This window comes from Benincasa hispida, chromosome 2, assembly GCF_027475165.1.
Source record: "Benincasa hispida cultivar pf3 chromosome 2, pf3_genome.v1.1, whole genome shotgun sequence".
NCBI lineage: Eukaryota > Viridiplantae > Streptophyta > Magnoliopsida > Cucurbitales > Cucurbitaceae > Benincasa > Benincasa hispida.
In genome coordinates, this window is record NC_143479.1 from 56087415 (window position 1) to 56159503 (window position 72089).

Below are 72089 nucleotides of genomic sequence, written 5' to 3' on the forward strand. Positions count from 1 at the left end.
AAAGAATTTCATAAGGCTAACGCATAAAAGATAACAAGAAAAGGACCTTTGAGTCGAATATACTTGCGATCATACTGAAGAAGTCATGCGATCATAGCCATGCGTTGACTGATGAAGAGAATTCTTCTTCCAAGCCATCGCGCCGAATTGACTTATTAACGCACCACTCAAAGCTAACGCGCATTCATCCTCTAAGCAGCCGTAAAACCAAAATGACAATAAAAACATGTAAACTGAAGTAAAGTAGAAATTAACTAAGAAAGCAATGTAAAAATAGAGTAAAAGACGTCCCTAGAGAAATTGGAGTTTTATTACCACAAGGAGTCTCCCATGCAGGAGAGGACTCTCAACTGCTTGGGTCAAGGAGTTAGCCCTGACCATTGGAGCTTCCAGCAATTGTTGAACGCATGATGGTTGACATGCGTTTAAGACTGCTTCCAGCTCATGCGACAAATAGCCTTTCTATCTCGAGGTCAATATTTGACTTTCGACGCATCGCCTATACTTCAAATATTGTTTGAAGGTTGGTCGCACAATCTACAATACGCCTAAGATTGAAAGGGTGTCTGCGAAAACACTAAACTTCACAAAACATTAGCTGCCAAGTCCCCGGCAACGGCGTCAAAAACTTGTTGATCGGAAAATGAATTTCAAAATAAATGGAATGATGTGCTTTGTTGCGCTAGACTATGGGGTTTGAACGCATCCATACATTAGACATGGCTTAAACTTATGCATTTACACTCATGCGTCAGAGGTCATGAGTCGGAGTGAAAATACACTAATCTAGTATGCAATGACCGCCCGTTCCTATCACAAGTTTTCTTACGCTCGCACCAAGTATAACGCGAACACAAGTTTCTCAGGTAATCCAAGGTCGAACACAGGGACTTGTTACTCAATAATGCTTAGTGAAGTAATGCGTTTAAGGCGATGAATAAAAATGAAAAGAAGAAGTTGAATGGATTTACATGCTACTCCTACTCCTAACTAAACTAACTGAGCAATGGAAGATATGTAATGAGAATAGGTAGAGGTGCAACAACTTTTAACACGTGACAATGTTTTTGATATTAATCGCTCGAGAAATCCCAGCTCTCCACACTAACGCATCACACCTCTCGTGTTCAGCCGCATGCTTATATCTCTATAATGCATAGGTGCGTCGAGCTTAAGTTGTGTCTATCTCTAGGAACAACGCATACTTTACTTCAGTACATTTCACTATTCACCCTCTTAGGCTTCTAGTTGCAGCCCAATAGCTCATGGACAAGCTTTGCAACAGCTTATAGATAAGTGTTGCCATAGCCTCACATTTGAGCAAAGAAGATTAATTCACTATACTCGCACAACTCACACCTCTCGATGGGTTGTTACATGCTTTCTATCTCTAGGCTACATGATTGAGTATGCGATTGTCTTTAATAATCAAAGATGGAAGTGAATGATAAAGATAAAAAGGATGAAGAAGATGGTAATGAAGGAATGAAGTTATGCATTGATTACACAATGAATTAACGTCTTAAATTAGAATGCAATACAATATTGTGGTAAGGAAGAGAAATGGAAGGTTCAGATGAAAACAATCTCTTACCTTTCATCTATAACGCGTCAAGGCTGTTGGTGATGCCATGGATGAATGATAGAGAAGTCTCTCTCAAGCTTTATCTCCGACAAAAGCTCTGGTTGTCACTCGGAATGGATTGTGGAGGTGAAGAATCCTCAAAGAAAATCTCGCTCATGCTCTCATCAGTGATCACAAGCAACTGCCCTAAGGCAGAAACTCGGGATGTCTTGAAGTGAAGATCGAAGGGGCTATTTATAGAAGTTGGACGCCGACAGCTGTAATGATGAAGGTATGGCTCACTGTTTCTATTGTCGCGGTATGGGCATTGTCACATCGTCTTATCTTATTGATACTCCCAAGGCGTCATGCGTCCGAGCTTGGTCCAGCTGAAGTATCAACGCATCACATCTTACGATCGCCCTTCTACTATGGTTATCGCTCTGTGGCCGCAATTTCCAAGTGATTACCACATTTGCTTGATCATCGCAACTTTGGTGCGTTGGACGTAACTTCCATGCAATAAACGTATACGTTCACAGCGCTTTCCTGTGTTGGATGTATGTGATCGACGAATGCGTTCATCTTTGCGGTAACTCGGCTTTAGCTCATGCGTTTGTCTATGCGTTCGCCTGTCTTTAGCGCATGCGTTTGTTTGCGTAAGCTTACTTTCAACACATACATTTGACTCCTACGATAGCTATAAAAATAGGCATTTTGGCACGGAATAACGCATAATATTGAGGTTAGTGAGAATTTAGTGTTGATCGATGCAAAACTGAATTTTACATGAATTCTAAGTATTTTCACCGTATTTTCTACTTATCAGCCCTCATAATTCTAAATAAAAGGCTACAATAACTCATATTTTTACGAGTTATCACAAACCAATAAATATAAAATCCCTGGTTATCTGTATGTCACCACATACATGTTTAAGTTACATACAAGTGGATCATGTCTTGAGTGATAACCAAAATGGTATGTAGTATATGTATATAAGAGGGAAACCTTATCCTGGTAACGCTACGGATGCGGCCCACTTTGTGGAATGGTCACAAGTGTTGTGACTTGTCACAGATGGTCTGATCCTAATCATTCGTGTGAAGGACATGCGAGCGGGGGCATCCTATACAAAATGTTTGTATAAGACCTGACCACGAAGTGTTAACGTCTCGTTATATAACACTGTTCATGACAGAGACTTCACTTCACTAGGATGACCATAGGTAACATGACCTCAATCCTGAGTGAGTTGGGAACTCCTGATATTGAGGGAGGTCCTTTGATTTGTATGGGTGCAAGTGGCCAGGTCGTCGATTCAAACCTACCATTTTGGAGATTCGTCTGATTTAGGAGCTGGGAACTCAGCTACATAAGATGGAATTCAATCCTTCGCCGAGGCAGGGGTAAGTAGATAGATAATTCCCTTAAGGGTTGATTCCAGGGCTTGAATGATGTGGCGCCACACACTTTCTCTTGCCCCGAGAGGTGTTCACACATAGTTAGACTATGTTGTATTATTCATTAGAGAAATCAGTGGTACTTAAGGAGTGAGATGTAAGTACAGGGGCAAAACGGTAAATTGGCCCAGCTGTACTTACGAGCATCTGTGAAGAGTCATCGTACTCATGATTGGTTATATTCGATGGATGCAGAAATATATCTGTGATAAGAAGAGTTCAACTGTTGGTCTTTAGTGGAATGCCTGACAATTAACAGATGGTGGATCTCGTGGCTAAAGAGTTTAGTCAGCTATTCACATATCATTGGAGCTTCGAGCCATAGGTCCATTAAGTACCCTGGGTAGCTTGGATAAAGTCGAGAATCAATGTTTGGGTCAAATGTTCAAATTGACAAGAAGGAGTTCGATTATATATGATATAATTAGACTGGTTAATTATATATGATATAATTGACTAAATGTATGAGATACATTATTTTGGAGGAAATTAGATATAAATATGATTTATATCAAGTGGAGGAGAAATTACTATAGTAGATATGTGATATCAAACTCTATGGTAAGAATATAATATGATTATATTCATTAATTATTAAATTGGTTAATTATATGATAATTGGCCGAAAACCTCTCCTCAGTCATGCATTAATGGGAGAATCTGAAGTCGGTTATTATAACCGAATAATAAAATGAAAATTTGTTTCATTTTGCAAAAAGTTCAAAAATTCGCAATTAGTGTGAAAATGTAACGATCGCCTAGTTTAAGAGCTTATACGATAGTTGCTCATTGTCTAAACGATCATACACCAGTGCCTAAACATCGCACACCTGTCCCTAAACGATCGCATAGCGTACCGCATTTTCTAAACGATCGTCTACCTTTTATTAAACGATCGCTTAGTAAAACCTACATGATCGTGTAGCTTCTTCTAAACAATAAGCACCCTTGCTATATGATAGCTCTTTCTCTCCCACTTGCTTATCGTTTACACAATCTGTCTTTTCTCCGACCTCTACCAAATTCACCAAAGATCATACTTTGGATTCTCACTCCGAGAATACCAAGGGCTCCAATTGGTGGTGTCGTCCCCACTGCTTTCTTGTTCGTGACTATTCGTGTTGCTGCCGTTCGTGTAGACGACCGTGCTGCTGCAGCCGACTGATTTGCTGGGCGATAGAGTTCGCGTAAAGATTCTTCTGATACGTCTGAGTTTAACGTTTGAAGAGGGTATTCAACTGGTATGAAAACTCTTTCCTTTGTATTTTATTGTTCAAAGCATGCCTTTAATTAGTGTGATTTTGCATAACTATCTGTTAGAATGTATGTGTTGTATTTCGGTCACAATGAAATCGGAAAGATCCGAACGCACTCATGGATGCTCTTCGTTAAGAGATCCTTCAAACACGGTCATCAAAACTCCCCAGACATCTTATATCATCCCAGCGCCCCAAACAACCCATAAATAATTTTAAAAAATATTTTTTTTTATTAAAATCTTTTTGTAGCTATAATTAATGTTCGAAATATCAATATAGATAGAAATATTGAGGTCCTGGTTTCAGGAAATATTGTTATTGATGAAAATTTCGGAAAACGTTATGGAAATTGTTAAAATTAGTTAATGAAACTTTGATTGTGACCTAATTAGACTATATTTGACCATTTTTAATTATCATTTCTATAAAGTAAGATAATATTTAGATGTATAGTATAAATATTTGTGTACATGTCGCTGCGATAGCAAAAATTTTAAAAACAAATAGAAAAATAATTATAAAATAATATCAAATATTGGTAGTTAAATGCAAAATTAAAGAACATGAAATATTTACATATAAAATAATTACAAATTATTTATTATAAAATGTACATGTCAATACCAAAAAGATGACCTTAGAGCATCTAATCTAGAATATTGAGAATTCTAGTAGAAACTACAATATTACTCTTAGGTCATCTTATATTGAAAATGTTGAAGATAGTTACTAAAAGGAAAATGATAGGACTCATGTGACCAACATATTGTGGATACATCTCATTGGTCAATTATCTTCCTCCTTCAAAAGGACAATAGCTATTGGATGAAAGTCAGACTAGAAATTGTTATGGTAAATCTTGAAGGATCGTCATAATTTGAGTAAGAATATGACCTTGACCATGGAAAAGGGTACAAATGAAGCTAAAAATAAATATATACTATTTTTCTCAGTTTTGGTTTTTTGGAATTGAAAGATTTGGATGATTAAAAAAAAACTTACATCAATTCAATTTTGAGGTGAAATGATATGAAAATTCAATGGAAAGGAGTTTATATGAAATTAGAAATAAATATATGTTATTTTTCTCAATTTTGATTTCTTAAAATAGAAATTTTGGATGGTAAAACAAATAAAACTTACACCAATTTAATTTTGAGATGAAATTATACATTGACGTGTGAAACTATCACAATTCGTATAATCAAGAAAAGTTCATAAACCATAGAATACTTCTATCGAGCTAGCCTAATTGCTTTAGAAAAACAAAATTTCCATCAAATTTCAAGAAATGAGGGAAAATCGAAATTCCTTTCATCTAAATTTCGATCAAATTTTTAACATATGGCTATAAGTTATGTTTCCTCTTTTTGAATGTACATTGGAATACTCACACCAATTTAATTTTGAGGTGAAATTATACATTGACGTGTGAAACTATCACAATTCGTATAATAAGGGTTTATTATAAAATCTTGGTAGGATTCCAGGAAAATCAGGCCTTTTTACTTACATACCAAACCCTTTACCTGTGGAATTGGTGTTTAAACCATTTCTCAACCCTAGGTAGAAAATCCGATAATACAAGGAACTACGCGTTCTATGAAACGAGAAGCAAGAAAGAGAAAAAACTATTAAAGTGGTTCAATCCTCCATTTATTTATCTTTCTTTTATCGTCTTGACAAAAAACGGAAAAAGTCTTTGCCGCATCAATGAAAGAAAAATTCCCTCTATCGTGACTGATTCACCTAACGAGTGGTCTCTGACCAGGACCAAGAACCAATTCGAATTTGGATCTTGATATGTCGGTGCTTTTTAACCATAGGCATCTTGCTAGGAAGTTGGTGGGCTCATCATGAATTAGGTCGGGGTGGCTGGTGGTTTCGGGATCCCGTAGAAAATACTTCTTTTTTGCCTTGGGTATCTGTGTGGGGACATCCCTGGGCCGGAAGCGCTTTTCTTTCTTTTTCTTCACACTAGCAAACAAAATCGATCATATTTCGTATATCAGAAAAAGAAACGATCCGTCAGGTTCAGGATTGATCTCTAATAATGAGTCAGATCGCACCAATATCAATCCATTTTATTCTATTTATTCCAAGGCAAGGAAGAAAAGTTCATAAATCATAGAAAACTTCTATCGAACTAGCCTAATTGCTTTAAAAAAAATAAAATTTCCATCAAAATTTCAAGAAATGAGGGAAAATCAAAATTCCTTCTATCTAAATTTCGATCAAATTTGTAACCTATGGCTATAAGTTATGTTTCCTCTTTTTGAATGTACATTGGAATACTTCTCTTTAAACAAAAACTAATAAAAAAAAAGTAGTTAACATTATCTCATATATTTAAGTTCAAGTGTCGCGATATTTTTCATCGTCCAAGATTTAATTAGATGAAATAATGCTCCGTTTGATAGTCATTTGATTCTGGTTATTGATTTTTGAAAATTAGGCTACAAATAATACTTCAGCTTATTGACTTCTTGATCATATAGTATATTTTTTAAGAGTGTTTTCAAAATTCAAGCCATGTTTTTAAATTTTGGTTTTTGGTTTTTGAAAATTAAACTATTTCATTATTTTATTTATTATTTTTTTTTTTTGTCTCTTATCAACTTTCCACTAATATTTAAAAAAAATCAAGTTAAATTTTGAAAATTAAAAAAGTAATTTTAAAAACTTTGTTTTTTATTTAAAATTTGATAAGATTTCAAATGTTTATTTAAAAAAAAAATCAGAAAAAGCTATTATAAATCAACAACATAATTATCAAAGAGTATTTTAGTATTCCCTTTTGATTTCTTTTTCTTCCGGAAAGTAAATATCATGAAACATGAAACAAAAAGGCTCAAGTACTAAAAAGAACTAAAATTTGATCCACCCCTTTGTTTGAAAATAGAGTTCGGATCGAAACAAATAATATTTACCCCTCTTTCTTGTAGCATGAACAAAAACTAAAATTTAATTATTTAGGATCTGTTTGATTATGTTTTTATTTTTTATTTCCTATTTTTATTTCTTATTTTTTTAAAAACTGACTTGTTTGATAACTTTTTTAATTTCTTGTTCTCAAAATTTGAGAAACATTTATGAAATTAGAGTCAAATTTAAGAAACTATAGCCCTATTTTTTAAATTTTATTTCTAACTTTTAAATTCATTACTAATTTGAATTAAAAACCAACTACATTAGAAAGCAAGTAAATTAAAACTCCTAGCTACCCCTAGGTGGCGTAACATGTTTAATATCGATATGCTTGACAGGTTTCACTTATCAGGGCACGCAGAAATTCTCATGCTTCTCTGGTCTTTTCTTGCTCGAGTCAATAAAGCCTTCAAAGCTCAAAGCACTCATGCATTTGAAAGCCACCAAACAGGGTTTTTTGGATTTTTAATTTTTAAAATAAAAAGAAAATAAAATAAAAGACTCAAGGAATGACTCGGCAGGAAATAAAGATTCGATAGACTCGTGAGGATGAGAAGAGCAATATTGAAAAATAAAAGAGATGCCAGAGGAAAGAACATGATAAGGCTTTGTAACCTCTAACTCTTTCATCAGGAGCTCCTCAAAATGAAGCTCGGGCTCATAGTGAAGCTTATATACTTGATTCGGACACGACAAGGGATATGCATCTTCATCGTCGCTTGACAAACAGAACTCCTCAACAAACTTGGCTTCAATAGTATGAACGTAGGGTGGCTATGGTCGGCTCTCCAGTGTCGGCATGGAGTCTATGAGCTGAGGGATTAGATCGTCCTTAACTTGCAAAGGGGGCTTGGGTCTTCAGATGAGACTCAATAGACTCTTGCTCACATTGAGAAGAACAGTTAGTAAGTTCATACATTAAAGAATCCAATGTCATACCTTGGCCTGAAGTCTAAGGAATCAACTACTCAACATGGTAGTCGATGTTGGTTACCTCACTGCTGCTCAACTCGATAGAATCAAAGGATGACTGCAATAAAGGCTCATCTCGCCTCTCAATTTATTCGACAATCTAAGCAACTAAGTCACTCAGACTCTGAAAATCAGTTCTAGCCTCAAATCCGGAATAAAGGTTGTCCTGTTGGAAGCTCAAGAACTCTTGTCACCTATGAAAGATTTCCTGTAAAACTTATAAGAGTTGATAGAAAGTTCCATAACCAATTCCTCTAGAGAATTTTCTGAGTGGGCAAAAGAGCATGTCTTGACAATGAGATCGAGCTAGGCAACTCCCAAGGGGAACAGGCTTCAGATCGATGACCATAAAGTGAGCACATTCGGCATGCCTCCACATCCTGCAATCATCTAGCAGACAAATCTCGAACAAGAGAGGTAAACTCAGATACTTGACTTCTAAGCTCACAAATTTCTCTTACTTCTTCTTCATCCCATTGAGTTGCTTGCCTCACGAGAAGTGCATAATAGATGCTTCGATCGTCATTTGTCATGATAAAACAAGTAGAAACAAAGAAAAAGGAAAACCTTTTTGGGATTTTTAAAGTTTACAAAACAAATTTAACAAAGAAAAATTAATTGACTCCCTGACAACGGCACCAATTTGATTTTATCCTTTTATCGTTGTTTGCAAAGACTAAAATTCAAATAATATTTATAATTCACCAAACCAACTACTTATACTACTGGGTAGCACAAACAGCAAGTCTGGAATCAAACCACGGGAGCCTAAGATAAAATCTCTCTAAATTAAATTGGTCTATGGAAAGCAATGAAACACAGAGGTTTTGTGGTTTAGTTTGACAGAAAAACTAGAGGCGGGAACGTAAATTGCGAAATTTAAATTGCAAGAAAAAATGAAATAAAAGTAAAAGAAAATTTCTGGCTCAGGATTTATGTTCGATTGATCATAGGATTACTAGGGATTATATTTCTTAAATTAATGTACTTAGTTCACTTGCCTGGATAGCCAAAGCAAGCACCCTAATTACTAATCCATCACTCAAATAAAATAGATGCTCAATTAATTAGGTTTGATAGCGTCCATAGAAATCTTATATCTACTTAATGAATTTCTTAACTAGACTAATTGCTTATTTGTTTGGGTTCAATAGCTTCCATAAAAAGCAAACAACCGCATTAAACTCGATGGGTTCAACTAAGACGATTAGTAACATAGATAGCCTAAGTTACTAATCATTGTGTCCTTGAAATTAGTTGATCATGCAATGTTTGTGAAAAGATTATTCTAAATAGCCTAAATTCATACCCTAAGTATGCTTTAACCCTTGCCCCTTGAAATTAAAATGCATGTTCTTTATCTTTGAGCGCAGTGCATAGCGCTATGTCCCTATGCACGACGCTCTAGTATGCATGTGCCTCTTTCGTCCGTCAAACTTCGAAGCGTCACTGCAATCCAGGGCAGGGTCAGGATGCTCCCTAATATACAACCCTTGGCCTTCAAATATAGCACGTTGCATAAGGAAGAACATAATCGTGCTCCATAAGGACAATTTGGTCATTTTCTTTCTTTCTTCACAATTGATGCTGGAGCTCCACTTTGGTCTGTTTTCGACTTCGGAGGTCCGATCTACCTCTTAAATATTCAATACCTACAAAATAGCATAATAAACACGTAAAATCCATGAAAGAGCTTAATTAAGCTGGAGAAAATAGTACTTTTGAGTACTAACACTTATTTATTTATTTATTTATTATTTTTATATCTATATATTATTTTGATTTTCAAATTTCAAATTCCAAATTTTCAATATGTATATTTAAATTCTTTAACTTAATTTTTAAATTTTAAATTTTACAACACATATTTATATATTATTTTAAATTAAAAATTTTTATTTAGTACATTCAAAATCGGTTAGAATTTTACAATATATAAATTTTATTTACTATGACATTCATTTAGGTTCACTTTAATATTTTACAATTACAACATTTATATAATAATATAATTTAGTTGGATTTGAGTCGACATCATTTAAAACAAATGATTTGATTAATAATAATATTGCAAACTAAATTTTAGCAACATATGAATGATAAAAATAATTGTATCTCATCGTTATTAATTTTGCATTGGAACTTATATATATGATAATGTAAATATTTGATAATTATCTTTTATATTTTAATGCATGTCATATATATTTATCTTACATAAATAAGTTATATTTAAACTATAAAATATGAGAAAATGTAAGGAAAAAATACAAGAAACAATAAACCATAAACAATTATCAAATAAGTTTTTATTTCTGCTTTTTTTTTTCCAAGAAACAAAAAACAAAAAATAGTTATCAAACACATGCTTGTTTCTAGTTGTTAAAAAAACTGGAGACAAGGAAAAAGAAACAAAAAACGGGAAATGGAAAACGAGAATATTATCAAAGAGACCTTTAAGAATTGAGAAAGGGTCATTACATAAATCTCTCCAATTGAGGTGGACTTTTTTTTTTTCTTTTAAGTTCGTAACATGTATTTGTAAGGATAAGACAAATTTGAACTACTAATCTTTTTGTTTAAGTTAAGATATATATCTTAATCTATTGAACTATGTTCAAATTTGTTATCCAGTACATTTTGCAACTAAAAACCATGTGTTCAGACACATCACACATCTTTAATGAGCTCAATGGAGTGGCAACTTTCTCTCCCATATATGATGTTTCCTTATAAGATTCCTCCATAATGGTGCAAGTCATTTTCACCAAGAAATCCAATTGTAGATGATAGATATATACTTTATCCAAGAGCTAGGAAGCCACAAGGATTTTGTTCTAATAAATAAGAAATTTTTATTTTCATCAATAAATGTTGGGTAATGGGTATCATGATGATGAGGGCAAAAAGGGACATCTCTTTTTAAGTTAGATACTTTATTTGTTAACTTTTTTTCCCAACAAAAAGGAGATGCTACAATGGTATAAATAAAATTGATAAGGGAGGGGTCATTTGATACCATAATAGATTGTTTCTTTTTATTATTATTTTTTAATTTGAATAAGAATTCAAATACTACCTTACAAATATATAATTTCATATCTAGTAAAAAGGATTACGAGAAAAATAGTAGAATCTCAACTATCAAATGGTTATCAAACAGACAGTCTTAAACCAAGTTTGGTAAATGTTTTATTTTCTAATTTTTTAGATATATGCTTGTTTTCTATTAATTTCTCTTACCATGATCTTCACTTTTATTTTTTTAAAAAAAAAATATTTAAATTCTAAGTTAAAATTTTTCTCTTACCATGATCTTCACGTTTATTTTTTTTTAAAAAAAAATATATTTAAATTCTAAGTTAAAATTAAGTCTAAGAAACAATTTTCCAAAAATTAATATCTTTTTAGTTTTTTTCAAACAAAATAAAGGTGAAAGATAGAGTCTTTAAGCTTAATTTTCAAAAACCAATTTATTTTTATTTTTAGTATTGAGATTATACTTCCTACTTTTACTAATGACTTTCTTTGTTTATAATCTACTTCCTACAATGTTTTTGAGATCCAAAGCAAGTTTTGAAAACTTAAAAAAAAAAATGTTTTCATCATATAAAAGTAGTTTAGAAAGAAAGAAAGAGAGAGATTGAGAATTTAATTGTTTCTGATGCATTTTAATTATGTGATGAAGTGAACACATTGTTTTACCTAGTTAAACCCAAGTATAAGTCCACTAAAGTCCTGGTGAGTCCAGGGTCGAACTCAAGAATTGCGTTCTATATATGCGTTGGCAAATATTGTTTCGATCTTGACGCAAGTTATTACTAAATATACGATGATTTTTTTTCCTAATCTAGTACTAAAAGAAAGTGATGTGTGCGATGGAAATTACACCCTTGACGAAACAATCTATGCGAGCAGTGCGAAATTTGAATGAATAAGAGTAGAGTTGAGAAAAATATTCACTAACATTCCTAAGTAAATGCATAAATCATGCATTCAAACAACTTACTCAAATTACAACCTACATTTCGCAGTGTATTTAGCCACAATATTCTATCTCTAGGATGCATGCGATGAGTAGTTGATGCAAAAGATATTTTTTTATTTCTAAAGATGCTCTCTTCTTGTTTTATGAGGTCTAAATCTTTGGCCTTTTCAAACCTAGATTTCAATCTACTTAGAATAATCTCTCAACTCATTCAAGTGGTTTATAAAGCATGCATAAAACAAGTTGAACGCATAATTAAGCTTTACTTAGTCCATGTTAGCTGCAATGCTTCTCAACCCATAAAGAAATTAGTTGCTCATGATAAAAGTTAAGGAGATGGATAAAAAATAGATTGAAGATGCATTCATATTGAGAAAAAGTCTTTCAACATTTACACAATACAGATGCAACTATGGGAGAAAAAAGATAGAGATAGAGAATCAAGTCGTGGTATGCAATTCCTTATTCCCTTCGGATCTGTAGATGACGGCTTCAAAAAGAGTGTTGGAGATGAAGTTTCCTTTCTGCTTCCAGAGAGAAATCCTAAGCTTTCACTTAAGATTTCACGAGGCCTCGAAGAGGAAATGCCTTTTGAAGTAAGAATTTGGGTAGAGTTTTTTCCTAATGTCTTCGTCTTTTTTTTCTTTTGCATGGAAGTCTCGTAGGGTATTTATAGATATCAAGGGGCAGCTTTTCTTCTCTTACTGATGATGATATTGATAAGGTGCATTAAATTCCATATCCTAGTGTGCCGCCTGCTCCGCGTCAAAAGTTCATTAGCTCTGCCGTGAAGCTTTCTTGTCGGTCACCAACTTGGTCTTTGATTCGATTTTCACCGCCCATGTGTCATGTCATTCCCCATCGCATGAGGCTACCAACTATATGATTCCTATATTGGCGTTGAGAATTTCTTACGATCGCATAAAAAGATTTCCTACACCCAAAAAGCATGATTTTACAACTTTTGTAAATAGAGAAACTTTGTGCGTGTGTGATCACATGATATAAGTATTTCCATGAATTCCTCATCAAGCTATCGCATTTTAAAGCTTTTTCCTAATTGTTTCAGATAAAAGAGGTAAAATAACTTATATTTCTACAAATTATCAGTTTCTCAATGGTGAAAAGCATAGTAAAAAAATTTGTGAGGAAAAAAACAAATACAATTTTAAATTTTGAGAAAACTAAAAATGAAAAATGATTATCAAATAGGAACGTAATTTTTTTATTAAAAAAAAACTTGTCTAGTTCGACTCAAAACTAAATGATTTCTTAAGAAAAAACTAAAACCATTGTAGCGAAAACAAATACAATTTTTAAACTCATTTGGTCCTTGTACTTTTGTTTTTCTGTTCATTTTGGTCTCTTTACTTTCAAAATGTTCATTTTGGTCCTTATACTTTCAACTTTAGTTCATTTTGGTCCATGTATTTTTAAAATGTTCATTTTGGTCATTGTACTTTCAAACAGTAATCACTTTGATCCCTTCATTGTCATTTTTACTTCACTTTTAAGGGATCATAATTGTCACTTTTTAAAAGTTCAAAGACCAAAATGAACAAAAGTTGGAAGTACAAAAACCAAAACAAGCATTATGATAGTACATGAACCAAAATGAACTAAAGCTGAAAGTATAGAGACCAAAATGAATATTTTAAAAGTATATGAACTAAAATGAATCAAAGTCAAAAGTATAGGACTAAAGTAATATCTAAACTGTAAATTTACCATTTTTCACATATAGATATTAAGAAAGTGAAAGTTATTATAGTTGTAGTAGACACATCAATAACTTTACCAAGTGTTCAATGAGTGTTTTCATTGAAAAATCAAACCTATCTCCCATCACCCTACTTTTTCCATATACCCATCTTATTCCTCTTCCTTGTGCTTCATGGCCAAAAATGGAAGGGTTTTTTTTCTTCTTGCAACTCTAGTTTTGTTCATTCCAACAAGTAAAGCCTTAGAATGAGTGCACATGGATTTGAGTCCATATATGAAGAATAATAAAAATATATTTTGGAAAGTATATATAGTTGGATTCCCACTACTTACTAGAAAGATATTGTTCCTTTTCACAATATAAGTAAAGGATGCAATAATTGTCCACATGGGACTTAACCATATATGTTTCCTCCCAAGGCCAAATTGTGAGGAATCTTTTGTACTTGACTATGGATCCATCCATATTTGAAAGTTTGATTAAGGAAGGAAAAAGATCAATATGGTTAACTTCTAAACTTTGCCAAATTGTATTAAATTTCCCTACTAAACTTTCAATTTCAATAAGTATCATAAGTTTAGCTAATTAGCCTACCAAATTTTACCAAAATGCAACGGAAACTGTTCATAAATTTGATTTTGATTTCAATTTGATCAATACACAAATAACTTTGTCAAATTTTACAATTTTCAATAAGGCTTAGTTTTAATGTTGTTTATTTTTTAAATTCAGTCAATTTTATATCATTCAAACGTTTTTGTAATTATGAATTGAATATGAGTATACTTCTTTAATCATGTTCTTTGAATTGGAAACTTATTGGATAGTTAAATTTGCAACATTAATTAAAGTTTAAGGTTAAAATAACATTTATCGAAATATGAGGTGCAACTAAAAGTTTATGGGGAAATTTGATACTGATAATATTTTATTTTATTTTATTTCCATTTTTTCTATTATTAAGGCTTTTTTTATCTATACTATTGAGTTTTTCTTATAGTTAATTAGTAAACGTTTATCTTGGATATGAGTTTGAGTAATAAACTTGTTCACACTAGATAAGGTTTAAATATTGTTTTGATCCCTCAATTTTCAACTTTGTTTCATTTTATTTTATTTCTTGAACTTTCATATTTATTATATTTTAGTTTCTGAACTTTTGAACTATCTATTTTAGCCCCTTTTCTTTTAGAAAATAAGTATTCTAGTCTTTAATTATGTCTACTTTAATTTTAACAAATTAATGACTAGCTTTGAGTATTTATATTTGGCATTTGGTATTAATGTGATTTTAAGCTACAGAGACAAGCATTGGACAAATTAAAATTAGATCGAAAAAAATAATATAGTAATGACCAAAATGGTTGTTTTAAAAAAGTCAAGGACTAAAATAGATATTATTATGGTTTAAAATTAAATTTGGTTAAAAATCAGGAATTAAAATTAAAATTTATGGCTTTTAAAATGGAACTAACAAAATATGATTCTAGATGGATCAAAATAAGACTTGAACAATCTACACTAGTTAATAATATAATTTTGTGCAACTTTTTCCTCTTCCTTATGAATTAGAGGCAATTGCCTCCTAAAATATTAAGTAGAGGCATATTAATTCATACAAAAAATGGGTGTAAACTGTGTCATTAAAGCCCCAAGAAATCCCAATTTAATCCAAATAAGTCTATTATGTGTTTACAAGCCAATTTGGCTGATTTTGATGATGTGTTTTAAATGAATTAAGCTATTTTGAGATGGTTTAAGCAATACTATAATATTTTCGGAAAATTTGAAGAAAAAAAAAAGTTGTTTTGATGTGACCACATCATGTCCTAGACCCAGAAAAATGGCATTTTCGTAGTTGTTTTGCTGATTTTTCCTTATCAAGTCATTCTTTGACCTCGAAATCAATTAAGGCTCAATGGAGCATGAATTCTAGCCATTATCCAACTATATGGAGTCTATATAAAGCATTGAAATCATTAAAATAATAATAATAATAATAAACAATTTTTGAAGAAAGCCTACAAAATCATCCATAATCTCTTCAAGAACGAAATTTTCTCGAATAGTAGACTTCTTTAGTCAACCCTACTCGTGAGAACGAGTTGTAGAGTGAGATTCTCCTTAATTTGTTAGAGGTATACATAGTATATAATAATAATTTTGACCCCAGTCAAAACACGGAGAAAAATTGAAGCTTTTAAAGTTAATTGGGCTTAAGGCAATTGTGGGCTAATTAGGTCTCAATTGTACACATATTTAAATATGTGTTTAATGAAATATTTGTGGAGGCTGCAAATTAAAGACGCCAAGTTGAAGCAGCATACGGTAAATTGAAAGTAATTGTGGAGGCTTCATTTTTTTTTTAAGTTTTTCTTTTCTGTTTGTGTACAGTCCGTGCAGCAATATGCATTTAGAGAGTTTTTTTTTGTGTGTGTGTTTCTACTTTGTTGTTAATCCCAAGTATCGGGTTGTAGTACTGGGATCAAATAGTTCGTGTTGACCTATTTAGGAGAAATTTGTGGCTCGAATTTTTGAAACCATTGCATTCTTCATTGTAGTAAAACCTACAGCTATAGAAGATTGGATGTAGTCCCAAGTTTGGGGCGAACCGATATATTTTTTGTATCGGTCTATTTTTCCCTTCTCTTAATTATTGCTATTTTATGATAGTTAATCTTTTTTTACTCTAACTTGTGGAAGTGAAAATTTTAGATATAATTTTTATTCCACATTTAATTTATATCCAAGTATAAAATCCCACGCTTTTGGTTCAAGAGTCTTGGGATCATCAAGAGGTTTCGAGGGAACCATGAAATTTGATAGAAAAAATTTAGGTATGGGAAGATGCAAGTCAAAAGACTTCTTGACTTACAATAAATTGCATAAAGCATTGGAAGAGAGATCGAAAGGGATGTCAAATGAAGACTGAGAGAATCTGAATGAAGAAATAATAGTAATCATCAGGATGTGTTTGTCAATGAACGTTGCTAGTCTTGTAGCCAACGAGACTAATGCAATGAAATTGATGGATGGAAGCGCTTACAAACAGGTACGAGAAACCATCTGCCAATAGTAAGGCTTGTCTTCTTAATAAGTATTTCAACATGCAAATGGTTGAGGATACTTCTGTTAATTCTTATATTAATGAGGTTACCACTCTAATTAATCAGCTAAAATTTGTTATGTATGTTATTCAGTTATTAATATCTTTACCCGATAGTTGGGAGATCCTGAAAACCACAGCGTCTAATTCAATTGGGGATAATACTTTAAAAGTTTTTAGGGATTTGTGATTTAGTTATATCTTAAAAAATTCGTAGGAAGAACTGTAGTAAAGAATGTTGTAGGTTCAGTTTTAGCAGTGACTAAAGGTAAAGGCATGATAGAATCTAAAAATGATGGGTCGAGTAGTAGTACTAAAAGTGGAAGAATATGAAGAAGAAGATAGAGTGCTTTTTCTGTCACAAGAAAGATTACTTCAAAAATCAGTCTAGAAAACTAGAAGAGGATCAGAAAAGAAAATAAAAGGTAAAACAGGTTGAAATTGAAGAAGTAATGATAAATTTGGTTGAAATTGATGAAGAAATAATTAGTGATGTCTATGCTTGTATTGAGAGTAACACATAAAATAGTAGGCACTCGTTTGAGTGGATAATTGATAATGTTATTTTCGTATATATGCTTCAGACAGAAGTCTATTCACATCTTTCACATCAAAACATCGTGGTCTAGTGAGGATAGGGAATGGTAGAGTTTCCAAAATTGTTTAGATTGGGAATATTAATTTGAAGACAGAGTGTGGAGAAAAGTTAGTACTATGAGATGTCAAATTTGTATCTAGGATGAAGATAAATCTCATCTCTATTGGCAATTGGATGATATGGGTTATAGTTGTGAGTTTGGTAGTCACCAATGTAAACTCATGTTGTGATCCTAGGTAGTGGTAGTTGACCACAAAAATTCCACATTGTACATTTGTCAATTTAGTATTGTCAAAAGATCAGTGAGACGATGGATGTCAATTAAAGTTGTAGATGGCAGGTGTAGAGGTACAGTTGAGCCAACATCAATGATAGTCAGTGTTGATCAGTCAGATCGAGGTCCAAATTCAGAGGTAATTGGGAAACCCGAGAGAGAAAGTTGATGGCTATCACGAACCTCCAGTTGTCAGACAGTCGGATGGATTGATGAAGTTGTCTAGGCAAATAAGGGCATCAAAGGGAAGGTCATAGCAGTTGCTAAGGTCAAAGATAAAGTCTCCAACTTGACAGCAAATTTGAAGGAATGAGTCAAACTATTTGTAAAGTGTATATTCTTCAAGAATAGGTGTTCAGGATTGAAGAAGATGTTTGTTGGTAACACTTAGCTGAAATGGGAGTATGTGACTATCTTTTATGCCTAGGAGACAGTTCCACGTAGCTTTTCCATATCTTGGGACAAGAATAGATGAGCTACAGTTATATATATATATATATATTTATATAATTTCCTGTTTTGTTACTTTGTTGATTTTACAAGTTTTATGTTGAACCTTCAAGTTTGTCAAGAAAATTAGAGATAAGGGAGTTGAGTCTTGGAGTTTGCCAAGATGATGAGTTTCATTACAGTAGGAGGCAAGATCGTCGTTTTGTCTCTAGGTGAGAGAATGTTGGGATTGTGGAGATGAAACTCCATGGAGGCACATGTGATGGATATATTGAAGGAATCGAATTTCGTAGCGGAAGCGAGTAATCGCTTGTGTCAATGAATTAAATTTTGGAACAACTTAAAATATAGGAAAAATAATATAACAGAGGATAAACAACAACTAAACATACTTTCTAAAAACACATAGAGGAAAAGGAAAGAAAGAACACCAAACCTTGTAGATCTCTTTCTTCACGAATTCCTCTCCAATGAACACAAACTCCTCTGCCAAAAACTTATAAACACGACTCCCACGAACAGGATAAGAATTCTGTGATTCTTGGACACCACCATAAAACCGTTATCTTTAAGGTGAGAAATCGAGGCAAAGGTGTTAGGCTTGCCTTACTTAATTTTGGTGAGGGAGAATGGATAAATTTAGAGAGAATTTTCACAGAGAAGGATTATATTGCAGATAGATCACCCAAATGAATTTCATATATCCTTTTTTTTCCAAACTGTCTCTGTGTGTATATGAAAGAGATGGGGGAGTTATGAAATAACTCTTTTCATCACGTAAAATAACTCCCTGGGAGTTATTTTACTTTCAATTTTAATTATATTAAAATTAATATAATTAAAACAAACCATATATTATATCATATAATATAAACTAACTTTTCTTTTATATAACCTATAATTTTAATATGAGTCAAATTCATATTAGTTTTAACCTATAGTTTTTATATGAATCACATTCATATAATTAATATTTGAATTATATTCAAATATTTATCTCTCTTAATAAACTTTATATTATAATGTAATCAAATACATTATATTAATTATATCTCAGACAATTAATTCTATTTAATTAATATGAACAATTCAAATTAATCCAAAATTAATTAATTCTCATTAACCCTTATTGAGTTAGTAAGGGGACCTTATGATCCTACAGATTAGAAGCTCCAATGATACTGGATTAATTAATTAAACTCTTTAATTAAATTAATCAATATTCATTAACTGTCGGCCACTCTATTAAAAATCGACGACTGCACTTTTATACTATAGATATATTTTTGTGTCCATTGGATATAACCAATCAACAGTAGGTTAAATGTTCACAAATTACTCATATCAACAGTTGAATCAAAACTATTGTTTTATCCTATAGTTATATCTAACTTATTAAGTACCATCGATCCCTCTAATGAGCAATTAACCATGGTCTAATTATAACTAGGCTCATCCCTAACCAATGAGAGGGTGAGGTGCCTCATTGTTCAAAACTCGCAATTAACACTTGAGCAATTTATCTACCTATCCTAATAAAGGGAAGGGGTGAATTTCTTCTTATGTAGATATATTCCTAACTCCCTACTCAGACGAATCCCCAAAATGGTAAGCATGTTGAAAGTAATTGAAGTGGTAAAGCATACGACAAGTTGAAAGTAAATGCGGAGGCTTCATTTTTTTCTTGTTGACGTTTTTATTTTATGTTTGTGTGCAGTCCGTGCGACAATGGGAATTTATAGAGAGCATTTTCTTGTTTTTTGTGTGTTTCTCTTTTGTTGTTGATCCCAAGATATCGGATTGCAATATTGGGATCAAATAATCGCGTTGGACTATTTGGGAGAAATTTGTGGCTCGAGTTTTTTAAACCATTGCATTCTTCATCATAGTAAAACCTGCAGTTGCAGAAGACTGAACGTAGTCCCAAGCTTGGGATGAACTAATATATTTTCGGTGTCGTTCTCTTTTTTCCTTATCTTAATTATTGCTATTTTATGATAGTTAATTTTTCTTACTTTAACCTATGGAAGTGGAAATTTCAGATATAATTTTGCTATTCCACAATTAATTTATATCTAAGTATAAATTCCCAACAGTTATTATTTTTCCAGCTTTCTTCCTTTTAGTTCTTTGTTGTTTCTCTTATTCAATTTTTATCATTTTTTCATTTAGTTACATTGTACTTATTGCATTTTATTTAACGAAGTTCATTGATTCTTTACTACTTATGAGCTAATTTTCTTAAGGGATTTAATCATGTGGATACCCTAAGGATAATATGGTTTAAGTCAATGCAAGTTGCATTAAATTGCATCGTGTCACTTTTTATTTCTTTTGTTGAAACTTTTGTTATTTTGTTAATTTGAACTAATCATTTAAATTCGCATGCTAGTTAAGTCTCAATGCTGAGAAAGTTAAGTTATAAACAAATCTCACAAAAGAATATAGGATTGAGAAACATAAGACGTCATACGACCAAAACATAAGGCACACGGTAGGACCTAGAGATTGCACGAAACTATCTGAAACCTAATTAGTAATAGAAATATAGGACTAATCACTTAGATTTCTAATGGTACTTGTAAAACAATGCTGAACATGAGTTGTTCTTGGTTCATAATTGGTCGACGCTGACATGATGCAACCACATAGCTTAAGGCAGTTTATCCATAGATTGAAACTTAACTTGAATTCCTTACTTCTTATTATTGTTTAGCTTTATTATTTCCAAACAACCTTACAACCACTCATTTTATTGGCTACCATTTGGTTTGTATTGAAAAACTTTATCTTAAAAGAATTGAGCTACATGAATGGTCCTATAGAAAAACGATACTTGAAATGCTTCCATATTATTACTTGTTGACAGTATATGTTTGTACTTGACCTTTTAACATTCTTAAATGAGTTTTCATCCATAGACATTTTGGTATCACATATATTATTTTATGGTACTCTCCAACCCTAGTTGGAGCCTTTGTATGTATAGTTCTAAAGTTATGGTTTGGAAAATCTAAGTGGGTATAGCTTTAAATTTTAAAAAATCCTTAAGAAAATATTGTCAAAAGATTAATTACGTGGATATGGGATATAAGTTTTTAGCTTTTTTAATTTGATGGTTGTGCCAATGTTTACTCTAATTATATACTTTTCTAAATATTTCTAATTACATTGTTATAACAATGATGTTGATTAAATTAACAAAATAATAATTCAACAACCAAAATGAGCATAGTTCAACGAATATAATATTTGTATTATCAACTTTAAAATTAAAGATTTGATTTTTCTCTTATAAAAAAATGATAATTAGACATCAATGTGGCAAATAAACCCAATAATTAAAACTAGTAATGATTGATAACAATGTTCATTAATTACACCATTTTAGTCTCTTATTTAAAGTTTTGTTCAATTTTAGTTAGTTTTTTAAAATGACCAATTTTAATCCATATACGTTCAATAAATCTTAAATTTAATTTTTATCGAAATTGGTTAAATAATAATAATAATTTTCATGTTAAAAAATATAATATGTAAATATATTTTCAAAAATTATAGTCAAATGCTAGTATAGATAATAAAATGTTTTTGATAAAATCAACAATAAACTTGTAGTAGGGAGAAATTGTAAGATTAATAGAAAATATATGGACTAAAATGGGTTAGAGTGACTAAAATTGAACAAATTTCAAAGTACAAAGACTAAAATAATATTATAACAATAAAAAAGGAAAAAAAAAATTGGTTCATAGGTTTAGATTTAGTTTCCATTTAGTCTCTAGGTCGCAAAATGATACACATTTAGTTTTAAAGTTTTGAGTTTGTTTCCAATTTAGTTCTTATGTTTTAAAATGTTAGAGACGTCTTGAGATTTAAGTTTTATTTCAATTTGGTCTTTTAATTTCAATATTTACAATTTTAACCTCAATTTTTTACTAAATACACGTAATTAAAAATTAACTTTTTTCATCCATATTAAAAGTTAATTTAAAAATTTACTAAATAATTGTTTAAATTGATTAATATACATTGTTGAAGAAGAAATTTTGGTACATCATCACAACAAAAATCAATTTTATTAAATTCAATGCCAATTAAGAATTATTGTGCCCCTAAATTAAAATTTGGAGACAAATAAATGACTAACTAAAAAAATGTCACATGTCGCCTGGCCATGTGATCACAGTGATAGGTTTTATCAATTCACGGTAATTAAATTTGGACCATAATCAATAAATTTGGCTAGCAGACCTAAAATTATAAATTTGATTGAATTAAGTAATTAAAGTCATTTGGATTCAAAGTCCAACCCAATTGAACCTTATGGTAGAAATTTGGGCCAAATAAAATATTAGGCCCACGCTCGGTTTTTGGGCCCTAAAGCATAGAGCCCAAGTCCGTGTAATTAGGCCCGTGAAAATATTTATCAATAGAGGTTTCACCCCTTCATAGGGAGATTTGGAGGAACTAAAGACTTCAACTTTGTAGACTAGAGCTCTAAAACTCTAAAGGCCGAAACTCCGAAACTCTGAAGATTTAAAGATTGAAACATTGAAGATATGAAGAACACGACTTTCTAAAGCTCTGCAATCTAAAGACTAATGCTCGAAAGATTCGAAGATTGGAGCTTTGAAGATCTGAAGAACACGACTCTCTTGAAGCTTTGAAAATCAGAAGACTAAAGCTCCAAAGAGTAAAACTCTTTTGAAGATCTAAAGACCAAAGTTTCAAAGATCACCTTTTGCTTTCCTTAAGATCTAAAAAGTACTAGAGCTCCAGAGACTTCTAACTCAAGAGCTATAGCTTCAAGAGCAAGTAGAAAAGTCCCAAGGATAAATCTACATTCAAGAACAAGCAACGGAGCCCTCAAGATAAATCAACATTGAGAATAAGCTACAAAACCCTAAAGACAAGTTTACTTTTCGAGAGAAAACGTAAAAGAATAATTTATTATATAGTTTGTACTGACTATACTTAAATAAAAAAAATACAAAATTTATTCAGCAAATTAAATTTCTCTGGAAATCTCATTGAACAAACATTACGTCAATGATCAAAAGTGATCCTTCAGTAAAAAAATCAAGGTTAAAATATAAATTTTGATACATAAAAACTAAATAAAATTTAAATTCAAATCTCAAGAATAAAAGTATGATATTTTAAAATCTATAAATTAAGTTAAAATCAAACTCAAAACTTAAAAACTAAAATTATATCAGTGTGAAGTGATTAAACATTGGAAAAAGTGCATTTTTTTTAAAGAAAAAAAAGAGAGAGAGAATAAAGTGAAGATTGAAGAGATGATGAGGCATATCACATATGGATGCATATGCTGTAATTTATTGTGGTGGGAGCAGAGGAAGTTATGGGTCCGTCAGAGATTGCCGTCCTATGTCTCTTTCTTTCATTCACATTATACTTATTTTATTATTATTATATTTTTTTATATAAATTCATAAAATTTATCAACATTTAAAAAAAAACAGTATAAAAATAGTATTTTTATTCTATTTTGTAGAAGATTATGTAAAAAAAAAATTAAAAGAAAATACTTTATTTTATTAGATCACATACATGTTTGAAGTTTATGAACTCTGATATCATATTAGATAACATGAGTTTATAAGATGAATAATCCATATATCTTATATAAAGTAGTGTGAGATCCTTCGATTTTTCCTTGAATGAGTTAAATGATTAGAGGTACAAAATCTATTATAAACTAACCTTTATTAAAGACATATATGAATTGATTATGAGGACCAACCAAATTGTGACAGCACATTTATTAATGTTTTCCATAACCCATAGTCCTACAAATTCTCCCCTTCTATACTATCCTTCCCACTCTCCCACTTTCCTCTTCAACTTCTCCCAATACTCCACCATGACTTTCCTCTCTCTCCTCCTCCTCCTCTCACTCTCTCTCTCCGCCGCCCACGACGGCGCCGCCGTCTCCCAAGATCTGATCCACTCCTCCTGCCTCCAAGCACGCTACCCAAATCTCTGCATCAGAACCCTCTCCTCCTACGCCGGCGCCGTCACCACCCCACAGGAGCTTGCCCAAGCCGCCATCTCCGTAAGCCTCTCCCTCGCCCGCGACCTCTCCCGGTATCTCTCCGACGCCCTCCGCCAGGCGTCGATGCGGCAGCGCGCGGCGGTGAATGACTGCGTGGATCAGATTGGGGACTCTGTTGAGGAGCTGAGTAACACTTTGGGGGTTCTCCGGCACCTCACCTGCGGCGGCGACCGGCGGGATTTCCGGCTGCAGATGGGGAATGCGAAGACGTGGGTTAGCGCCGCTTTGACGAATGAAGATACGTGTCTTGATGGGTTTAAAGAAGTGGATGGGGAAGTGAAATTGGATGTGAAAAAGAGGATTTCGAAGGTGGCTAAAGTTACTAGTAATGCTCTGTTTATGATTAATCGTCTTGACGGTGGAAACCCCGCCGGAAGGAAGAAGTTGGCCGCTCCTTGAGATTTGGTCGCGGCGGCGATGGCGGATGCCTGAGGTTTCGTGGCGGTGGGAGTAGAGTTTATGTTACCATGGTTTTCGTCGAGTAATATTTGGTTCATCGTTCCCACTCTAATTAGAAAGTATTAAGAAAATAAGATCCGTTTATCGAATAACAAATTATGATCAGATAATTAGGTGGATGGCATGAAAAACAAGTGTAACTTAGATGCAATACACCTATGTATTTTTCTATATGTATTGTTGGTTGAATATATAAAAGTTTTATGGAGAAGAGTATTATTTAGTGCATTGGGGAACTCGTTTATTTTTGTGTAACTCACCGAATGTTAATTACAAATTGTCATATGGCAAATTCTACCTTTTTTTTTCCTTCCTTTGTAATTAAAAGCATGCATGAAGATTATTGCACGCAACTATAATTGTCATGTGTTGAACATTTTAAAGTATATATATTTTGTAGTTTTTTTTTTTATTTTGTGATCGATGTGGGCAAAAAATAGGTACAATTCAAGAAGCATCCAATTATTATATTTTATTACTTAGTTAAAATACAGAGTTATTTTCAAATATAAGAAAATAAGTCAATTTATTTATAAATATGGCAAAATCTCACTTCTATCGGTAATAGTCACGGATAGACATCTATCAATATTAGTCTGATACTGATATATGTCTATTGGTGTCTATGACTGATAGACAATAATATTTTATTGTATTGAAAAATATTTCACACAATTTTATCATTTAAAGCAATTATCCTAAAATTATATATATTATAGACTTTTAGCCCATGAACTTAAACATACTTTGAAAGAGATATTATTTGTGGTCTATATTAAATTATTATTTCACTTAAAACTGTGTAATATTTTTTCTTTGTTTGGTAAAATTAGGGTAGATAGAACCGAACTACATATCTCGTGGTCATCAGCAAGTTCGTTTATCAATTGAGTTGTATTCGCTTTGACAAAATATATAATCAAATCTCTGATATTTTTATCGATAATAAATATTTTGAAAGTTTGGCATAAGTTCCCAAGACTTTGTTTTTCATTTCATCTAAAAGGCATTATACAATTAGAGATACTTGCTCGATTATATATTGTTGAGTTATTTATTCTCTACCTAGTTAATGTGTGGGTTGTTTGTACCTCATGATTTTAGCATAGTAAGAGGACATATGCGATGCAAAATATGTTGATAAATCAATGATTGATCTTAGATAAATAAAATTGATTTTTTTTAAAGAGTGAAATTGATAGTTTATAAGGTAATTGTTTTAAATGGTAAAATTATTGAAAATATTTTCTAGTGTAGCAAAATACCACAAATGTTTATCGCATTTTATTACTGATAGAGTGATAGATAAGGAAATTTCGTTATATTTACAAATAAGTTGGTTGTTTTTTTATTTGAAAAGATTCCTGATTTATTAGATAAACAATAAAATTAAGATTTTAAAAATGAAGAATTGAACTATGAATTAGTCTACAAACTATTAATTATTGGATATATTTAGTCTTTACTGTTTTTTATTGATATGTTTAGGATGTGTTTTGGGCAATAACTATCCAAAAACTATAATAACCATCTATGGCTAGAGTAAATACTATTTTATATTTCTCGATTGGCTACTATTTCAAAACTCCTAGTGGGCGTTTGGGGTAAGAAGTTAGTTATTATAGTCTTAGTTATGAAGTTAGTTATTATAGTTGGGTTAAAATAGCTTGTGTCTGGGATATGGATCATTTTATTTTGAATTATAATAATATGTGTTTGAGATGTAAATTATTTTAGTTTGAGAAGGAAATAGTAAACATTGTAGCAAATAATAATAATAAAAAAATGATGAATGTAAAATAGTAAAATTTGTAAGAAATAATAAATATAGTAGGAAATGAGGGATTTGAAATAGTTTTGACTGTAGCTATTTGGGGACTATAAAATAATATTTACTGGAACAAGAGATAATTATTATAGTCTTATGATAGTCCTTACCCCAATACCCCTTATTTGTTACGGTATTTACTATTTATTATAGTTTTTATTATTTTACCTTCACCATCATTTTATTCTTTGCTACAGTGTCTACTATTTTATTTTTGAACTAAAATAGTTTACATCTTAAACACATACTATTATAACCCAACTATAGTAACCTAATATTGTAATAATCAACTCTTCACTCCAAATGCCCATTTAATCTTTATTATTAAGGTAACATGTATGTGTATTTTTATTAATAGATAAACAAAAAAGTTAATTACAAGTACAATTCAACTAGTAAAGGTATATACTTTCAACAAAATTATCTATATATGTTCGAATATTTACCTTATGCACATTGTTGAATGAGAAAATAAAAAGAAAATAATGAGTGAATTCATAATGGCTTGGGCTGGATCTTCTTCTTAGTGTCATTCATGTCTTCAACATCGATAGTTGGGCTAAGGAATAGCTAAAAATAAAAACCTATAATTTTTAGTATCTGTTTGTAGCCAATTCAAATTTTATTTTGTATTTCAAATTTATTGAGTTTATTGAATATGTGTTTGATTGGCCGTCTAAATTTTATTTTCAAAAACTGTTTTCGGATCTTGTAATGCAAATAGTACAAATTTTGAAAATAAGTTTTTATTGTTTTCAGTGTAACCAGATCTTGAATTCAAAATTCTCAAATGTAAAATCATTTTAATGATAAAAACAATAATAAATATAGTAATTCAGGTTATAAACTCAATTATTTTTGTTAAATTAAAATATACTATATATTATATATTATATGATATTACAAAATTACACAAAAACTTCTAACATAAAAGAATTCTTAAATTAGTTAATAAACAATTTATATTCAACCTAGTATTTAGTTACTAACTACGTTTATTTCAAACACATTGGGAAAAATTGTTTAAATTGAAATTAATTTTCAAATCTGCTATCGAATATATATCTGAAAACACCGAATACAACTTTATTTTTTTTGAATAATTTATTTTAAAAACTTTATTTTCAGATTGTCTACCAAACAAACCTTAGTTAAATCGCGTTGAATTTACACCAAAATTATTAATTGTCGATTTTGCCCTTACAAAAATGGTTTGATTTTTTCCCTTTTTACTAAAAGGTATTTGTGTTCTATCAATGGGAAGGGTATTCGCTAATTTTTGTTTTTATGCCAAAAAGTTAACAAGCTAATGTTTTTGGCCGATAAAGAAACGAACTTATCTCGAAAATTTGATTTGGAAAATTCTCATCTCTTTTTAAGATAATGTATTTTCTTAATAAGCTTTTGAAAGTTATATGCATTTATAATAATTTTTAAAACTTCTTCTTCTTCTTTTTTCTTTTTTTTTTTTTAAAAACCTCTTCTCTTGCATCACGTGAAATAAACATGGAAGAGTATAATGAAGGAAAGACTCACCCTCTAAAATTTTAGGCACAAGAGAATGCACAAAAACATGTTGACATTGGCAAATACGAGAGAAAGAAATAACTCACAAAACACAGTTTTAATACTTTGCCTTCTCAATAAAGAAAAAAGACCTATGTGATATTATCTATGGAGTTATTCAGTACATTGATCACCTCTAAGCAATCAAATTCAACTAAGAGATTCAAATGAAGGATCTAGAAAATGCTCTCCAACCCAAGATAAATCGTCACTGCTTCAAGTGTCTAAACTTTAGCGTGTCTGATAATGAACTTTGAACAAGCAAAACAAACACAACCCAAATGATTCTGAAACACCCCCAAGACTCCAAGCAGCATTAATGTTCAGCTTCATGTGACTACCACCCCAAAAATAATAGTGAATGTAGGCACATATGTAAAATTAAAGTCGAATTTAAGCTAGAACATATGCATATTTTATGTCTTCAAGTGTTAACATGAGCATAAATCAATTTACATAAATTTATGCTATAAACGTTTGACGTTCAATTTCTCATCCTACATAGTACACATTGTCTAGAAAAAAAAAAAAACTCCAAAGGTTCTATTCACTTGGTCCCGTTTGATAATCATTTCATTTTTAATTTTTAGTTTTTGAAAATTAAGTCTATTTCATCTATTTTTTTTATAATGAATTACATATTTCTCAAATACAAATGTTGAATTCTTAACCAAATTTCAAAAAACAAAAACAATTTTTTGAAAGTTACTTTTTTTTAGTTCTCAAAATTTAGCTTGGTTTTTTAAAACCATTGGTCAAAAATATATAATAGAAGAAGAAATTTGAAGGTAGAAGTAACGTCTATAAACTTAATTTTTAAAAACAAAAATAAAAAATATATGCTCCATTTGGTAACCATTTTGTTTTTTAAAATTAAACCTTTAGACATTACTTTTACATCCAAATTTATTTATCTGTTATCTACTTTTCACCCATGATTTTTAAAACAAGCCGAATTTTGAAAACAAAAAAAAAAAAGTAAACTTTCAAAAAGTCGTTTTTGGAATTTGGCTAACATTTCAACTACTACATTTAAGAAAGATGTAAATCATAGTAAGAAATGTATATGAAATAGGTTTAATTTTTTAAAACAAAACAAAAAAAAAAATAAAAGGTTACCGAAGGAGGGGAAAATGATTATTAACCAACAAGGCCTTAGTGGCCCTTGAATTTTTTGGGTTTCAAATCGAATAAACCGGAAAAAAAACCCACAAGTTATTAAAACCAGGCCGAATGAGGAATCCGATTCGGTTCGTCGGTTCGTTCAATTTCCTAATTGCTCATCCGACTGAAACATGAAAGAAAGAAAATTAGATTTCCCCTAAAACCCTGGCTGCCACTGCTTGTCTTCCTTGCCCGCTTGCTAGGGTTTATTCTTCTTCTTCACGTTCAATCCATCGATAATGGCCATGGAAGGCCTTGAGATGGAGGCTTCGTTCGATTTCGAATCCAACGATGATTTCTGCAACTCCATTCTCTCTCGCTTCAGCAATTCCACCAACGAAGATCATCAGCATCTCTGCGCCGTCATTGGCGCCATGGCTCAGGAACTCCAAGACCAGGCTCTTCCTTCCACTCCACTTGCCTACTTCGGCGCCACCTGCTCCTCTCTTGATCGCATCTCCTCCGAGCCCGACCCTTCCCCTCACCTTCTCGAGGCTCTCCTCACCATTCTCTCTTTGCTTCTCCCGCGAATTTCCCCTCCCATTTTGAATAAGAAGAAGGACTTTCTATCAGACCTTCTTATTCGCGTTCTTCGTGTCCCCTCCTTGACCCCCACTGCCACCACTTTCGGATTGAAGTGTGTTTCGCATTTGGTGATTGTTAGGAATGCTGTCAACTGGTCGGATGTGTCTAATTTGTTCGGGTTTATTCTTGGGTTCGTCATTGATTCGCGTCCTAAGGTGGGTTCTTTTGACCTCTTTTTGTTTTGGGCCATGTACGAATTTGCGTAATTCAATATATAAGAATGGGATTTTTGAATGTTTGCTCTTTGAATAAACTACGAAATTGCGTGTGGTTGAACAGGTTAGAAGGCAATCGCATATTTGTCTTCGGGATGTCTTGTTAAAACTTCAGGGAACATCATTGCTTCCATCTGCTAGCGAAGGGGTCGCCAATGTTTTTGAGAAATCTCTTTTGCTTGCTGGTGGGTCAAATCCGAAGGCTACTGAAGGACCTAAGGGAGCTCAAGAGGTTCTATTTATTTTGGAGGCTTTGAAGGAGTGTCTACCTCTCATGTCAATGAAGTATATTACTAACATACTTAAATACTACAAAACTCTTTTGGAGCTGCATCAACCTGTTGTTACTAGGCGAATTACGGATAGTTTGAACTCACTCTGTCTCCACCCAACTGTTGATGTTTCTGCTGAAGTACTGCTTGATCTTTTATGCTCCATGGCTGTATCTTTCTCTACGAGTGAAACATCTGCAGATGGTTTGGCTTTCACAGCTCGCCTGCTTAATGTTGGGATGGAAAAAGTTTACAAAGTTAATAGGCAGATTTGTGTAGTTAAGCTCCCTGTTGTTTTCAATGCACTCAAAGGTTTCATCTTTGCTTTAAACCTTTTAGTTCCGGTCAGAAGTTAATTTGGATGTACTAGAATTCTCTACCTCCTACGTTCATACTAATGTTCTTCATTGTCTATGGAAAAAGGTGCAATTAATTTGTAAAATTCATGTTGGATTGACAGATATTATGCTATCTGATCATGAGGAGGCAATCTACGCTGCCCAGGATGCTATGAAAAATCTGATAAGTGCTTGCATCGACGAAGACATGATCAGACAGGGTGTGACTAGTGAAAACATGGAGGCAAGGAAGTCCGGGCCATCAGTCATAGAAAAACTATGTGCTATTACAGAAAGTTTACTTGATTATCATTACACTGCTGTTTTTGACTTGGCTTTTCAAGTTGTTTCGGCCATGTTTGATAAATTAGGTATTCTTAAACTACTTGATCTAATTGAATTTCCTCTTCACTTAATATTTGAACATGTTATGATTATTATAATAATTTCCTTCACGTGGTCTGTTGTCCATTTCTCATTGTGAAAAGGTCTTGGTTCATTATTGTACAGGGAAATATTCCTCTTACTTTCTGAAAGGAGCCCTTATTAGCCTATCAAAAATGCAAAAATTGCGAGATGAAGATTTTCCCTTCCGGAAAGAGGTATTCTTCTCTGGATTATGGACGCCAAATAATTTAATATTGTTCATTAGTTTTTGTCATAGATTCTTTAGGTTTTATTGTTTAACATTCGTAGGTTAAAAATTAGAATCCAAATAGGGAGTATTTGCCCCCTTTTTTTAAAAAATGTTATTTTGTGGTCCTTTTGAGGTTGGTATGGGTGCCATGTATTCTACAATCCTACTTTTGTCAATGGGAACCTTTTGGTGATTATCTCATATCATTCATAGATTTTTCAAAATGATCAGTAGTAGAAGGTTAGGATTATGTTGTCTGCGGTTGTCTGCAGCCTCCTGTTGGTATGTAATTTACTGGGTGTTTGGCTGTTGGTTTGTCCTTTTTGGGAATGAATTTCTTTTGTACATTTTATCATCTATTCATTCTTCTGTGGTACTCCTAACTTATGCATGTTCCATGACGCAGTTGCATGAATGCCTTGGATCAGCTCTTGGTGCAATGGGACCTCAAAGTTTCTTGGATCTTGTACCTTTTAATTTGGATACAGAAAACCTATCAGAGATTAATACTTGGCTTCTTCCCATATTGAAGCAATACACTGTTGGTGCTCATTTGAGCTATTTCACGAAAACCATTTTGGGTATGATAGGAGAAATCAAGCGGAAGTCACAAAAGGTATGAAATTTCCTTGTCTAAGGAATGGGCCTTTTAGTCGTGAAATGTAGTCTCATATTTTTCATTTATTGCAGCTTGAGCAACAGGGCATGATCGTCTCCTTGAGGAGTATGGATTCGCTTGTCTACTCTTTTTGGTCTTTGTTGCCTTCATTTTGCAATTACCCTTTGGACACTGCTGAAAGCTTTAAGGATCTTCAAAAAGCTTTATGCATTGCGCTTAATGAGGAACCTGATGTTCGAGGCATAATATGTGCAAGTCTGCAGATTCTTATCCAGCAGAATAAGAGAGTGCTGGAAGGAAAGAGTGATGAGTCTGATCTTGAAGTGGGTGTGGCCAGAAAGCTTGCCATGTCTCATTATACTCGAAAGGTGGCAGAAAATAATGTGACGGTACTTAAATCCTCTTCTCCTGAGTTATTGTCTGCTTTGTCAGACATCTTTCTAAAGTCTACAAAAGATGGTGGCTATTTGCAGGTATGGCTCTACTGTTTAAAAAATGAAATGAACTTGTGCTTTTGTGATGGGTTGTCTGTGTGATGTAAGATGTTTAGGTTTACTCCAGTTGTTGCTTCATAATCATATTTAAGATAGTTACTGCTAGTTGTCTTGTATTTGTTTGCACTTCATCCATGTCTTTTAGCGACTTTCACTTCTGTCTTGGAGTTCTTTTATTTTGTAAGGGTTAGGGTACTTTGTATATTTCAATACCAGTTCTGTTTGAACTATGTGCAGTCCACAATTGGAGAAATTTCTTCAATATCAGATAAAAGTGTTGTGTCAAATCTCTTCGGGAAGACAATGAGGAAGCTTTTGAAATTGACTCAGGAGGCTGCAAAAGTAGAATCAAAAGTTTCCTCCAATTCCATGCAGATTGATGATTCCACGGATGCAAGTTCACCCTCTTTCATGAGGTATGCTTCCTTCAATCCTTGTATTGCCTAGCTCCTTGTTGGGTTTTTTTTTGGGGGGGGGGGGGGGGGGGGCTCAATATATTGGAGGTTTGTGGTTTGTGACTCTTAACTGCCTAACAAGTGTTTCACCTTGCCTGCAGGGCCCAAATGTATGACTTGGCTGTATCTTTTTTGCCTGGACTGAATTCTAAAGAGATTGACGTTTTATTCGTTGCAGTAAAATCTGCATTAAAAGAGCAGGTGGTGGCTCTATACTGTTTCAATATGTTTTTAGTAGAAATCTCATAGAGTACTATATTGTCAAGTTCCTTAAATAGTTACACATCTCTGAATTGTAGGATTGTGAAGGTTTGATACAGAAGAAGGCATATAAAGTTCTCTCAGCTATTCTCAAGGTATTTCTTGTGTTCACAACCCCTATTGTCACAATGTTCTCATTTATTGTTTGAATAAATTATTATTTTCACGACTTTTATACTTGATTGTCACATAAGCTTAGCATATTGGAATTTGTTTGGTTAGTTAACCTACCTGGATGAGGTTTTGGTTACTGAATGTGGCCAATGAGTTTTGAATGTATATGCTCCTACTTTAAATTTTAGAATTGGTAATTGATGTATCTCTATGGTTTTCATTTGTATTATCAGAATTCTGATGAGTTCCTTTCCACAAAGTTCGATGAGTTGCTTACGCTGATGATTGAAGTGTTGCCTTTATGCCATTTTTCTGCCAAACGTCACAGACTCGATTGTCTGTACTTTCTGATTGTCCAAGTTACAAAGGTCAGTATAGCTGACATTCTATACTTGTAGAAGAGTATGCATTATGCTAGTCTGTTAAGATATTTCCTAATCAGTTGTGATTTCAAATTTGGTACTTTTGATTACCTCAGGAGGATTCGGGGTCCAGGCGGCATGACATCATTAGTTCATTTTTGACTGAAATAATACTTGCGCTCAAAGAGGTATCTATTTTTTTCCTGTTATAATATTTCTTTCTCTTCTAATTGAATTATATGGTTTTGAACTTTTGTATGTGTTATTAACTTATTCTGCCTTTTTCTAGTATTTTTTTTTCTATTTGATGAGGTTGGAATAATTTGAGTTGGTATTTTTTCTTGACTAAGACTAGTTTCTAAATTATTTAAATATGAGCATTTGCCATGTGAAGAGGAAATTTTGTATCTGTGGTGCACTATAATTTTCTCTGTTTCTCAGACCAAGTCTAATTTGATATGTTTAATTCCTTGATTTATTTTGGAAATACTTCAGGTTTTTTTATAATTTACGAAATTGTTTATTTTCCTTTAGACTGGTTATGATCTTCTAATTGTTTGATTCTGTCCTGGATTTTTAGGTGGGGAGTCGGTAATGATGATATTGCTCATCTTCCCATATTTTCTTCATTGTTTTGCTTACTTTTGAAGCAGATTTGTAGTGTTTGGATGTTAATGAGGACCTCTTCTGAAAATTTACTCACGTAGGGATTTGTAGGGGCATTGGTAGAAACTAGAGAAGGAATAGTTTGTAAATCCTGAAATTTGGCAACATTTATTTTAAGGCATTTGTTGCAAGAGCCATCTTTTTGAAAGATGAAGTTAATGAATGAAGACTATAATTTTAGACTCAATTGCATCCTTTTTTGTTTTGCCTTTTTGCTTCTCTGGGTACTTTAGTGATTAATCATTTTAGAGTTATTCCATTTATCTTGTTTATCAAAAAAGATTTAACTAGACAAAATTCTTACTCAAGTTGTGTTAATTTTTCCCCCTTTTTTCTTTCAAAGACTTTTTGCCGCCCCCATATAAAATTTGTAAATAACCTTATTTTATTAAAGAATTGTAGTTCTTTTATTGTGAGATTATCACTGTAAGGGTATTTCAAATTGTTTCCTGCCTTTTAGTTTGCATCTCTACTCAATTTCTGTTCCAGCTGAAAATAAGATTCTAGGGTTCTGTACTTGGGCTAAATACTGTATTGTCTGTCTTTGTTGTATTCAGAAGATTTCTATTTACTAATTTGATGAACGTAACTTGCTTGTAATACTTTTTTTATTAATTTCGTGGTGGCACAAACTACCATGTTGCCTTCAGATTGTTATATCACCATATGAGTTCAAACTAGTGTTTGTATGGTGTCTGAAATTCTTTTGATGCGAAAACTTGACTTTCATTGTGAATAAAATGAAAGAACAAATGACAAACAAAATCCCACAAAAAGGAGCCAAATGGTGTCTGAAATTGGTTAATGTTTTTCGTACAGCCATTTGTGACTGGACCTCATAAGTTGAAACAACTATGAGCTTTTGGGATTTCTCTTATTGAATAGTATGTTTTCGACATAATTACAGTCAGCTTGTTTTTTACATAATTACGGACAATAACATACCTGAAACATGTTACTTGTGTTGTTCTTAGTCGCATGTATTGTTTCATGAATGTCTTGTTATAATAATATTCTCACACGTTTGTCTTTCAGGCTAACAAGAAAACAAGAAACAGAGCTTATGATATCCTTGTTCAGATTGGTCATGCATGTATGGACAATAACAAAGGTGGAAAGATAGAATATCTGCATCAGCTTTTCAATATGGTACTTAAAATTGTTTCCAAGTCATTATTTTTAGTTATTACTAATGTGAACAACATTAATGGTTTATCCTCCCCACCACAAACGTTCCCCCTGTCCATCTAGCTAAATTGACTCAATATCAATTGATATAAAGGCCAGCAAGAATAAATATTAATATCTCAGGTAGCTGGAGGTCTTGGTGGTGAAACTCCTCATATGATCAGTGCTGCAATGAAAGGCTTAGCTCGCTTGGCTTATGAGTTCTCTGATCTAGTTTCAGCAGCATGCAATTTGCTGCCATCTACCTTTTTGCTTCTCCAAAGAAAGAATAGAGAAATAATCAAAGTTAGCTCGTCCTTCCTCCCTTTGTGTTTGTATCTATTTTGATATTCTCTTTAGGTATACTTATACTCTCATTTACTGCAGGCCAATTTGGGATTTTTAAAGGTTTTGGTAGCCAAATCAAAAGCTGAAGTGTTGCATGTGCACTTAACGAGTTTGGTGGAAAGCTTGCTGAAGTGGCAAGATGGCCCCAAAAACCACTTCAAAGCTAAAGTTGGTATTTCTTCAAGTTAATTCTGGAATCGTTCTCCTGCTTTCCGACAGTCCAAATTTACACTTTTCGTTTGTTAATTTTCTAGGTTAAGCAGTTACTTGAAATGCTCGTCAGAAAATGTGGCTTGGATGCAATCAAGGTTGCGATGCCTGAAGAACACATGAAACTTCTTACCAACATCAGGAAGGTCAGATGTAAACTTAGTGTTAGATTGATAAACATTAAGGCTTATGCAGAACAAAAGGAAAGATTGGGTATATGCTTATTCTTACTAACAGGATGGTTTTTGCATGCCAGATTAGAGAACGGAAGGAGAAGAAACTTAAATCTGAGGGGCCTAGGTCTATTGCATCGAAAGCAACAACATCCAGGTATCTAATGGGTTATGTTCTTCAATGCGTGCATAATTTTGTGCACGTGTTTGTTGATAAATGAATAGTTCTCACAAACGAAAGAAAGGTTGTTGGGAGTCAGGACTAGGAATTTAATATCAATATTAATTTTGGCTAGAAATTACTAGTCACACAGGTACTCATGAGATTGATCAGATCAGATCTTTTTCCTTCTATAACAAATTGTTTTTTTTAACGAGTGGCGGTAGCGAACCTTGTGAGTATTACAAGATATGATTGATGGCTATTATGTACTGTTCCATTTGGACTTTCTCCACAAATGCTCAGACTCTTTTTAAGCACTCTCAAAATTCTGCATTTTACAACTTTTTTCCTGTGACTATTGGCTTACTTTCAGGATGAGTAAATGGAATCATACAAGAATTTTCTCGGAGGTGAGTGATGATGATGAGACTGAAGATAGTGGTGGAGAATACTTGGGGGGTAGTGATTCAGAACATATGGATGGTAGAAAAAGTCGGTCATCAAAAGCTTCCTCGCATCTTAGATCAAAGACCTCTAAACGGTTCGTTTGCATTTTCATTCCTTGTTTAATTTAGAGTAATGTATGTCCCATTTGCCTAGATTAGTGACTGCAATCTTGATTTTCTAACACCTTCAGTCCCAAGAACCGGTCAACCATGAACTTACTTGAACGCTTGCCTGACCAAATGGAAGATGAGCCTCTTGACTTGCTTGATCAACAAAGAACAAGACGTGCTCTTCAATCATCAGTGCATCTCAAGCGGAAAACAGTTTTGTCAGATGGCGAGATGAAGATCGACGATGAAGGACGCTTAATAATTGCAGATGACGATGAGCCAACTTTCAAAAGAAAACCTTCCAACCCAGATTTAGATGAAAGGAGTGAAGTTAGGAGTCACTTGTCAGTTGGTTCCTCCAAGAACAATCAGAAGCGGAGAAGAACATCAGACTCAGGTTGGGCTTACACCGGTACCGAGTATGCTAGCAAGAAGGCCGGGGGTGATGTTAAGAGGAAGGATAAGCTTGAACCTTACGCGTATTGGCCTCTTGATCGGAAGATGATGAGTCGTCGACCGGAGCATCGAGCTGCTGCTCGGAAAGGAATGGTTAGTGTGGTAAATATGACGAAGAAACTCGAAGGCAAGAGTGCCTCTAGTATTCTGTCAAGTAAAGGCTCCAAGATTAAGAAGGGTCACAAGAAAGGTAGCAAGAAGAAGGTGAAGTAGAAAGAAAGCCTAAACAAATGGGTTGAGAATACACACATATTTTGTTTTCAGAAAATCAGATGAGTTGGTGTATATTTTCTTCTCGTTTCAGTTTTGCTTTGAATGAGAAGAGTTCCATTGTTGGGTCACAGTTTTGCTTGGAGCTTGTGTACTATAGGATATATCGTGGAATAATTTATTTATTCAATTCAACCATTATATGGTTGTAGGTCTCAATTTTTCGTTGAAATTCTAGAATTTCAAGTTTAAAGATGATTTAAAATATTTACACTCATGTCAAGAGTAATATATAATTTTTTTTAAACAAATGGTAAAATCTAAGGGGTTATATATATAATTCAACCTTAGTCGTATTTTGATCCTTGGAATTTCATGTTCCCTTTAATATTCTCTATTATATGTACACACGTATCTTTTATGGTTGGTTACTAAGGGAGGGGTCTTCCTTAGTAGCCCATGCTTTGAATTGGAGCCAAACACATCTTGGTCTTGGAGCAAGAACCTCTGTCCGAAGAGGATTCTCGGACTGGACTGAGCGCGAGGAGAGTTGCTGTCGATATTGAAAACGTGCTCAGTTTGGAGTTATTGAAAACGTGCTCAGTTTGGAGTTGGTACCTTTTTTGTCATTAAGGTTTTTAAAGAAACATTTTTGTCTTTCCAAGTTAGGAAAACGATTTTAAATTGGTCTTGAGGTCATATTTACTATAAATCACCTCAAATTTATTTCATGGCAACAAAGAGAGATGAAAATGTTAGGAACCTAAATTTCAAATTTTACTGCTCCGTTATCAAAAGCTAAATTTGTTATTAAAAAATAGATTAAACTTTTAAAGCAAAACTAAATTTGTTATAAAAATAGCTAAAAACATTGCCATTCCTATATTATTATCATAGAATATACATTATTCTCATCTCTCCGACAACCTCGCACTGCCTCACCTTTGCCTATTATAGTGAGAATTAGTTTTTGGATTAATTTGAATTGTTTAAATTAATTGAGAGAATTGATTATATATGATATAATTAATTTAATCTAATTTAATTATATATGATATAATTAGGAAAATTCTTATAAATAGAAAATTTTCAAAAATATTTACAGTTTATGGCAAAAAATTCTTATAAATGCTTTTGAAATTTTTTTGTTATAAAGTGTAAATATTTTTTTATATATAAAAAAAAACTTTATATAATTACTATAATGTATTTGATACATTATAATATTAAGTATTTATGAATTTATGAGAGGAAATAAATATTGAATATGATTTAAATATCAATTATATGAATTGGATTCATATGATTAAAATTAATATAAATGTGAATTATATTAAAAACCATTTATGAGAGAAATGTATGTTATATTTGATATAACATATAGTTTAATATATATTATATGATAAGGTAGTTATCATATTAATATATAATAAATAAACATATATTTTATTTTATATATTTATTTTTGAATTAATGTTATTTGGGAGGGAGTTGTAATTCTCTCCCCCTCTTTCTCTCCAAATCATGTATGTGGGTTAGTTACACTTTCTTTTTCTCTGTGTGGTGAAGAAAAGAAACATACATAAAAATCTCACAAGGAGTTCTGAGATCTAAGGCTCTTCATCTCTTCTCCCCTCTCAATCCCTCCCCTCACTAAAATAGTCAGAGTCCACTTCTATTGGATTCTCATCCAGGGAATACTGAGGTTGCATTTGTGGTAGTACCTTTTTGGTGTTCGTGATTTTCACAGTGAAGAGGAATCGTGAAGATTTTGTTCTTCAAGGGTAAGTCTTCTATCCCCTTTTTCTCTTCTTAGTTTCTTAAGCATGTTGTATGTTTTGTTTAATTAAATGCATGATCTATTCTGTTTCTCTGTAAAATTGCGTTATGTAAATTTTTTAGAATTGGGACGGTTCACTTCTGCTGCGCACCCTTTTATAGGGATCCTTCACACTCCTATTTTTTGGTCCTCAAGCTTTTAAAAGCAACATTTTAGTAAGTTAGGAAAATGATTTTAAATGGGCCTTGAAGTCTCTTAATTGGCTACGGAAAATGAAATGGCAGTTGATGACTATAACAGATTATTAGACAAATTATAATAGTTTTGAAAAAAAAAAATTGGATCTAAAACAAAATATGAAGATAGGTAACCCAGTTCAGTTCAATATCACCTACGTCTAGGGTTGTATGCCCTGTGGAAAGAAACTTCACTATCGAAAAAGTTTAGCAATTACAATGAAACACTTATTTGATAGACTCTTTGTCTAGTGACTCATTTACAACTTACTGTTCAATTTTAACTTAAGTTTCTGGAGATCCTCTTACTTCCACAATAATGTTTCTTTAAGTTTTGTATGAGATCCTTTCGATACAAGGTACTTAGGTTTCTCCAAGTGTGAGATCCCTTCATATCCATAAGCAAGTTTTTCACAAGTTTTGATTTAGTTTTGCTTAATACCACATCAAAAACTCATCACTAATTCTCATTTACTCCCTAAGTAATTTGCTACAAGCACAACAATTCAACCAAGCTTCATTGCCCACTGGAACGCAACCCCACAATTGGGAAAGATAAAACTATTTTAACCATAATGCATTGAGGTTGAGGTTGAGGCTCAGACAATCCCTAAGCTTAAAACTTTCAATACACATTTTTTTGATAAGGAGACTAACCCTAAAGTTAAACACGACCCCAATGTATATATGGTTAGCTTTGAGAAGATCTTCAAGGAAGGAATAAATCATCTTTGCAGTAAAAAAAAGAAGTAAAACCATGAAATCTGCAAAATCACATTAACAAAAAGAAAAAATATTTTACAGAATATGTTACTTGTCACTAACAAAATGTTTTGATATCTTACATGACATGTTGCAAAATATATTGCTCAAGTTTTGCCTGTAATAAAATCAATCAATCATAGTGCAACAACAAATCTTTATATTGAATTGATGATTAGACTATGTGACATCGCATCCTTTCTTTCCTTTCTTCATCTCGTCTCCATGACCTTTGCCAACAACACTATTTCCTTATGTTGCCTAAACATTTGTTGTTGGGTACTTCTTTAATGACACCATTGTACCATTTCTAAATGAAGAAACTCTGTCTGTTAAGCTATCTATTTCATTCAAATTTGAATACAAATGAGTTAGAACTCCTCTAATCTGTTCAGATTTAAGGAGTGGCACACAGATTCCTTCCTATTATGTTTGGACCTAAATGGAAAAGTGGACTTCCCTTCTTCATATTTGAATGGACATCGAGCACCCTCTGCTCATATCTAAACGAATCTTGTTAGGAAGGACATAAGTTCATATACATGTAACTTTATATGGTTTGATGTAGTATTCAATTTCAAATTTAAGTAATATAGATTAAGTTGAATTAAAGTTTAATCCCTACGGCCCCATTTGGTAATTATTTTGTTTTTTTGTTTTTATTTTTGAAAATTAAGCTTATTTCATTCACATTTCTTATAATGATTTGCATCTTTTTTAAGTACAATGGTTAACTTTTTAGTCAAATTTAAAAAACAAAGAGATAACAAAGGAAGAAATTTGGAGGTGGAAGTAATGTTCATAGATTTAATTTTCAAAAACAAAAACAAAAAACAAAATGGTTACCAAACGGGACTTAAACTTTTAGGTTTGTGTCTATTTGTTCGAAGTTAAAAATGAATTTAAAAATATATCTAAAAGAACTAAATCTAAAATCTAATCTATCAATTAATGTATGATATCGATTTGTTTAATACAAAAACTAGAAAAGATGACATCATTTATACATACTTCAACCTCGAACTGGTAAAATGCAGGACAAGCTAACGATGACAGAGTCAGAATCCACCGAAGCAAGCAAATCACTTCATTAAATAATTGCTGAATTATAAACATATAATTTATAATTTTAAAACTTGAGGGGTATGTGCCCCTTTTAGCCCTTCATAGATCCGCTCCTGGAAGAAAGAGAACTTCTCCCTCTATTTAGGCATCTCACTTGCGTTTGGAAGCATGAGTTATGGGTGTGGTCATGAAGGAGTGCCAGACCGGTGAACAAAACAAAAAAAAAAGGTAAGAAATAGGGATGATGCCACTTCACCTTGTTTGATCATCTCTACAATGGTATGATATTATCCACTTCGTGCATAAACACTCCTGACTTTACTTTAGGTTTCAATCAAAAGGTCTCATTACCATTGGTGATAGTTGTCCTCTCTTATATACGTATGCTCATCTCCTTATCTAGACAATGTAGACCTTCGATCGCATTCCCAACACCAACATACATGCATAATAAACTCTAATCTACCATTTAGCATATAATGCCATACAAAGCACTAAACCCCTCAAATGATCCTTTTTTGTGCATATCATACACATGCATTCTACTAATGTGAAAATATATTGTAATTTTGTTGTTTATATGAAACAAGAATATTTTGTTTACCTAAGTACAATAGTTACATGTAAAAATTGTAAAATATTTGTGAAGATTTTAAGTTGACATCTCAATTTAGTATTAATTTTGAAACAATATGTGTACTAACAAAAAGTTAAAGCCCCATTTGGTAACCATTTGATTTTTTGTTTTTGATTTTGAAAATTAAGCCTATTTCATCTACATTTTTACAATGATTTGAATCTTTTTAAGTACAATGATTGAATTCTTAGCCAAATTCCAAAAGCAAAAACAACTTTTTGAAATCTACTTTTTTTTAATTCTCAAAATCTAGCTTAGTTCTTTTAGAAAAAGTACTCCATATATCTCTAAATTTAGAACTTAACTCAGCACCTCAAACTTACTAACTTAGACAAAATAACTTGACATTACAAATACTGTATAAACTCTATATACAACGCCCTGGTTTGATCTCATATATCTTTTAGAAACATTTCAAGACTAAAATGTCACTTTTGAAACTTTAAAGACCCAATAAATACAAATAAACTTCATAAACCAACAATATATTTTTCTCTAAATAATAAGTAAAATTAACAATAAAGATTTAAACTTAAACAAATTAGTATGCGAAATTTTAAATCAAACTTATTAGAACATCGGTGGAAGAATTAATTGTTATATTTGCAAAATGGTCACATATTCATTTTCAATTATAACAACTTTTCATAATTTTTTTGCACGTCTCTTTTTAGACTAATATACTACTTTTATTGTTCATAATAGTTATGCCCCTTTTCCTTTTTGTAACATGAGCATTTATGATATAATCACATATATCGATTTTATTCTATTGATAAGTCATGAGGAAACGAGATGGAGACTTTTATTAAAAACAAAACTTTCTTTTATATATAATGAAAAACATTTTTGTTAATTATTAACTGTCTTAATAATAATAATAATAACGGAAAAATTAGGAGAAAAAATTGTAAATTATGGGAAAAAAATGAAGAGAGAGAAGATGAACAAGAGAGGAGAGAAAAGTTGTGGAGCCCACAAAAGGGAGTTGTTGAAATTAGTGTTAATAAGTTGAAGTTATGGTTAGAGTTGGTGTTAATTAAAACATTATGAGCCCACAATGAGTTGGTTACACAAGTGAAACCACCCAACTCAACTATATTGTAAATAAGCATTTAAGAAAAATTTTAGATTAAATTGTTGCATATTTTAGAATATACAAATTGTTAGCATAAATTTTAAATTTTAAATGGCTACACATTTCAAAATACATTAAAAGTAAGGTCTTTTTCAAAAACAGGAGAAAAATGAAAAACATCTATTAATATCTATCACTATCACTATTTATCAATGTCATTTTGTTATATTTGAAATTGTCATTTAAAATAATTACCCTTAGATGTAGTTTAATAAGAAAGGACATTTAAAGCATCCATATTAGAACTTTACAAAGAGAGTTTCAAAAAACTAATCTAAACATAGCTCAATTACGACACTAGTTATCAAATGCTTCTTGCCTGGGAAGTTAAAGCTTTTTATGGCTAAATATGAAATCGAGGTTTTTGGGAATGAGGCAAATAAATCAAAAGGAATTATTTAGCCTCAAAGATGCTTATACAATGCGATTAGGACAATGAAAACAACTCTTCAATTAGCGGTTCCATCTACATGGAAAATATTGCAGATCAAAAGGGATTGGTTTTTAGTCTTTTTGTTTTTGTTTTTGTTTTTTTTTTTTTTTTGGTTTTTTTGGGTCTTGTTTATCAACGCCGTAGACGCTACCTTAATTCGTCAAAATTAACATAGTACTACACAACTGGTTTGGAAAATGTTCTAATGTTTACCCAGACGGTCATTGGCCTGTATCCTGCTCGATCACAAGCGATTGAACGGCCAACCGATTTGCGTTGCTGTATGTCTTATGAAACAATCAACAGACAACATGGCGAATATCCCCACAACAGTCAGCAACTGCAAGACAACAGCATTTAGACAGTCTATACAAAGTTCGATTAAAAAGGGTAAAAAAACAAAACAAAACAAAACAAAGTTTAGTTGTTTAAGCATGTATGTGCTCGTCCATTATTTCAGAAATTCAAATCTCCTCACTCAAAAAATAAAAATGCATACATTCACCTCTTATATCAATATCGAACAATTGAAAACATGGAAAGAATGAGATGAAAATAGAGTGAGGAGAAAACAAAACAACGTACCTTGTACACATTATAGGCTGAACGACTCTCATTTCAGTTTAAGTGTTTCACTTGTATGGGGCAAATAAGATGGATGAATTGTGGCCGCCAAAGCCAAAGGAGTTGGACAGAGCGACCTTGATTTCCAATCTTTCTTTCTTTGGGCCCACAAGTATATTTGTGTCCTGTAATTCATTTTGTTGGCAATAGAGTATGTTAAGAAGTAAAAGAAGATCAAACAATTTCCATAAATTATGTAATAGATCATGGAAATGTGAAACAACAATCCTCATAACAAGCAACATACCACTCCTTTATCTGGGTTTTCTAAGTTAATATTTGGATGGATCCATCCTGTTCTTATGGCCTGTATCAAGAAGTAGTCTAATATCAGCAACTTAAATGTAACTGGAAACAATATATTTAATACTCATGATGACAGGGTAAAATCGTATCTAAAATCAGGAATGCATATCATGAATCAACTGATAGTTTTCGTCATGTTATGGATAATCTGAATGACAGTTTTTGTCATTCAATTTTAATAATCAAGTTTGATAAATCTCACCTGTATGGTGGCAACAGCCTCAACAGCACCAGCAGCCCCTAGTAAGTGGCCAACCATAGACTTCGTGGAGTTCACTCTTAACTGCAAAATCATTGCTATGTTAGCATGCAGAAACTAATATTTTAGATAGAAGTAAGAATTATATTTGCATGGTTTAATACCTCACGGTTCTTGCCAAAACAATGTACAAGAGCCTGATATTCTTTGACGTCTTCAGCCAGCGAAGATGTTGCATGCGCATTTACGTAATTCACATCTTCCTTAGATATTCCAGACTGAGCTAATGCCTTCTCCATGCAGAGAATAACTCCAGTCCCTGTTTAAAATGCCATATAAAGCATAATACAAGATGTCATAACTCTGGAACATGATTATAATAAATTTGGGTTTATTAAACTTGAGATTGGAATGCTTGGTGTTGGATTATGTCAAGGACTATGTAATAAAAACTTAGGTTTGAATAATTCGTATTTGGGTTTGAAGTGAGGATTTATATTTTGTAAAGGTTCACATTTAATATAAAAGGTCGGTTAAATTTATGAAGCAACAAACTTAATCTATGAGATAGACGCCTCTAAAAATGGAAAACACACCAGTGAGAGTTGTCCTTCTAAGAATATCTCTCTTTCAAAATCTCACCTGCACTCCCTTCTAGTAAACAATAGAAATAGACACCGTTGTCATGATGCCACACCAAGGGACCAACCTGGGCTCTAGTTGTCTTCTATCTCATAACCGCTCAAGAAGGATATCTTAGGCTAGAAAGAATTGTAAAGAAGATTTTGTGCCCTCTTAACCATTGCATGTGAGGATTCATTAAACTGAGGATCAAACTCATGAAGTCAAGTGGTTACCAGCCTTTGCAATAAAGACACCGTTGGCTAGTAGACTTTTTAACTGTCTCAAGGTCTCTCTGGTTTCAGATAATAAAAAATACAAATTCAATTGATGCTAACTGTTTCCTTCTCAGAAAGGTAACAGAAATAGTTTCTGAGAGGATACTTGCACTTCTCAAAGATTTAAGGAGCCCAAAAAAAATTCTGCCCTTCAGCTTCCACTGTTTCATTGCTTGGGTGTAGGATTTTTAGACGTCTTTGAAGGAGGTGTGGGAGGTTGTGAGATTTAATGTGTCTTTATGGGCGTCTGTTAATCAAGATTCTTTTTGTAATTATCGGCTTGGTTTATTCTTTTGGATTGATGTATTTCCCATGGAACACTCCTTTTGTGGACTTGTTTTTTGTATGCCCCTGTACATTACTTCAATTTCTCAATGGAAGCTTGGTTCGTTACCCAAAAAGTAAAAAAAAATAAAAATAAGAAAGAAGAAAGAAAGAAGTGATGGGTTGTGAACCAAGATTCACTTCATTCTCATAGGGTTTTAAAGAATAAAGTGAGGTTTTCCCTGAGTATTTCTTTGTCCGTTGGATTAGAGCCAAAATCTCGCTGGTTGAATGAAATATACCAAAAGAGCAAAGCCAGGGAACTTGACCAAAGAGTTACAAGAAACCTCCCCAAGTGATCATGATGTTATTTATGTAGGAGTTACATAAATAATTAGAAAGTTTTAACTGCAAGAGGGAGAAACAGAAACTGCCTAGGCCTAAATTTCAAGCTACAGCTCTGGAAAATATTCCTCTTCATTCTTTCCAACCAAAACTCCCACAAGAAAGCATACGCACCTGGTGAACAAAAGAAAACCTCAGGTTTTTTACAGTATTTGGATTTCCAAATCAACTAACAAAGCATAGTAGGGAGAGTGGCTGGTCCACAAATGAGAGAGCAACAAAGGGACTTAATGAAGAAACACCCAGAGACTTGAGGAGACATCTTTTATCTGCATCAAAGAATAGGGTTGGAAATAACCAACTCTCTCGGTTCCTTCAGTTAAACTTAAATCAAATTCTATCTTTAGACCTTAGACAATAAAATCATCTTAGCTACTAGTGGGCTGATGAGAGTCTTGGGAATTGAGCAGCAAAAGATGCCTTCCGAAAAACAAGCCTACATAGCTTGGCTATAGAAGATCATGGGCTTTTCATACTAGCATTAAGAGCAACACTAATGGACCAACCCATGGCATCCTTCGATAATACTGTGGCTTCTGGTGGCTCCTTACTCCGTCAACTTGTTAATGGTGAATTGACTTTCTACCCTGAACAGCACCTATCTGGATTTGCCCCATTGGTGATGCACATTTCCAAACATTGAATTTCTATTCCATCCATCCCTCCCTCTAAAAGGTCGAAGGATGTAATTTCCCATCACACTCTCTTTGTCCTACACTACTATGCAATTTTGCTTATCAACTCCAACACTCAACTAATCCTTCCAACTTGGTTCTTCTCCACAAATCGTTGCATCTCCCCCCTCGTTTGACTCAACTCTTTGCATTTTCTTATTAGCTACTATCCTCTAACGATCCAGCTCCTGTAGAATTATCATAAAGAAGAAAATAAATAACCATTTATCCGAACACAATTATGGAGGTTTCCCTCACTCATACCCTCCCATTTCCCCACTCCAACCCAGCATTGTATACAAAATTCTTGGATCAACAATTAATAGATAATAAATCAAGGAAGATTCCGCTCCCATTAATCATCTCTTTATAAATGATACCTGATAAAAATATCCCTTTCAAACATATACACCCAGATGACAATGAAGAAAAACTATAGATAAATCCATAGAGAAGCTACCCAATCATATTAAAGATCATTTTACATATCCAGCCAAAACTGCAACCAAAAGAGAAGGAAACTGATTAAGACAACCCAGGAAGCAAGCAAAGTCAATGAAAGTCACTAGTTTGTGAAATAAACAGATAACCTTTGGAGCCACAGGCAAAGTGCGAACACTCAATTCAACTTTGCCAGTATCCACTATTGTAACCACACCTATCTGCACCACCTTGCAGGTAGCAATCCTTGGTTATATGCCCTCATCTCCTTGCAGTTAAAGCAAACACCACCACGCCAACACCATAAATTCCTTGCTCATCCCTGTAACCACCTTGGTCAGCATTAAACCTGTTATCATCCACCACCACTACCTCTTTGTCTTGTTACTTCCACCTTTGCACGTACCTCTCATGAGGCACACCTTGCATGGATGACTTTCCCAAACCAATGGCATCAATGGCCAAAGAACAACCATCACAATTTGCCTTAGATTCGGTGTGCAAAAGACTCCACAACTCTTTGGCTCCAAGAAGGGAACTATATCCCTTTTGGTCACAGGACCACTTCACCTTCACACTCACCCTTCTTTCCCGATCTTTACCTTCACACTCTACTCCCTCTCTTTACTCTCTCTCTCTCTCTCTCAAGTCTCTCTCCCTTCAAAATAATTTTCATACTTGATCTCCGGAAATTGGCATGCTAGCTTTAATGGGTTTCATGATTTACATACTCCATTAAACAATAACTACTTCTACTAGAATAAGTAGTCCGTTAAGATTCTGCACTCTTCTAAACTCAGTAATAATCTTAACTCTTCTAAACTCAGTAATTCCTTAATCGAGAAGAATGCATTCATCATAATAATCAAAACTATGAAATATAAAGAAAAAACATAAAATGCATACAAAAGAGTGCATGTCTTACAAACCTTTATGACCTTTGAACAGTTTATTTTTTCTGTTTTTAAAATGTAAAATCTGAGAGAACTCTGGGAGAGGAGTAAATAAATCAGTCACAAAAATTAAACACTACACAGTTAAGAAGTACGATAAAGTGTAATATCAGTATTGACCTCAAGTTGTATAATGTCCTAGATTGAAAAACACAGAATCATCCTACTGATATTTTTTAACACATTATGATACATGTAGGGGTGAAGATTTGGAACCAATAATATCTAAGAGAGAGTAGGAAGACATATCTTAAACATATTTTTGTTTCTCTTTACTATTGAAGTGAAATTTTACATATTCTATTAAAAAAAATGCTCAATCGTCTATACACAAACACACATATCCCCGTACTTATAAGAGTTCAATATCATTATTATTTAAGATTTATATCACATATTGATTTTGATAAACAATGGAGTTAAGAAATCTAATTCAAAATTGAATCCTCAATGATTGACTCCTTTTTTTTTCACATAACTTAATAGTTCACTTGAAAATTACCTCAATTAGAAATTATTAAAGACTCCCTCCATGTTCCTGTATAGATTCTATCAAATTTTTTTAGTTCATGGGGCCCAGTAAAAACCATATCATATCATAGAAAGTGAACTACTTGGGGAAAATAATCGAGATCATTCAATGTGGTGGAGTTCCATAATTTAAAATTGTAAAAATAATCCAATTAATTTTGCCAACTTAAGCAAAGTTCAACTAGTTAAGGGAGGTTGGAGATTTGCATCCCCCACCACATAGTGGATGAAGTTAAAAAAACAATAATAGCAGTAAAAAATTCCAAACAAAAAATTGAGGAAAAAAATAAATCCATCAAGTTCTTGGATAATGATAGAGGATTACCATCAGGGTGTGGTTCGGTCACATGATAAGCATCACAAGTGAAACTTCCACCAAGAAATTCTGCATAGATTTGAGCACCCCGTTGCTGCAATTGGGAATCAGGAAATAGCAAATTATCTAAGATATTTTACAACAAATACATGCATAAAGTTCAGCAATATTATGAAACATTATGGATAAGATGACGTTGGAAAAAATAAAATGAGGCAATGATGAGAAATGCTGCAAAGCCTGGGACAGGAGGAAGCTCCAGAAAAATAGGCTGAGAGGAAAATATTCATATGAAATGATAATTAAAAGAATAACACTGATCATACCTTCGCGTGCTCTAATTCTTCTAGAAGCAAAACTCCAGCTCCCTCCCCCATAACAAATCCATCACGATTCTGTATAAAACAAAGATGCTAAGCATCAAATTGGAGATAAACAAGCACATCAGGTTTATGATTTTAAAGATTACCTACTGGTGACTTTTGACACATTTTTTAAGTAAGAAAGTTAATGTTGCATAAAAGTATATTCACCATTGTACTTCTATTTTGTTCAGACTTCAGAGAAACGACATATTGAACCACAGAAAACAGAAATTATTATATTTTCCTATCAAGAAAAACTAAGTCCTGTAACTAGTTATTCCACCTTTTTGCAAGTTAAGATTAGGATTTTTTTAAAAGAAAGTTAACCCAGGTTTAAGACATTCCATCTTCATTGTTGATATTTTATTTATTCATAAGCAAAGTTTTTGTTTACTGAAAAACTATGATTCAGACAATCGGAAAAGGAAACAAAAAATGAAGCTGACATTACAATATCCCAAGGCCGTGAAGCTTTGGTAGGATCACTGTTTCTTTGTGAAAGTGTATTGCAAGCAACAAAACCTCCCAAACCTAGCAACAGTAAAATAGGATAGATTCACTTCAAATATCTCAGGCAAAAAGAGTTAAAACTTTATTAACATAACAAATAGAAAAATACCAATGGGTATGATTGCTGCATCTGAACCTCCGCAGAGCATTACATCCTGCACATAAAAAATAATCAGAAACAACTCTGACATTTAAATTGTTACTTTTCAATATTACTATTTTCTAAAACTAAGCTTGTGCCTCCATTTAAACTTCATTTTTAAAAAAAAAGGGTAGTTCAGAATATTATTCTTAAATGCAATAAGAACAGAGTAAAGCACATGGAAAATTTCAGTTGACTTGGGAATACTGTTTAGGATACTAATATAAAACACTTCTCTAGTAAGCATTTCTAGGGGAAAAATGTACTCGTTTGCTTATGAATGCCAACCACCCATTTGCTTGCTTATGTAGGAGGAGAGCGAATAATAGCAAAGGAGTGCAGATTGTGCTGCATAAGGATTGTTATGGATACAAGGGAGCAATAACCTGTGTGTAAAGATAGTTAGAAAAGGACAAACAAGAGGCTTGCAGTATGTAGGTAGACGAAGGGAGGGAAGAGAGGAAAAGTCTGTGCTGCAAATTCGGTGGACTAGAGTGTCTTTACTCTAGAATCTTCTAGAGTTTCTAAGCCTCTCAAGCGTGCAGCACTCTGTAATCTCCCATATTTTCCAAAATATTCTTTGGAGCCTATCAACTAGCTTCCTCCAAGGCACTTTGAAGTGTTTTTGAAATTTTCAAATATATTTTCTGTCATGTAGCCAAACTTCACAAGAAAAAAATAAATTTATTGAAAAGTACTTTACTGAGGTAATAGCCTTGTTGGGATATTGGAAAAACTATGGCAAACACACAAGTAGTCAAGTAAGTTGTATACCAAGAAAAAGAGAAGGCTGAAACTAGATAAATCCACTCTTTATTTTCTAAGAAAGTGATTACTTACAGCTTCGCCTCTAATTATGTGATTAGCAGCATTTAGTATACAAAAGTTGCTCGTAGCACAAGCTGTAGAAATTGAATAGTTTGGGCCCATCCATCCCTACATTTTCAAAATAACTATTTCACAATAATGTTAAGAAGCAAATAGCTCCAATACCTTAAGAGTTTCTCTTTTCTTTTTCCTTCTAATTTACTATGTAAATAAAAGGATTCACTGACCAGATCCATAGCTAGCATGGCAGAACCCATGTTAGTAGTTGCAAACGGAACACAGAAAGGATTCATCTTCTTGTATGAAATTCGCAACGCTTCAATTGCATCATTAAAGACCTATTCAATTAAGTTAATCGGAAGAAGTTTTGATAAATAATAATAATAATGATGAAAAATGAAAAATAAAAAAATAAAAAAATCATAGTAGCACATTGGCAATTAAAAGAAAACGATAAATTAACATAAACAATGAAACTGCTTCTTTTTTGTCCCATATTAGTAAAAGTCATGTGGCTATCATGTAGCATCTGTCAGTAAAAAATCATTTGAAGGATTAAGATAACAGAACTTTCAGGTTACAATTTTACAAGTAATCTTTTTCCGATGTAAATTCACAGATTGGTAATATTAACCTCCAAACCACTCCCCTGGTATCAAGCATAGAAATAGGGATTACCTTCATGCCTCCCATTGCCGAACCAATCAGTACTCCACATTTAGTTTTATCCAACTCTTCTGCAAGCTCTTTTGTAAATCCACCATCCTCTAGGGCTTTCTTGCCAGCAATAAGCATGTAAAGCATAAATTTATCCATCCGCTTGGAGAATTTTGGTGCAACCCATCCATCGGTAGAGAAAGTTTTAATCTCTCCAGCAATTCTCTGAAGAAGAAAAGAATTAGAACTCAAACAGACAAACAGATAACACTGGTTTCAGGAATTTTTTGGATGAAGGTATATTTACTGTGGGGAACTGGGAACAATCAAATGCCTCGATTTCGCTAATTCCACTGACACCCTCAAGCAAATTTTTGTAGAAGACGTCAAGATCATGCCCCAAGGGGGTCACCACACCCATTCCAGTGACAACTACTCTTCTTTGTTTTGTATGGTGTTTCTTTTTGCTTCCCACATCTTCAGCTGGTTGAACAGCTACAGCGACAGTCTCACCTGGAGTTTAAATAAGATGACAATACAATAATCAGGTTCAGTGTTCTTTCTGTTCTTTTAACAGAATATTCCACACTGCCCTGTTTCTACTAAATAAACTTTTTCACATCGAATGAAATCAGAATCCAACAGAACATATCTAAACTATATACAGAACTCATACCAACTTTTTAGGATCATCGAAACTTCATACTTGCAGGAGGACCATGACAGTTGAAACAACAAGCTTCAGTGTATTGATGATAGACATACAAACTCCAGAATTAGGTAATGGCCAAGCTGGGTTTAACAAGACTATTTATGTTGAGGACAGATAATAATTACTGGTCACACAACCCAAAAAAATATGTAGGTTTTGGGTTGAAGCAACTCAAAAATATAATAAAGCCAGGTTTGAGAAATGCAGACCAGAATACTGAAAGCCAATTAAAGGCAATAACGAATGACATAAACCAAGATCTGGCAAGTGGTAGAGAGAAAGATGACACTGCATGACAATGAGCAAAATGAAACACTGCAAAAGACAACACTTCGTGTGACTCAAAAAAATAAAATAAAATAACAAAAAAAAAAAAAAAAGGTATGGGCATGAAGAGTTGAGTCAGAGACAAAATAACAAAGGCCACAACACTGCAACGTGATAAATGGATTCAGCGGCGGTGGAAAAACATAAATGCAACTTAATTCGATACACTCGTTCTCTCCCGATGAAGTCGAAAAGTAGAAAACAAAAACAGATAAATCTGAATCGAGCCAAAAGCAAATACATAAAGAACGCAAGAACGCAAGATTCTTGCCAAGAAGTGCTTTAATTAATCCAATCACTCCTTCCTTCGACAGGTCTATTCAAGAAATCAGCAAAAATAAAAATTAGGTAAAGAAAAACCAAAGGTTCCAGTCCTAGTACAGCGAAAAGCCAGAAGCAAGAAGGCATACAAACAGATTCAAATGAGTCCATATAAAAGGAAGGCAGAAATGCAAGGTACAAATTCCAAAAAAAGCCATAAATTACAAAAGAAAAACCGAATCACCTGAACGTGAAACCCGATTCGCACGTCTCTGGCGGCGGTTAACAGGAAGAGAGTTAGGTCGAAAAAGTAAAGAGAAACCATTATTGCCTAATGAAGCGAGAGAAGAAAGCGCATAACGACTGTTACAGTAGTCATCGCAAGGTTCAAAAGCGAGACAAGAGTTCATAAGGTCATGAATATTGAATCCACGGAAAGAAGAAATCAATCCGGTATTGAATTGAGAAGTAATAGTATAACATTTAGAGAGGGAGTTCTTCCTTCTGGAGGTGGATGTCGATCTTGTCTTGGAAGAAGAATGGGGGATGGATGAGGCATTGAGGGAATGGTCCTTGAAGCAAGTAGCAGACATGCAAGCGGCAACAAGCCAAGTACAGAAAGGAGAAGAAACAGCAAAGGAAGCCATGGAAGAGTGAAGGAAAGAAGGAAGAAGGAAGAAGGAAGAAGAAGAGGAAGAAGAGATTGTTTTGTGTTACAGAGATTGCGTTACAGCGTTGTTGTTGAGAGTAAGAAGAGATTGATTGAAGAAGGTTGCATTTGGAAATTGTTGAAGAGGAAGTGTTGAAAGCGTTGAAGAAGAGAAGCGCCAAGTATGGGGTTGAAGCAATCTGAGTCGTCTGAGAAAGAGAACGACAAGTGCTCTTCTCTGCAATCTCTCTATTTCGCTTTCTCTCTCTACAATTGGTGGAAATGGAGAGGAAGAAGCCTCAGCCTTTACCTTACCACGCTACAATAATAATTATATTATCACCAGAAATATTTTCCCCCTTTCTCATTTTCCTTTTTCACTCTTTTATTCATTTCTTTTGTAATAAAACTATTTTTTTAAATAAATATATATTGATATTCTATCATTTTCAAATATAACATAAATAAATAGAAAGGGACATTTTTTTATATTTAAAAATATTTTTAATAATTTTTTAAATTTAAAATAAGTATCTAAATATAATATAATTTAGTTTATAAATTTCAAGATATTAAAATTTTATATTTGACATTTGAAATAATTTTTAATTAAGTTTAATACATATTTTGAATTTGAGAGACTCATAAATTTAATTTACAGTGTTCTGTAATAATTTAGTTTTTGATTTGTTTATTTTAAAAATTAAGGCTATAAAAATTGATTTTACCTCTGAATTTCTTAAACTCGTTATCTATTTTATATTAATATTAGTAAAAAATCAAGTTAAATTTTAAGTACGAGAAAAATAATTTTTAAAATTTTGTTTTTGTTTTTAGAATTCGAACGAAAAAACACAACAAAAAATGGTTACCATATAAAACCTATATTTTTATATTTTCATTTTTAATTCTTGTATTTCCAATGAATCTTAAATTTACTATTTGTTGTTGAACTTTTCAATAACTTTTTGTTATTTATTAGAATTTTCATGATAAAAATTAGAAACATGTTCACGTATTGTATTTTCTTATCTAAAAATTATTACTATTATTTAGTCAATTTCGATATAAAACGAATTAAATTTGAATAACTAAATTTAGGATGAATTGAAATTGAATAAACTCCGAGGAATCGAGATTATATTTTAATATTTTTTAGTTCTTTAATAATAATAATAAATAAAATAAAAAAACAGAGATAATCCAATGAAATAAAAATGGTGGCCACGTGGTGGAGCGTAGGCTTTTTCTCAAGTTCGACCCTTGTCACATTTCCGGCGTTTTTACATATATGTATTATTGAATATTCTAATTAGATGCTTAATTATTCTCATATAAGTTATATACTTGTATTGATCAATTCATTTAACATTTTACTAATTTTAAAAATTGGCAAACACAACTTAATTCTATGGTAATTAATATAATTGTTTTATGAAAAGATATATATTTCTAAAAGTTACAAATTGTGACTATATTAAATTTAAGATCAAATTATAAAATTTGTTTATACGATTTGGGAAAGTCAAAATTTAGGAAATAATTCAGGTGTAAGGGACCATTTATTAAAAAAAGTTATCCAAATATTTGGACTATTTATAAAATTTTATCAAATTATAAAGACTAGATTCTAACTTTTAAACCATAAAAATTAAATATAACTTTTTCTTGACCATAAGGACCAAATTTATAATTTAACCTAAATTCAGTAATATTTTAACCGAGTGGTATATGTATGTATGTTGACTATATTATAGCTAGAAAAGTTGTAATGTGCAAATAATTACAACAACAAATTAACAATATTTCTTCTTATTTCTTAAAAAAAGAAAAAGAAACAATCTTTCATCTTATTATAAGTATTTATAATTTTGCGCACAAATATCAATTTATACTGCATATTTTAGAATTGTACCAATCTAAACTTAATGTAATCATTTTATTAGTTTAAATCCTGAACTTTTAGAGATTGTATCAATTTAAACCTAAAATATAAGTGTATTGATTAAAATCTTGAACTTACATAAGTAAGTAAATTTGAACCTTTAACTTTCATAAGTATATCTAAATAAAACATAATGAATGGTTTCAATTGATATAATTATAAAAGTTTAGGATTTAGATTGTTACCATTCTAAGTTTAGAACATTTAGGCCCCACTTGATAACTTGTTTTTGAGTTTTAGTTTTGTAAAATTAAACCTATAAACACATCTTTCATCTCTAAGCTTTTTGCTTTATTATCTACTTTTTGCACATGTTTTCAAAAACCAAATCACAATTTGAAAACTAAAAAAGTGATTTTGTTTTTGTTTTTGAAATTTGGCTAAAAATTCAATTTTTATACTTAAAAAGATGTAAACAATTGTAAAAAAATGTGAGAAAATATGCTTAATTTTTTCACACCGAATAACAAAAAATGAAATGGTTACTGAATTTCAAATTGAGAGTTATAATCTACTTGATTCCGAGAATATGAATATTATTAATATTAAATGTTTATTTAAATAATTAAACGTGGTCTTTTTTTAACGACATAGAGTTATTTGAATTGTTAAAGTGAGTATAGATGATCAATGTTCAAATTTTCCATCCCAATTTGTTATTCTTTTTAGGGAAATTATTTTAAATGATAAAACTGTTGAAAATATTTACAAGATATAGCAAATTTTTCGAATTATCAATGACGCTTATAGACTTCTATCAACGTCTATCATTGATAATTTTAAAATTTTACTATATTTTATAAATATTTTTATTTACTTTTCTACATTTAAAAACAACCATTCTTTTTATCACCCCAATTTGTTGTTGATAATCAAAGGAAAAAAAAATATTCGCCCCCTCCCCCTAAATCTAGCATGGTGTAGTCATTTTTATGAAATTTATAGTAGATAAGACACCGAGGAAAAAAAAATCTAAAAATATAGTACATTTTTTTTAATTTACAAATACGATAAATATTGACTACTCAATTATTGATTTTTTTAAAAAAAATTAAATTTACCCTCTGTTTGTTAGGGCACTTCTACTTTTTTTTCCCCTTTTTCCGGTTGGTACAGGAGCCGGAGTTGGAGGCACGCGTGGGTGGTGATGTTAGTGGTGCAAGTGGAGGAGTCGTCGGTGGTGGAGACACCGAAGGTGGAGTTGTCGGAAGTGAGATTTGAAATTCGACATTAGTTCGAACAAGAAAGTTGCAACGTCGTTGATGAACGCGAGGTGGAGCGACCTTCAGATGGAATAGACGAGAGAAAGGGCTCGAGCCGTCAAGGACAATGATAACGGTGTGATCACAGGCGAAGGGTGGCGACGAATGGCGCGCGGGACAGAGAAGATGGATTTTAGGGTTCAGGTGGAAAAGACTCAGATAGCAGCAATTACAAGATCAGGGAAAAAACAATTCAGGAGGTTTGTTTCTGATATTTCTTAAATTAAAAGCTATCATTGATAGCACATTTCAATAATAACAATTGATATTATATTTTCCAAATTGAAAATTATTGTTGATTGTAGCTATCAGAAATAGCAACTAATAACACATTTTTCAAGTTGAAAGCTATCACTGATAGTAGTTATTAGTGACTGATAGTAGTTATTAGTAACTATCATTGATAGCTGCTATCACAGTGATAACTTTTGATTTGAAAAAATTGGGAAAAAAACATGCAAAATGGTGGGTTGGACGTGGGTTTTTTAGTCTTTTATAATTATTTTTTTTGCTATATATACAATTATTTTACCTTTGTATTACATAGTCTATTATTTTGAGCTTGAATGTCATTTATGCAATTCACCCTCATTTTTACTCTATACTCTCACTTTCTTCGATTTTAATCTTAGAATATGATAAATATTGAAATTGTTCCTTTAAACGTCAATAAACATCGTAATCGTTACTTTCTATTAGGTTTTTATTTGATGAAATTTGGAAAAGAACAAAAACATATCATTATTCGAGTTCAATTGATTATTATAAAATATAGTGTGCTAGTACATGTTATAACTTCAAAACTGTACTTTTTATTCTTTTGGAAAAAGATATATTATTCAATAACTAGACTAAAAGAACCCAATATCTTAATACATAATGAAATGAAATGATGAAAAAAAAAATCCTCAAAAGCATATGGCCCAAAAGGAAGCCTCGATCGTCTTTCTCATGAGAGGATGAGTTATGCATAACCAAAAGCAAATTGACACAATCCTCTATTATGAGACTACTAGTAACTTTGTTTACACAAACGATGATAGAAAGTAAACTACAGATAATCAATTCTCCCCCTAGAACTTTGATTTCATCAATAACAATATTAACCTTAGTAAAGTCCAAGGGGTGATTGTTCGGACAAGTTGATCACATAAAAAATTTTCTTTGGTTAAAATTTATGAGTTTTGAAATATATATCTGCGAATTTTTCTACATTGATTGAGTTTAATTTTATGCTTGACTTGACTTTCACTGAAATTAGTGAATTTTTACCATATTTATTTTTCCTTTATTTTTTATTTTCATACGATTAGTGAGTGTACAAAGATTTGATAGAAGGTGAATATACACTATTAACATGTGTAAAGTAAAAATTGATTTTTTTTTATTTTTTATTATTTTTTTTTTTTATGATCCAAATTATGATCCTTTTCAAGTCAATGTACAATGTATTAAATACATGAGTTATATTCATGTTGGCAATCGATATATATTGCTTTATAAGTGTAATGCCGAGAGTCTCATATCCATTTGGAGGACAAACTCCTCGTATGGAGCAAAATGCCTTATTCCTCTGCATTCATAATAGATACCGTACCTCCTTTGTTGAGTCTTTTCTTATCTCATCTGTAGGAAGCTCTGTAAGCCTTGCACTCCAAACTGATGGTGTGTCGATGTTCTCCCTGACGCTGACACTTTCAAGCACCATTAGCTCACGAGCTCCTTTGAATTTGCATTTATTTCTTCATGGGGCTTGGACCATGTCTCCCGAATAATCTCAGCATATATAGTGCAAGACGGTTCCACATATCGGTGTGGAAGTGCATTGACTTATTAATCAAGCTTTTGATTTATTTGAAGCTAGCTGAAAAACGTATGTGCGCTAGAGTGCGACTCGCTTCGTTATCATCTATAAAATTACTACCATTTTTCAATGTACAACTATAGTCATAGCCAAGGAAAAACATGAGAACGAAGGCATATATTTTGATATTGGCATCTTGAATACAAGTGTCTCACGATGGAGGAAAGACTTATTATAGCCACCCTATGGGGAGATGTATTGATAGAAGGAACTTTAATATTGATGAAACCTTAATTGTGATCTGCACATAAAATACGACTCTCTTTATAGGCATGAATTTTTTTTTATTTTTTTTAATTTTTTATTTAAAAAAAAAGAAAAGAAAACAAGGAAATCACAATGGGAATCCAAAACTAAATTAATATCGATCAGCGATTCAAAATTCAATTGTAATATTTCACGATATAAACTACAAATGTAGTTATAATTTTAGCATGATATAGATAAAATATTACAAAACTAACAACTAGGACTTCGTTTAACATCTTAGATTTTTTATTTTACTTTTTAAAAATTAAGTTTATAAACACTATTTTTTTATATAAATTATTATTGTTGTCGTCAAAATTCAAGCCAAATTTTAAAAATTGAATTTTTATTTTTTGGGTTTTAATAAGTTAATTTTGTTTCTCCCATGGTTAAGAATTCAAGATCCTTGAAGATAGATGAAAAAATATCGTAAGTGTGAGAAAACAAGCTCAATAATCACAATTAAAAAAAATTAAAAAATGGTTATAAACAAATGTCTAAAATACAGTTAAAAAGAAGTATATTCGATTAAATTGATTATTTTGATAAATCAATAAAATAGTTAGTTTTAATTATAATCATTCAATATTTAAATTAATCATCAATTTATGGTGATGAATATCTATTATAAGAAATAAAACTATATTAATTATCATTTATTTAAGTCAATTTATTAGTGTAAGAAAACAAACTCAATGATCACAATTAAAAAGTATATATTGGTTATAAACAAATGTCTAAAACATTCCAAATACAGTAAAAAAAAAAAGTATGGCCTATTAAATTGATTATTTTGATAAATCAATAGAATAGTTAATTTTAATTATAATCATTCAATATTGAAATTAAACGTCAATTTATGGATTGATTATTTTGATAAATCAATAGAATAGTTAATTTTAATTATAATCATTCAATATTTAAATTAATCATCAATTTATGGTGATGAATATCTATTATAAGAAATAAAACTATATTAATTATCATTTATTTAAGTCAATTTATTAGTGTAAGAAAACAAACTCAATGATCACAATTAAAAAATATATATTGGTTATAAACAAATGTCTAAAACATTCCAAATACAGTAAAAAAAAAAGTATGGCCTATTAAATTGATTATTTTGATAAATCAATAGAATAGTTGATTTTAATTATAATCATTCAATATTTAAATTAATCATCAATTTATGGTGATGAATGTCTATTATATGAAATAAAACTATACGAATTAGTAATTATCATTATTTAAGTCAAAGGAAAAAAATCCAGCTATGTAAATATGATTTTTTTCTTTTCTTATTTTTCTTTTTTTGAAAAAACCTATGTAAATATATTAAAAGATGGGAAATTCTTATAAATAGAAAAATCTAAAAAATATTTTATTTTATAGCAAAAAATTTCAAAAAAATATTTTTTATATTTAAAAAGACCCCGTCAAAATTGAGTATAATTAGGACAATTAAGAAAATTTTATATTACTATGGAAGTTTGGTACACCCTTCATTCACACTATAATTTTACTTTTATAGATATTCTTTTAACATAATGTTGACATCACAATCAATAGAATAATACTTATAGTATAATAGTATAAAAAATTCTAATAATTATTATGGACTCCCTTGTACGAGCTTTGAAATTAAATTCTCATTGTACCAAATAAAAAATTGGTTATAAACAAATGTCTAAAACATTGCAAATACGGTTAAAAGAAAAAAAGGTATAGTCTATTAAATTGATTATTTTGATAAATCAATAAAATAGTTATTTTAATAGTAATGGGCTCGACTCTATTTTTGAAGGAAGGTTGACGTCACAATCAACTAACGAGAATAGTACTCATAGTATAGTAATATAAAAAAAAAAAAAAAAAAATATCTAATAATTAGTATGAACTCCCCTGTACGAGCTTCAAAGTTAAATTCTCATTGTACCAAGAATAAAAAAAAATTTAAAGGTAATTATTTGAAAGGTTAAAAAACACATTTTGTAACAAACTTTCGTCAGAATAACAATTTAATCCACGAACTTTGGTTTGTAACGATTTAGGCCATGTATTTTCAATTTTATAATAATTTAGTCCATAAACTTTAATATATAATAATTTAGTCATTGTACTTTCAAATTTATAATAATTTAGTCCCTATTGTTTTAAAATAAAAAAAACTTTATCAAAATTAAATTTCAATTTTTATTATGCTATCATGTAGATTTTATGTTTAGTAAAATATCGAGTCTCTAACTACTTTATCATTTATTTATGTAAGAATCTCATTTAACTTTAAAACTAATTTTTACAATAGGAACTAAATCATTACAATTTTAAAAAACAAGGACTAAATTATTAGGTAGTAAAGTTTATGAACTAAATTATTACATAATTAAAAGCACATAAATATGGTGTGATTGAAATACATTTTCAAGTGTTTAATTTAAAAAACAAGTTATTTTGGAAGAAATTGGAATGTTTGGTAACCACTCAAAATAGTTTTTCAAATGTATTTTAATAAATTTTTATCAAAAGTGTTTAAATAAAAAAGAGTTTTTTTTTTAAAAAAATACTTTTTTCTCAAGTCAATCCAATGGATCCTAAATTTTTCTCAAGTCAATCCAATGGATCCTAAATCGTTATAAATAAATTAAGGACTAGATTGTTACTTCTATAATAATTGAGGGACTAAAAATAATTTTTTAAATTAGTTGTTCCTCGATATATATTAAAAGAAAAAAAAATAAATAAATAAAGAGACCATATAGATATATAAACATGCGTTGACTAGTGCAGTCATGGTCATCGATTTACACGAAATTAAAGACTTGTTTCTCGTTCATAAGTTTTTAATTATCAGTCACGGATTTGATTGGTTTACTATAATAAATATTTTTATATAATAATAATAATATAATAAATCTTTTTAGTTCGTGTTATTGAAATTTTTTGCTTGATTCATTTATCATTTTTTTTTTATTTCCCTTACCTTTATACATTTATTTTACGATATGTTTATAATAAATGGGGAATTCTCATAAATAGAAAATTTCTAAAAATATTTGAAACTTAAATATCTGTATTTGAATATTTAGATAAGAGGATTTTTAAAAATAGAAAAATAAGAGAAACTATTCACACAAAATAGTAAAATTTAATATTTTTCGATAAAAATTGATAAAAATCTATCAATAGTGATATAATCTGATAGAATAGAAGTCTATTATTATACTATGCGATAGACGTTGATAGAAATTTATTAATGTGTATCAATATATATTTTTTCTCTATCTATGAAAATTTTTCAAAATTTAAACTGATTGAAAAGTTTGTCAAAATTTTCATTTGAGTGGAAGTTTGTTTTTCTTTTAACCAAATAAAGTCATAATTATAAAGTTGTTTTCACTTGAATTTCATTTGACTATTTAATTATGTTTTAAAATATATATATATAAAAATTCAACTATAAATTTTCTACCTAATTTTCCTACCTATTTTATCTTTACTATTTGGCTTTATCAATAAGGATTGATGTCATGTTAAAATAATTTAAAATATGTTGGAAAAAAAAATCTCTCATTACTACCATGAGAATAAATAGATAAATAAAAATAAAATTAAAAAGAAAAAGCAATAAACTAGAAACACAAGAACCAACATGAAAAAAATTCAAGAGAAAAAACTACTTATCATAAAAAAGTCCACTATGTAAAAAATTATTATAATCACATAAAAATCTCTCAAATCGACCCTAATTACAAAAACACTTTCTTAAAACTTTTGACTACTCACACCCATTCTCTCACCCTCAATAGTAATTAAGCGAGTTTCACTATTTTTCTGATACTTTTAGAATTATTTTAAAAGTCCACATCATAATTGTTTTTAAGTAATTAAAAGATATTAACGACATAACTAAAAATGAAATATTTTCTAAAAAAGAAAGGTTAAAAATGTAAATCTTGAAACACAAAAACCAAACTGAAATAAAACACAAAACTTGAGGATTAAAGCTAAAAGTGTAACATTTTAGAATCTAATAAGTAAACTTAAACTAAATTCAAAACTTAATGACTAAAAAGGTGTAACATTTTGAAACCTAGGAACAATAAAATGTATTTTCCCCTAAATTTGTACTTTTTGATAATCTTTTAAACACAATCAAGCAAAACAACAATGTCCGACCGGTCCTCAATGATAATGTGGTCCAATATCTTCGACGACCATGTGATTCAATCTATTCCGATTGTCACTCATAAAAATGTTTGCACGTTATAATGTGAAGTGAAATAAAAATAAAAAAAGGTTAAATAAGATTTTTAGTCTTTAAACTTTCACGAAAGTAACAATTTAACCACATCATTTTAATTGGTACTTATATAGTCTTTTATACTTTCAAATTTTTACATAAAAGATGTTATAAAAGGATTAAAGATGCAAAATATTATGACATGTTATGAATACTCATGAACAAAAGAAACCATTTTCTCTATGTTCTTAACATGTACATAAATCTATTTTCTTTCAAACATGTACTTAAATGCTACTTCATATATAAACCCAACTCTTACCTAAGCAAATTCCAACACTGATCGACAACATTTATTTTTTCCAAGTCACATGCAGGGTGATGTTCACATGTCCAACTATATGAATAAAACATATCTTTTTCTTAAAAAAAATAAAACAATAATTCAATGACAAATTAGCTTAAAGGTAACAAAGTATTAACAAAATAATTTCATGGAATTTTAATATACTAAAGGTAAATTTGAGAATTTCAAAAGATTAAGAACACATGTATATATTTCTAGAATGTATTTTTCCCCATAATATATTAAAATTAACAATATTTTTTTAGTACAATAATTATAGAGATCGAAGATCAATTAAACTTCCAACCTCATAGAGAGCATGTTAATTACTACTGAACTAAATTACTTTAGAGTCAGTTTGAGTCAGTAAATTTAACTCATTTTAAAATTAAGTAAATAAAAATTTAATACTACTAAATTATTAATAATCTAAATCAACCTAATTCAAATATTTTGATAGTTGAATTGCATTGGTTTGATCCATCATCTAAAGTCATTTGGATTTAACATTCACAACTAAATCGATTAAATTGAATTTTTGAAGAAGTTCCTTGTATTAATCCACTTATCACAAACAATTAATACTACTCTGTTTATAGTTTTATTTAGTAGGAAAGCATACAATTCACAAAAAAAGAGAGAAGAAAAAAAGAAGAAAAAGTAAGAAAATTGTTATTTATACCTAAAAATGTAGACTTTATGTTTGATTTTTTAGGGCCATGTTGTCGCATTTTAAGTTTGATAGCACATGAATTGGAAGTAGGAATGATGATTTAAACCTCTTACTTATCGAAAATAACACGTAAGATCCATTAGATTCAACGACAAACTCAAATAACATGGTTTAGAATTTGATAAATTAAGTTTTATAAATATAGTAAACAAATTGATCACCATTTAAGTTATTGTTAATTTGTCTTTTGAAGTATTGGTGAATAAAAATTATTTGGTATACTAAAGACATCACAACTAAGTTTGAATAACCTTAGTACGGTCACAATCTAACTTATCACAATGCATTATTAAATAAATTTTGTTTACAATACCTCAAATCAAGAGATTAAACACAAAACTTGAAAGGTCGATTAGGCATACAAAAAATAGTATTGGGGAAAATATACTTTTGCTTATTTATCTTGGGTCTAGTTTCCATTCGTTTCATAAGTTATAAAATGATATACATTTAGGGGCTGTTTGGATTGAGGTTTTCTCAATGCCCAGGAATTAAAGATGTCTGGAAATTATATGTCTGAAAATTATATGTTTGGAAATAAAATTACTGAAAATCAAAGATGACTATATTTGGTTGTGCATGAGAAAACAAATAGTATGCCTACCCAATGTTATAGATCGCTTATCAAATGCTACACGATCGCTTAACTCTACCACACGATCGCTGAGTAACAAAATGCTATAAGATTGCCTACCCATTGCTATACGATCGCTTACCAAATGCTACACAATCGCTGAGTAACAAAATGCTATACGATTGCCTACCCAATGCTATACGATTGCCTACACAATGTTATATGATCGCTTACCAAATGCTACACGATCGCTTACCAAATGCTACACGATCACTAAGTAACAAAATGCTATACGATTGCCTGCCCAATACTATATGATCGCTTACCAAATGTTACACGATTGCTGAGTAACAAAATGCTATATGATCGCTTACCAAATGCTACACGATCACTTGCCAAATGTTACACGATCGCTGAGTAACAAAATGTTATACGATCGCCTATCCAATGTCATACGATCGCCTACCAAATGTTATACAATCGCTTACCAAATGCTACACGATGGCTTACAAAATGCTACACGATCACTGAGTAACAAAATGCTATACGGTCGCCTACCCAATGCTATACGATCGCCTACCAAATGCTATACGATCGCTTACCAAATGCTACACGATCGCTTATAAAATGTTACACGATCGCTGAGTAACAAAATGCTATATGATTTCACGGCTGGAAGGAAGGAAAATAGTGGTAGGAAGCGGTAGAAGAAATGAAAACCCACACTTCTCAATGGGTATGTAATGCCTTTTCTAAGATAAATAAACAAATCCCACAAACCAAACATGGGTTTTGTAAACCCATTTCTATTCTCACCCTCTTTTTCCTCCACCTAAATGACCCCTTAATGTTTAAGTTCTGAATTTGCTTTCAATTTTAGTTACATTTTAAAATGTTACATAATTTTACTTTTGAAATTTAAGTTTTGTTTCATTTTGGTCCCTAGATTTCAAGATTTATACTTTTAACTTTGAATTTTTTTTACTAAATACTTACTTTCTCTCTTTGATATTAATGTCTACTAATTAATTTAAAAGATTTACAATTAATTAAGTTTCACGATTTTTTATCGGGTTGTTTTCAAATAAATAAAAATGAGTCTGTTGATTTTTTGACTCTTAATCTCAAATTAATTAATTAATTAATATTTTGATGATAACAAATTTGAATGTATTTACTAACAATTTGAGTGTTTTGAAGTGTTTATTGCGTAGAGTTTAGAATAATGATTCCAATGCAATTTGAGTCACTCATATTGGAGTTCAAATGAAGATGATATGGTTGAAACAAACCTAATAAAAAAATCTCGAGCTGATGATGTGGCAAAATCTTTCTCATCAAAGTGGACCAATTAAAATGAGCCACTTGAACCAATAGAGAAGTGACACATGGTGGGCTTTTGATTTTTGGGTTGGTTTTAAAAAGAAAATGAATTTAATATTATTTTATGTTTGTGTCTAACTACTAATTTTAGACACACGGTGGACATTTGCCTTTTTGTTATGTTTTAAAATAAATTATTTTAAAAGATATATATTACTAGAATCTCCACTATTGATTTTTCTCTTTTAAGACCTAATGACCTAAATTAAATGTGGTTTTCAACACTTTTTCTTCTCTATATAAACTTATCTTCTTCTCCAAATCATAATAACAATTACATATTTTTACAATCCTCAAAACCATTATTATTATTCGTTCAAAGCTCTTATTTTTTCTTTTCATCTTATTCTTGAGAGATTTATTGTATTGTGAGGATTAATTCGTTGAGTACTACAATTTGTAAATTCACTCTTTTAGAGAGATTTCTCATATTGTTCTTCACTTCTAAGGCTATTATAAAGGGTTACTTTTGAACCCATAACAAGAGTATTGTAAGGTTTGATCCTCAACTGTGGAAAAGATCGGGTTTGTTCTTGCAAAAAGAACATTGTAGTGGTTCGACTTGAAAAAAGTCAAAGACTTCTAGTGAAGTACCCAAGGGAGCTTGAGAAGTGGATGTAGGCTGGGTTGTGCCGAGCCACTATAAAATTACTGGTGTCAATTTCTTTATCTGGCATCTCCTATTTTGCAATTAATTTGTTATTATAATTTATTACATGAAATTAATTGCATTTTTTTTATTGAAGTTAATTGCTCATATTTGTTTATTTTGATTGGTAGTTCTTTAATTTGCCTATCTTTTACCAATCTTGAAATTAAATTGGATGCTTGAGATTGTTAATGTCAATTTATTAATCATTTTGAAGTGAATGTATATGTATAATTTTTTTTGTTTAAATTGCTGGTTAGTAAAAAGTTTATCAATTTGTTTAATTGGGCCCACATTAGTAAAAAGTTTTAATTAGTTTTAAGTAAACCTTATTCATCTCCTCTAGGATTGTCATACCGATCGTACAATTGATATATAGCTGATTGATCTTTTATCGATGATAAAAAATTTCATAAAAAATTTTAGATCGATACCCATAGTTTGAGTTTCTCACTCCTACAATTGGTATCAGAGCAGATAGCTCTTCTACATAAATCAATTTTCAAATATTCTTTTGATTTTGAAGTATCTTATTCATATTTTGAAAAATTATTTGAAGGCTTAATTGCTAGAGCTATGACAACTTTAAAAGATCAATGTGTTGATACACCTCCTTTCTTTAATCGTAAAAATTTTGATGTTTGGAAAAAGAGAATGAAGACATTTTTGCTTGCTATTGATTTTAATATCTTGTACGTTTGTAAACATAATTTGTCAAAATTAAAATTGAATGATAAATTACTCTATTTTAATGCTCAAGCCATAAATATCATATGTAATGCTTTAGACAATAAAGTATGTGATAAATTTGCAAAATTTGATTATTCATATGATATTTGGAAATTTCTTGACAATAAATTTAGTTTAGAAAATTCTCCTTGTACTATTAACGATTTATTTGATGTGAAGGAGAATTATAATTCTCAAAAGGAAGGAAAAATCAATGAAGTGGAAAAAAATGCAACGGATCCTCCTTGTGTATAATGGCCCATTTGGATAAAGATTCCAGTGATGAGAGTGATGAAAATGAGGTAATTCATAAATTCCTTTCTTATGATGAATTATATGATGTGTTTGAAGATATGCAACATGATTTAGAAAAGCTAAGCTCTAAATATGTTAAATTATCAAATAAGTTTAAGGCATTGTCTATTGAAAATAAATCATTGATAGATGAAAACGATTGTTTGAAAAATAGAGCTACTAATGTATTGTTACATAATGAAGTTGATAATTATTGTAATAAGAAAAATGCATTGAATGACAAAGTTACTTTTCTTGAAAAAGAGAATGATGAACTCAAATTTTTATCATGTGAATTGAAACTTGAAGTGAATGACTTGAGAAATAAAAATGAGAAAGTTGATTTTTTCTCTTTGGAATTAAGGGATGAAATTGCTAGTTTGAAAAATAGAATTATTGAGTTGGAAGCTAGTAATACTTCTCTAGAAAAAGACAAATTTTCTCTTGTTGATAAAATTAAATTTCTTGAGCATGATATTTTTTTTTATAGAAATAAACTTGTTAAACTCTAAAAGAAAAAGAGTCAAATCTTGTGAATGAACTTGAATGTACTAGGAAATATAAAGAAATTGACTATAGGTACGCACAAATTGGATAAACCTTTTAAGTGATAAAAGGGTATTAGGCTATGTGAGTGAAAAATGTTCATCTATTTCTAAGAGTATTACTTATATTAAGGCCAAAATGTCTTATCCAATGTGGCTAATTTTGTTAAATCAAAAGTTGTGCATAAACAAAATCATATTAGACCAAAATGAGCTCCTAATGTGAATTTTATGTCAAAGCATGAAAAAGATAGATCTATGTATGAAAAATCAAAGTTTGCAGCCAAACATTGCTTTGCTAAATCTAAATGTATTCCTAGTAGAAAATTTGTGCCTAGACATGTGAATGTTAGAAATGTGCATAGAAAATCAAGTTTTGTCCCTACTAGCCATTATTGTGGAGTTAAAGATCATATTAGACCCAACTATAAAATTGAAAAATGCTCCCAACAAGAATTTCTTAAGTAAACATAAGGTGTAAAATCAATTGGCTAAAAATAAATTCTTGCCTAACGTGACTTATTATTCATGTGGCAAAGTTGGTCATAAATAAAGTGTTTGTTATTTGTCAAAAATCAATAATAGTAATGTTGGAACTAATCTTAAATGGGTTCCAAAGTCTTTGCTCATTAACAATGAAGGACCCAAGAAATGAGCACCAAAATCTTTTGGTTGAGCCTCTTTTGTAGGTGTGATTCAAGAAGCAATTGTTGTTTAGATTTCAAATGAGGAATCAATTCAAATTGGAGCAACTTTTATATCTAGCTTGAATTCAAGAAAGAAAATGACTTATTATTTGGTAACGCTTATTTTTTGAATTATTGAGATAATTATTCTTTTGGTATCTTTATGGAAATTATATCTCTTGAATGATTACAAATCGAGATCTTGTAAATTACATTGTTGATTGAGTTTAATGCCATGAGAAATGATTAAATGTCCATATTTGGCATTTATCTCTGTTGCCTATTATTTGATTTTTTTTTTTTTGGCCAAGTGGATGATGGCTCTATCCTTGTGTTTTCTTGAAAAATTTTAAGCAAGAGAATATCGAATCTTGCAAAAGATTATTGTTATTTTGATGATTGATATATTTTGTGCTCTTGGATGGAATAGATTAAAATTCTATTTAATGCTTTTTGAGCGTGAGTTATGCATATTCTATGGCTTACATTGTTCAATGAAACTTACTTTGAAATATATTGTATATCATATGTTGAAAAAAATGTATTTTGAGTATGTTGTTTTAAAGAGTTGTTAAATTATTTTCTCATATGGGGAGTATTTATGGAATTGGTTTATATTCATGAAGTTTTTGCTCAAAGTTAGAGTAATTCTCCTTGTGTATGCTATCTTGCATATATTTGTTTTAATTTATCTTTATATGGAATAGTAGGTGATATTGTTGATTTAGTAATTTAGTATCTCAATTGCTTAAATTTTCTCGAAGGAATTTATTGATTTCTTTTAGAAGAAGAATACATATTTTTAGGGGGCTATTCTCTTAATTCATATGTGAATTTTATATACTTGATGATATTGATTCTCATATTCATTTGTTGTTGTGTACACCTCTTATGTATATTGTGTCTTTGGAATAAAAATTTATTTGATATTTCTACTCTCAAGTTGATATGTGCTAATGTCTTTTTTATCCCTTATTAGGAGAATATTTAATTGATTTCAAAAGGGGAAAAATTTGTGAAATTGGTCAAATAGAATTAGCTTGAGCTTGATTGATTCTTTATGATGTCTTTTGAATTTATATGTTTGTTATGTTTCTTTTAGAAGGCATGCTGATAAGAGAAGAAATATGAAAATTACGTGTTCATGATTTTAGGAGAAGCTTCATGTCTTTATGTTATTTTTCATAATTGTATTTTTTTTTAATAATTTCAAAAGAGGGAGAGGTACTAAGAAAAATGAATGCATGTTGTTGAATATATCATTTGTTTTCAAGTTAATTAAAATTATGTATGGTTGATTGTGATTTAAGTTCATATTTTATATTAAACATATCTTTGTATTTCAATTTTCTTGACTTGTTTGTCATCATAAAAAGGAGAGATTGTTGGTTTTTTTACTCTTAATCTCAAATTAATTAATAAATATTTTGATGATAACAAACTTGAATTTATTTACTAACAATTTGAATGTTTTGAAGTATCTATTACGTAGAATTCAGAACAACGATTTCAATGCAATTTGAATCACTCAAATGGGAGTTCAAATGAAGAAGATATGATCGAAACAAGTTTAATGAAAAATCTCAAGATAATGATGTGGTAGGATCTTTCTCATCAAAGTGGATCAATTAAAATGTGCCATTTGGACCAATGGAAAAGTGACACATGGTGGACTCTTGATTTTTGGATTGGTTTTAGAAAGAAAATGAATTTAAAAAGAAAATGAATTTAATATTATAATATGTTTATGTCTAATAGCTAGTTTTAGACATATAATGGACATTTGCTTTCTATTAAGTTTAAAAGAAATGATTTTAAAAGATATTAAATTGAAATTAAACTAAACTCAAAACTTAAAATCTAACGTGTAACATTTTGAAACCTAAGAATCAAATGGGAATTAAACCCAAAACATAATAACCAAAAACGTATTTTCCCTTATATCTATACTATCTAAAAGGGGTTATGGGGAGAAACATTTGATTTTTCTTTTTGTCCCTTTAGTTGATAGTCACTAGGTTATGTTAGGTTATTTCAAATTTAAATCATTAAAAAAAAAAAATCTCATTTTATCATTAATATCTACTTAACATTAAATAAAGAGGAAAGAATTTTTTTTTAAAAAAACCATATTTTATCTTCTAGTCTCTTATTCACGAATTTTTTTAATCACATTTTATCTCTGATATCTAAAGTTAAATAAAGATAAAAAAATTGAAAATAAATCACATTTTATCCTCTAATCTCTTATTCACGATTTTTTTTTTTTTAAAAATCATATTTTATCACTAACAATTTCACTTCATATTAAATAATAGAAATTAAAAAAAATATATGATTGGAGATCTAAATTTTAAATAGCCAAGTTCAACCTCTCATTTTTCATCAGATATATATTTATTTATTTTTATTTTTGTTAACCGTCTCTCTCCAACTTCTTTGCTTCTTCTTCTTTGATTTTTAAAGAAATTTTATTGTACGTATTTTCTTTAATTTTTTTTAATAGCAACATATTTCCGCATTTTTAATTTTCTTCTTTGAGAAGTTTAATTTCTCTATTAAGATATCATTCATCTCTCTTTTGATAAACGCATGTCCTCTTTTTTCAATTTTATTAAAACATATAGAGTAATTTAATGTAACTTTTTTTTATATGCTTCTATAGTTTTTTTCTATATACGTACCAAATTCATCTACTAATCCTCATATATTGAAGAAGGTGGAGAAAATACATTACTTTTGAGATTCAA

At 31.2% G+C, this 72089-nt stretch overlaps 3 protein-coding genes and 1 long non-coding RNA gene across 4 annotated transcripts; 3 read left to right on the forward strand and 1 right to left on the reverse strand.

Moving 5' to 3' along the window:
- The first annotated feature begins 24151 nt into the window (after positions 1-24151).
- Positions 24152-25094, forward strand: LOC120071449 (Plant invertase/pectin methylesterase inhibitor superfamily protein). The gene has a single exon (XM_039023742.2). It carries the CDS (start codon positions 24216-24218, stop codon positions 24804-24806), a length of 591 nt encoding a protein of 196 aa, XP_038879670.2. The 5' UTR covers positions 24152-24215; the 3' UTR covers positions 24807-25094.
- A 4415-nt stretch (positions 25095-29509) lies between these two features.
- LOC120071188 (ARM repeat superfamily protein) lies at positions 29510-37945 on the forward strand. The gene is made up of 18 exons (XM_039023308.2): positions 29510-30164; positions 30289-30808; positions 30957-31205; positions 31345-31436; positions 31878-32087; positions 32162-32563; positions 32822-33000; positions 33141-33240; positions 33339-33395; positions 33648-33782; positions 33893-33964; positions 35478-35591; positions 35754-35915; positions 35997-36125; positions 36212-36313; positions 36424-36497; positions 36877-37044; positions 37141-37945. Exons 1-18 carry the CDS (start codon positions 29664-29666, stop codon positions 37727-37729), a joined length of 3855 nt encoding a protein of 1284 aa, XP_038879236.1. The 5' UTR covers positions 29510-29663; the 3' UTR covers positions 37730-37945.
- A 5826-nt stretch (positions 37946-43771) lies between these two features.
- Positions 43772-54236, reverse strand: FAB1 (fatty acid biosynthesis 1). Its single transcript, XM_039023178.2, has 14 exons — positions 53436-54236; positions 52199-52404; positions 51913-52116; positions 51462-51572; positions 51247-51342; positions 50374-50419; positions 50206-50285; positions 49716-49784; positions 49399-49483; positions 45071-45225; positions 44910-44990; positions 44649-44708; positions 44363-44526; positions 43772-44117 (listed from the first exon to the last, which is right to left on the reverse strand). The coding sequence occupies exons 1-13, from the start codon at positions 53836-53838 to the stop codon at positions 44410-44412; spliced, it is 1713 nt and encodes a 570-aa protein (XP_038879106.1). The 5' UTR covers positions 53839-54236; the 3' UTR covers positions 43772-44117; positions 44363-44409.
- Positions 54237-57055: 2819 nt separating this feature from the next.
- On the forward strand, positions 57056-59164 carry LOC150038021 (uncharacterized). Its single transcript, XR_016527967.1, has 2 exons — positions 57056-57247; positions 58680-59164. It is a non-coding gene; the product is annotated as an uncharacterized LOC150038021 (long non-coding RNA).
- The last annotated feature ends 12925 nt before the right edge of the window (positions 59165-72089 follow it).

Coding starts and splice junctions, on each gene's coding strand:
- LOC120071449 (XM_039023742.2), top strand. CDS start 24,216: ATGACTTTCCTCTCTCTCCTCCTCCTCCTCTCACTCTCTCTCTCCGCC.
- LOC120071188 (XM_039023308.2), top strand. CDS start 29,664: ATGGCCATGGAAGGCCTTGAGATGGAGGCTTCGTTCGATTTCGAATCC. Junction 31,206..31,344: donor GGCCATGTTTGATAAATTAG/GTATTCTTAAAC, acceptor ATTATTGTACAG/GGAAATATTCCTCTTACTTT. Junction 35,592..35,753: donor TGCATCAGCTTTTCAATATG/GTACTTAAAATT, acceptor TTAATATCTCAG/GTAGCTGGAGGTCTTGGTGG.
- FAB1 (XM_039023178.2), bottom strand. CDS start 53,838: ATGGCTTCCTTTGCTGTTTCTTCTCCTTTCTGTACTTGGCTTGTTGCC. Junction 52,117..52,198: donor ATTGTTCCCAGTTCCCCACA/GTAAATATACCT, acceptor TTTCTTCTTCAG/AGAATTGCTGGAGAGATTAA. Junction 50,420..51,246: donor ACATAATTAGAGGCGAAGCT/GTAAGTAATCAC, acceptor TTTTATGTGCAG/GATGTAATGCTCTGCGGAGG.